Source organism: Monodon monoceros, unplaced genomic scaffold (assembly GCF_005190385.1).
Source record: "Monodon monoceros isolate NGI ecotype Baffin Bay Population unplaced genomic scaffold, NGI_Narwhal_1 Super_Scaffold_18, whole genome shotgun sequence".
Lineage (NCBI taxonomy): Eukaryota > Metazoa > Chordata > Mammalia > Artiodactyla > Monodontidae > Monodon > Monodon monoceros.
Window position 1 is genome coordinate 159,737,643 of NW_021703774.1, and position 66,421 is coordinate 159,804,063.

Sequence of the window (66,421 nt, forward strand, 5' to 3'; positions counted from 1 at the left end):
CTTAGTCCTGGCTCCAAGATTGAACTGACCCTTCTTCTTAGAAGGGTGCCTTCCCTTGGAGAGCTGAAAAGTTTGAGGGGGACCTAAGAGAGGATCTTGGCCAGCCCTTACCTGTTGGAGAAATCCTAAGTCCACTTTTTTCAGGTAGTTTGTCTCAATTTCTGCTTATACTCCTCAGCTAATGGGATGCTCATTACCTTACAAGGGTGCCCATTCCATTGTTGGTCTGTTCTGACCATCCCCAGGTTCTTCTTTCTATTTGAGGCAAAATGAATTGATACTGTCAACCAAAATGAACCTAGGCTTATAGATAAACTTAACTAAAGGTGGAGGTTTGCATCCTGAGAGTGATGGTGGGTCTTTTTGCTTTGTCCTTTTAGCTACCCAGCAGACAGTAACCAAAGAGGGTCTGGCTTAGCTGGACCCAAAAGATCCAGTGTGGTCAGCCCAAGCCATCCACCACCAGCTCCTCCTCTGGGCTCTCCGCCAGGCCCCAAACCTGGGTTTGCTCCACCACCTGCCCCTCCGCCTCCACCTCCGATGATGAGCACTCCACCCCCACCACCGCTTGGAGGATTTGGGTCTCCAGGGACGCCACCACCACCTTCACCCCCATCTTTCCCACCTCACCCCGATTTTGCTGCCCCTCCACCTCCTCCCCCACCGCCAGCAGCTGACTACTCACCTCTGCCACCACCTCCCTTGTCCCAACCAGCAGGAGGAGCACCTCCGCCTCCCCCGCCGCCCCCTCCTCCGGGGCCCCCTCCTCCCCCTTTCAGTGGTGCAGATGGCCAGCCTGCTGCACCTTCACCACTTTCTGACACCACCAAGCCCAAGTCCTCCTTGCCTCCTGTGAGCGATGCCCGCAGCGACTTGCTTTCAGCCATCCGTCAAGGTAAAATCCCAATGGTGGGTCCGGGATCATGAAGCCTTGTCTTTCTGCAGCTGGAAGACTGATTGGAGGGTGGACAAGGGGTTCTGTGGCCTTCCAAGGGAATAGCTTTCGTTGGGTGGGGAGAGATTAAGACCTCAGATGAGCGTGAAGAAAGGCTTCACTCTAAAAATACAGAGGTTTATATTTCTTTCCACCTTGGTTTAAAGTAAAGACTTCTTAACGTGGGATCTTTGAACTCCTTGGAAATTCATGCTTTGTGTATGTTTGCATCCATTTTGTGCCCCAGAGAAAAACAAGAATCACTGTCTTAGAAGGTACTTCCTCAGCTGGACTCACACACTCCTTGTCCTCCACTTTTTTGCCTTTCATATCCTTCCTCCCTACTCTCCCCCGCTTCCCACCCCCTTCCTCTCCCCTTTTTCTCCTATCCCCTTCCCTTCCTTTCACCCTACCTTCCTCCCCTCCCTCATCATCATCTCACCATCATGGGGCATTTATTCTCTTTCTCTCAGAGGCCGGTTCTGGTCCCAAGGGACTGGAGTGGTTTCTTCTGTCTGATCCTCCAGGAACTGAAGGGTTGTCTAGTGGAGACAACCTAAGGCAGCTGAGCTTCATGAAAATCAATGACTTGGGCAGACTGAGTGCCCACTAGGTGGGGATTGGCAGCCACTCCCCACTCAGTCTTGGGAGAAGTACCATCCTCACCAGCCTGAGAAACTGGGAAGCGTGGAAACTGGGAAGAATGGCAGGCTCCTTTCAGACACACCTGTAGCACTGGGGCCACAATTTCATAAAACTTGTCTTTACTTCTTGTCCTGAGGATCTTGCTTTCCCAGAGGGTCCTTCTTTTTCACTGTCCTTTCCAATACCCACCACCACCAGGGGCTGCTCCCTCTTCCACAGTCCTGGATGGATTCGGAGACTGACGCACCTCTTAACCCTTCTCTCTCTCTCCCACCAGGCTTTCAGCTGCGCAGGGTTGAGGAGCAGCGGGAACAAGAGAAGCGGGATGTTGTGGGCAACGACGTGGCCACCATCTTGTCACGTCGCATTGCTGTGGAGTACAGCGACTCAGAAGATGACTCCTCTGAGTTTGATGAGGACGAGTGGTCGGATTAACTCTTCTGCCTGCTGCCCGCTTCCTTTTTCTTTCCTTCCTACCTGCCTCCTTTGATGCCTACCCCGACAGTCCCAAGGGGAAAAAAGGGAGGAAAAAAAGAATCTCAAGGGGCCAGAGCCTTCCCTGAAGCAACCAAAGATATATCCAAGTGCTTCCTCCAAATCAACATGTATTTCCCATCCCCCCGAGGTCAGGCCCATGGGGCTCCTGAGGTTCAGTAGCTGAGATGTTCCCTCTTCCCTTCAAGTGACTGTTGCATATTGAAGAGAAGGGAAAACCCCAAAGCAGATCCCTTTGATTGGATTTAAATTGGAGTTGGTGCCTTCCCCTAGGCGCCGTTTTCTGTGGTCTTCTTCTAGAATCCTTGCCCTCAGCTACTTTGAATAATGCCAGCCATCTTCTGGTCCTAAAGCCTGCCTGGACACAGCTGGGCCCTTCCCCATGCACTGAGAGAGCGGAGCAGCCGCATACCCAGTGCCTCCCCCTTCTGCCCTCAGCAGCAGGGTGAGGCTGCCTTTTGCTAAGCCATCTCTATGTCTGGATGCCCTCTATTCCAGGAGCCATCAATCCCCTAAAGAAATGTCTTCCCCCTCTGCTCAGAAACAATGCCTTTCTGGAAGCAGGGGTGGTTCCCTCCCTCCCAGCGTCCCTCTCCTGAATGTGGTGTTCCACGTTCCTTAAATGCCCCTCCCTTACCACCAGGTGCCTCCAAGCACCACAGCCCGGTTCTAACCTCTAATACTCATGACCAAACTAGCCCTGACACACAGGGATCTGGGCCTCTTCTGGCTCTCGGGAGCCAAGCTTAGAGACTTGTAACTGCAGGACTGGAAAAAGGCGGAACTGCGTTGAATGATGCTGAAGCCTAGAGATGGGAAGTGACTTGCTCAAGGTCACACGGTTGGATGACGAAAGAGCTAGACCCCAGAGTTCCTGATTCCAAGTCACCTGTGCTTTCTGGGACCAAATGGTGGGCACCTGCTGGAGCCCGGGCAGAGCAGTTCTTGGCTCTGTGCTACTCCAGACCTCACCACAGGCGAGAAGGGCTCAGGGCCTGTGCCAGGCCTATCAGTGCTGCTCAGACCCTCATGGCCTCTCTTGTAATTGTTTGCTCCCCCTTTCCTATCACCAGCCAAGCACCTGGCCTTGAGAGCTGCCCTTTTGGGGGACCAGAGGTAGTGAGAGAAGGAAGCGGGTAGGCAGCGTGACAGGTGCTGCTTTCAATTCCTCTGCAACTCCTCCCCCTTTTATTTCCCCAGTTTAAGCATAGGTCCTTCCAACTGTAGAAACTTCAGTCCCTCAGGCTGGCAGCCGCTGCAGGTAGCTGCCCTGGGGCAGGGGGTGCTGGCGGCTGGCGGCCATGAGGAGGGTCGAAAGGCAGAAGGACTCTGGGTCTTGTTTCCAGCTCCCCTCCTCACTGCACAGTGACGTTCCCTCCCTCACTCCCCCTATTTCCCAGAGCTAATACACAGGTGCTATTATTCAGAAAAAAACTGGTCAACTTTGGCCAACAGTGAGGTTTCTTCTCTTCTGCCCTAACTATTGTGTAGCCTCTTGTGCTGAAACTGGCTTCTGGCTTCTCCGGCTTCTCCGGCTTTCCGAGCCCTGAAACAAAGAGAAACAGGATCTGTCTCTACCCAGCACAGCAAATGGTTATAGTAATTGCCAAAGCCCTCATCAACCCCTCCGGCTTGAGGAGAGGGTGTAATCGTGGGTACTGCCACTGTGCCCTGGCTGAATCTCCCCCTCAGCCTTCTTTCTGTGAACTTCGGGCGTGGGGACCGAGTCTTTAGAGGCCAGCGTGCCCTCCTGCAGGGGCTGCTCCAGAGTGTGCCCTCCTTCCTCTCCTAGATCACACATCTCTGGCACAGGGCTGGCGTCAGGCCCCAGTGCTGAGCGTACCAGACGGTGTGCACCCCCTCCTTGCCTCCCACTGTGCACTCTGGAAGCTGAAGGTGCTTTCTTCAGAACTCTAAAATGGCTGTCGAAGGTGCCCCCGGCTGCAACCCAGCAGTGACCAAAGTGGCAGGTGGAGGGCAGTGGTTCTCCCAAATAGGAGTCCTGGGGCCTGGCTAGGCCAGGGTTTGGGCCTAATGGCTTTGACTAAATTACCCCCATCCCCCTCCTTTCCGGAGAAGGGGGAGCCAGCAGTACTCACTATCATTCTTCTCTGACCTTGAAGGGGGCGGTGTTGGCCTGGCTTCTGGAATGGACGGAGTCTGCCTTGGAAAGGGCTGGGGGCAGGAGGAGGTGGGGAGGGCCACTGCCTGCAGAAGGTAGGATTAGATCATTAGCTCAGTGACCTCCTAGGGTTTCGATATGCTGTGTTCTCATCCTACAGCTGGTTTGGTAATGATCTGAAAGTCCCGGAGAGCAACAGCACAGCTCTGCCCGATGCTCTCATTAAAATCTATGCAGCCAAGCTCGGCGCTTTGTAGCAGCCGGCCTTGCGAAGCCTCCTCAGCTCGGGGGGCTGGGGACCCAGTCAGCCGAGAGGCCCTCTGGGCTCTACTTATGCATATGTGCACCAAAAAAAAAAAAAAAAGCTTCTTAAACACAGAGCCCTTTAAGATGATAAAGGACCCTATGCAGGTAATTGTGTTATCTTTGGAATCCTGTAATTGTAGAATGCAAAGTTTAGTGATTATTTAAACTGGGCTGAGGCTGGTAAGAGTATGGAGCAATGGCCCCTAAGGACTCTAAGGGCTGAAGCCAAGGAACCGCCTCCCTTCCCTATTCTGCCCAGCCCAGGGGACCTGCCCCCATTCCTGTGGCCCAGGGGCCCAGCTTCCACTCGGCAGTGTCAGAAGTGAGTTGTGACTCTGCCTTGGTTGTGAGATGAGTACATTCCAAGGGAGCAGCCACGGGGAGGGGGCAGGCTCAGTGATCCCTTGGAGGCTCCGAGCAGCTGGCCCGAGCTCCAGCTCGCCTCCAACGGAAACTCAAGCGCCCTCAGAAATGACCCTGGCCGCTGTCACCGCAGAGCTGAGGCAGTGTTGTCAGGGCTAATGTGAAATCTCTTCCCGTGGCGCCGATTCTCTGGCTCGGCAGCGCCACCTCGGACAGATTGAGGTCTCTGTGGCTTTGGTGACCCTGCGTAAGCATTTCCACCGTGTCCCAGCTCTGCTTTCAGCCTGCCGCCCACTGCAACCCCCCTCACCTGACCTCGGGGCTTGAGGAGGGGGGCAGTGACCCCAAGGCCAGGGGCTTTTGCTCAGGAGAGAGGTCAGGCTTCCTGGGGGCTTTGAGCTCTACCGGGGTTCAGCTGACCTGGGACCAGGTGTCACCCAGAGATGTGCCTCAGGAAGGGCTAGGGAACAATTTTGTTACTGTATTAACTTTAGTCACTTAACTCACTTGAGAAACTAACCAATTTTTACTTTCTGTCTAGAATGATATATGTGTAGGAGAGTGAGCCATCATGCTCCTGAAGTGCCTTGTTTTCTCTGATATAAATATATTTATGAGGACCTGGTCCAGTGGATTCTTGGGTGTGTTTGCCACATCAAGATTTTAGGGAGTGGGCTTGTTACATAGTGGGGCTACAGTCTGAAAATGAGTCCCCTTCCCCTGAAGATGGGAAAGGAGCTTGAAATGCAGCTCTGAGCTCTAACCTTCAGGGGTTAAGCCAGACCCCTGAAGTGACCCTTTCCTTGTCACCCTATTCCTCTCAGGTCCTTAGAAGGAGGTCTAGTTTTTCAAAGCCCCATGCCTCCAAGCCTGGCCCTACTTGAGTCCCTGCCAGGCTCGTGTGTGTACCACGTTAGCACCCCAGTGACCTGAAGATTCTGTGTAATTGTTTTACGTATACATGTGAATGCATAAATGCCAACATCTTAAATAATTTGATAAAGTCTTTGTAACCACGCAGCCACCTCTGGGGTGTGTGTGTGTGCACGTGTATGTGTGTAATGGGAGAAGCATTTATAAGGGGGCGACTGATGCCACGGGTGGTGGCCAGAGCTCCAGAGGGAGGTCGGTGTGGGTGGGCTTGGAGGGCGGGAGGCCTCTGGGTCTGGATGGTGCACCCTGTGTAGGAGGTGGGGGGATGAAGGCCGGAAACCATTTTGGGTTAGGGTGAGACCCAACTGGGGGACCTAGAGGCCCTCAGCTGGCTGAGAGGGGGGTGCTGGGGCCAGGGAGACTCCTTGCATCAGGCAGGAGAGGAACACAGGCTGAATGCTGATGCTGCCTCCCAACATCTGGCCGGCATCTTGTCTGCCTCTCAGACCCAAGCAACTTACCTTAAATAGAATGATTTACAATGGAATCCGATAAAAGGTTTAGGGTGCTGCATGTCCCTTCTGCCTGGGAAGGTGAGGGAGCTGGGTTTATATTCTGACCCCCAAAAAATGACCTACCCAGGAAGCAACGGTTGTTCCGAGCCCAGCTGCTGCGGGTGACTGTCCCTGGGGGTAATTTATGAGTAGACACCCAGTTCTGGGCCCAGCAAACACAGTGTGGTGGCCCCAGGAGAGGGTTGGGAGCAGGGTTGGTGACTTGGCTGGTCACGCCTGCTGTTCAGAGAGAGTCACCCGCTGGCATCCCAGGAGAGGGGGCAGAAGTTTTGAATTGTCAGCAAGTGCTGCGCCAGCCACTCTGAGCTCATCGCTGGAGGTGGGGTGCAGGGGAGGGGGCGCGGGAGCCAGCTCGCCCCGGGCGGAGCCCCTCGCTCCACCCTCCTGCTCAGGCCTGTGTTTAGTCAGCACTTGGCTTCCCGAGGCCGGTGACTGACAGGCAGCCAGACGCCCGCCCTGGGAGAAGACAAAATGGTGGTGTCAGGAGCCGCCCTTGGTGGGGAATTGGAGGGAAGGAATGTGGTTCTGGGAAGAAGGAGGCCTGAGCTTGAATTCCGGCTCCTCCGCTTGGGAGCTTCAGCTCTTTGGGCTCCTGAGAAGAATGAGCATTTACTACTACCTGCCCAAGACTGCATACATTTTATTTCAACCTCATGAACCAAGGGTCTCCCATTTTACGCATGAGAAAAAGATTCAGAGAGGTTGAGTTGCTTAAGATCACATAGCTGGCCAGGAGCAGAGCCATAGTTCGCACATGGGTCTCTTGTCCACCATGGAACTTAAACCCTTTTCAGAATCTCTCCATCTAGCATCATGGCCTTTGGTGTGAGGGGGTGTGTTAAAGGTTTTCTGTTACGGTCTACCCTACCCCCTGGTGCCCAGTTTTATAGGTGATGGTTATTTTTGCTCTTACTTTGAAATCAAGTGGGCTAGACTGAGGGTTCGGCTATCCTAGACCTTTAGAGTTAGAAATACCCTGTGCCCTCAACTGCCTGGAACAAAGTGAGTTCCCTAAGTATGGGCTGGGGCTTCCGTCAGGCATGCCTTCAGTATATGCACACACCTGTTCAGATGGGTGCATCTATGCACACTCGGACATGGATACACACGGAGATGTGCACACACTGCACACAGAGTCCTATCCTTGTACAAACAAGGGCACAGATCAGCACACAGTTACAGGAACACACACAGGTGCAAGCAGACCTCACACAAAGTCCTCAGGAGCCACCCCTCCCTTCGTGCTGCCTCCGCCAGTTCCTCACTGCCCCCTCCTGGTCACCCAGCGGCCAGGGCAACCTGGCACCACTTCCTGTAAGTTCTGCTCTGGGGTGGTTGTCAGCTAGTTCCCTCCCAGATCATGAGGCTAGGGGCTGTTTCAGGTGCTCCCCAAAGCCAGCCTTAGCCCCAGGAGAAGAGGTGTCTAGTGGGGAGCCTGAAGCTGGAAGACAAAAAATAAGCCTTTCACACCCAAAAGAATCTCTTCATGGTAGAATTGTCAGTACCATGGTGGCAGGAGTCCTGCAGAGACACCTTCCCACCACAGCAGGCAGCCATCCCCACCCTTACCTGGGGAATTGTGCACACACCTGCTGACGCTCTGCATACATATTTAAAGAAGAGTAGGTATCCTGGCTGAGAAGTCAGAGGTCAGCTCTTCTAGCTCCCACCTTGCTGCTCCCTCTCTGGGCCTCAGCTTCTTCCACTATTCAGTGAGGGGTTGACCAGGATGATGTATGCTGCACCCCACAGCCCCAGCCCCCTGGTAGCTCAGTATCTTGGAAACTAACCTCTCCCAGACGTGTTTCTGAGTAAGGCACATCCATAAACATGACCCCATGGACTCCTCAGGCCAGTTCTGCAAGGATTACCAACACTTTAAAAGCTTTTTATTCCTATTTTATAGTTGAGGAAACAGAAGCACAGAGAGATACAGCAACTTGTCTGAAGTCACACAGCAAGTTGACAGCAGGCATGGAAATAGAAACCCTCTTCTTTCCAATGCCCCAGGCTGCCTGGGGCATTGGTAGAAAGTAGAACACCCTATGGGCTTGGGTCCAGAGCCAAGGAGACAGGAACTACAGAAGCAAAAGCCAGAACCTCTGCCCTGAAGGGTGAGAACCCAGAGGAAGTACCAGGCTTAGGCATTAGTTGAGTTCCACCACTCCCCACCCCTGCCTATAGACTGCAGGAACCTCAAGCTCCCTATTCCTCTGCAAAGCCAGTGGCTGGCTATGGGGGTTCTCCCTATCCTGTGGCTACTTGCTAGTTCATCAAGGTAGGCACACACCGGAGTGGTGTGTGCACGCATGCCTGGACTCCACGGGTGTGCACACACAGATGTGAATGCATGTTCTTGCATGCCTACAGGTATACTTAGGTGTACATTCATAGGCATGTGTAACATGTAAATTTGTATGTTTGCAACCCTGTATACATGTGATACATTTGTGTGTTTAGGTGAAGTATGTTTGGATGTATGTACGTAAATGGTCTTTGCGTTTCTGGCGGGTGAATTTATGAACAGGCAAGATTTTGCCTGTATGCTTATTGGGTTTGTTCGTGAGTGTACGTGGGTGTGTGCAGATGTTCACATGCATTTGTGTGGAGAAGTGGGGTGGGGCATGTCCACCCACATGACTAGTAAGTGTGTGTAAAAGTGCATTCAGGGAAAGCTCAGGTGACTGGGTACACATGAATCCTAGAGTGCCCTCCCATGAGAATACAATACCAGTGCCCCCCCAGCCCTGGTATAGGGGGTGCCCTGCCTGGCTCCAGCCAGGCCCTGAGCTCATAGCACCCCCCACCCCCCGCCTCGCACTCTATTCCCCAGACCCATCCTGCTTGGCCAATTTGCAGCCTCTTGCTCCCAGCTCCCGAGAAGGCCTGCAGCAAAGTCAAGGGGCTGGTGGCCAATTAGTGAGGGGGTTAATCAGGGATCTGGGGACCCCCGGGGGGCGGGAAGCCAAAGGCGGGCATTGGGGTTGGCAGGAGCATGAGCTGCCTGTCATGAGGCTGGGGGAGGGGAGACTGAGCCAGCCGGATGGTGCTGGAAGCCAAGGGTCTGCCTGTGAATTCATGGTTGCTGAGCATTCACAGTGAGGAGCCTGTGTGACTGTGTGTACGCTGTGTGCAAAAGACATGTACGTGCATTCAAGTCCTTGCATGTAGTCCTGTATGCAAATGTATGGACATGATTTTGGATGCCATCTGTGTGCACGTGTGCAGTTTTGTGCCTGTGTATATGTGGGTGTGCAGTGGTATGCAGATGGGTCTGGGTATGCAAGCATGTCTGGACCTGTGTGCACACATGTATATATAAGGGTAAGTGTGTCTGTGTATACATGTGTGTGCAAGGGCATTGCATACATTTAAGTATGTGCTTCTGCATGCGAACATGTGCACATGAAGTTGACATGGTCTGTGTACATATGTACCATGATATATCTGTGTGCACAGGTGTGCGTACCAGTATGCAGATACATCTGGGTATACGTGCGTGTCTGGATATGTGTGCATGTGTGTGTGTTCTCTGAACAGCCAGAGGCCTGGACCCCCACGTGTGTGCCTGTGTGCACGTGCCTGTGTGCGCCCAGGTCTCAGCCTGTAGGGAGCTGGGGTATGCGGGGCTGATGGGCTCCAGGCTCCAGGAGAGAATCTGACAGACGAGACTTGCCGTAGCCCCCGGCCCCGTGAGCCTGTTTTCCAGCTTGCAGAAGCTGTGAGCCCGTGAACTCATCTTATATTAATAGCTGCTGTCTCCTCACTTATTGCAGGGAGAGGCGGTCATGGCCCCGGCGGGGGCTGCCCCCTTCCTCTACACAGGACCTGGGAAGGAGGGGAGGAGAGGTGGGCCCCACCCCCACCCCAAGGTCTACCCTGGCAGAGAGGCAGGGTTCTGAGCCCCAGCCTTTTCCTCCCCCAAGCCAGGGAGCCCCCACTGCCCAGCTCACCCTCCTAGGCCTCTGCAACTGGGTGGGGTTAGGCATGGGGTTGGACAACTGGCAAAGGCAGAGAGGCTGGAAGGCTTGACTACTCCCCCCCAAAACACACACACACAGGCGCGCACGCGCGCACACACACAGGCATGTGGTGCTGAGCAGCCCCAGGCCGAGCACCAGCTGAGTCTGAGGCTGAAAGAGACATAGAGGCTTCAGTTTGGGGGGGCAGACATGTCCCTTCTCTCAGGGACCCTCAGTTGGAGAGGGGACACAGCCTTTGGGGCCCCCATTCCAAGGAGGAAGGCCAGACTTCTCTATAAATATTTACTAAGGAGAAGGGTAGCACGGTGTGTTGTATAAACCGCATCTTTACAGCCACAGGAGGGCTTAGCCAAGGAGGCTTCCTGGAGGAAACACAGAGCGGGAAGCACAGGGAAGACCTGAGGTGTATCTGAAGAATCCCGGGAGCAGGGAGAAGCCAGCTAGCCCCACCACGCACAGAGGCCCCAACCCAGGGACAGATTCAGACACCCTCAGGGTGGGCCCAGGACCCAAGGCAGAGACCGCAGATACAGGCTCCCAGAAATGTCTCAGATCCACCACACAGCCACACCCAGACAGACAGACGAGGACTCACAGCATGAGGGTCAGTCACAGGCCCTTGCAGACATGAGGCTGGCCAGCATTCGGCCCTGCTGGGCCCTGGAGCCAGAAGCTAGGATGGGGAAGCAAAGGGCCAAGCCCACCCAGGGCAGGAGAGGCACCTGGCCCCTCTCCTTCTGGTCCTTGGTGGGTGCTCCTTGGGAGTGAGGCGGAGGCAGCAAGGAGGCCTGTTCCTACACCGCCCCTCCCAAAGGTCTAGGGGTAGCCTGGAGAGCCCCAAATTTTCCCTAGCCTGGGGACAGAGCTCCCTGCCCTGGTTTCCTTGCTTGCTGTTTCTGAGCTGCTCCTGAAACCCATTCCCTCACCTAGGAAAGAAACAGATTTGGAGTCAAATGGACCTGGGTTCAAATCTCAGCTCAACTCTTTTACTATGTGACTTTAGGCAAATCAAACGTCACCTTCAGGAAGGCCTTTTGGGGGGCACCCTCTTTTAGAGATTACACGCGCTCCCTGTGCCCCTTCTCTGTTTTTCTCTGAGGACTCATCGCTCTCTGACATTACCATGTTTTAGCTTATCTCTTTATTACTGTCTCCCCTGGCTAGAATTTAAGCTGTCCACCAGGACAGCAGTGAATAAATGAAAACCCATTACTCTCAGAGCCTCAACTTTCTCTTCTGTAAAGTGGGGAGAGCAATAGTACCACCCAGTGGACCATGGTGATGTTGTGTGCGATGTTTGCCATAGAACAGGGGATTCCTGAGTGGGGGTCTTTTCCCAGGGACCTTCCAGGAAGGTGGGGAAAGAGATAAGCCTCAGCCAGATCTGGTGGACCCTCCCCACTTTGTGCCTGGACTGGAGCTATGTGTACCTAGGCCCAGGGCCGCCCTCCACCAGCTCTGACCCAGCCCCTGTTGGCATGTCCACTCCCCTTGGATTCCTGTAGCTACTACTGGGGAGCGGTCTTGAACACCAGGCAGAAATCTCTGGCCAGGGAAATGGAGAAAGACCTGAGTCCTAGCCTGGCACAGCTGAGCTGTGTGAGTTTGAGCAAGTGGCTGTTCTTCGGGCCTCAGTCTCCCCATCTGTACAGTGGAGATGCTCTGAGGGCCCCACCTCCAGGCTTTGCCCACCCAGGAAGATGGGGGGTTTGGGTAGTCAGAGCTTCCTCTTCAGCCACACCCCAAACCTGCTCCTGCCCTTGCCTGTTGAACATGTCCTTTCTGGTTCCAAAACACCGAAATTCAGGGTTCTGAACACTTACATCCTCAAATGCACACAAGGGCACACGCACACACTTACCATCACTCACCTTTGCATAGCAAAAAAGCTCTTTCAGCTCCTGAATGAACAGACCCCAACCAGCCACCTCCCAAAATGTGGCAGCTGGCTGTGAGAATGAACCCCAATACAAATCTGAGTCCAGAATGTCGTAAGCCCTAGGGTTGGGAAGGAAGGAGATGGGGGGGCATTGGCCAGTAGACAGTGCACAGGTTCTGGAAACAAGTGTTCCTGGTTTGAATTCTGGCTCTATCATTTCCTAGCTGTATGACCTTGAGCTGGCCACTGAATCTCCCTCGGCCTGTTTCCTCATCCATAAAATGGAGAAGTTATTATTACCTGTGCCATGGGATGCTTGTTAGGCATAAATGTGGTAATGGGTGTAGTACACTTAGCGCAGTGCCTAGCACACAGCAAACACCCATGACTGGGAAGGGCTGTTGTTAAGAATACCTACATGCTTTGAGTATATACTTCATGCCAAAGCCCAAGCTAAAGCTCATGTGGGCACGATGTAGGCATCTTCAACCCCAAAAGGGTCTAGCAACAGGGGTTCCAGTCCCCAGGGGGAGGTGGGGTTCTTGCCTGGCGGTGCCTGTGTCTGAGCAGGGGGACCCATCAGACTGGCATCCTGGGGTGGGAGGTGTCACCTGCCAGCCACATTCCACCTGGGTCTCCAGCTCCTCACATACCCCACAGGCCCCCAGGCCTGGCATAATCCTCCCATTCCAGGCTGTCCCCCATCAGGCCCCACTCCACCCCCTCCACACACAGACAAATTTATCAAAAAATCATTTTTTATTGAGGGTTGGGTCAGGGACAGGAATAGGGATCGCACTGGGGACCATACCCCAGTTGGCAGAGGGGTCTGGTGTTGGCTCGCACCCTTGCCTCCTCTAGGGCACCGCAGGGTGAGGCCTGGCCGCTAGGCTCTGGCTGTGGCGCTGGACACCAGGCTGGAGTGGAGCTGGGGTTGCTTGGCCTGGTCCCGGCTGCCGGCCGGGCTGCAGTTTCCCCAAAACGGCCACCAGAGGGCAGCCGGCCCCCAGCGCAGAGGAATTCTCGGTTTCTCAGGTGATGGTTTCTTAAAAAAATAAAAAACCAGAGGCTGGTGTGTTCCCCCTGCAAACCCGAGGGTGGCGGGCCCTGGGAGAAGGCTCTGGTTTCTATGATCTCTTTGATAAAAAACAAGCAAAAATAATAACAAAATACGTGGTTTCTCTCTCTCCCTTTCCCCCCTCTAGGAACTGAGGTCAGAAATGAGGGTGTTGGGGACTGGGAGTACCCTGGTATGGCCTGGATTTAAAGGTGTGGGTCTCTTTTTTTCCCGTTAACACCCATAAATAAATTCATAAATAAATAAATAATAATAGATACTCTCTTTGTATGTGCACATATATACAGATAAATCTTTGTCTTATCTATCAACAGAGTAACTAACCTCTCTGACTCTTTAGTTCAGAAACTCAAAAGTAAAGCGACATGGTCAAGGTCAAAGGAGGGGGAAGATCAGGGACTTGGAATGGCACTGTAAAACACCCAGCAGCATACTGGAACTCCAAGCCAGCTGGGCTGTGCGATATTTCTGAGTGGAACCCTGACCACCTGAACATTCTAGAACCATGGAGCCAGCTGGGCCCTGCAGGGATCTGAACAGAATCCTGTGAAACACCCAAAGTGCTAGAACTCCAGAACCAGCTGGGTCTTGGGGTGCAGAGCTGGAGGGTTGGAACAAAGCCCTGGAGGACCTAACACTCTGGAATTCTGTAGTGATCAGGGCTGAAGGGTCACCAGGATGCGACTAGACATCACTGGGGGAACGGGATCGGAAGGGGATCTTGGAAGAGGAACAGCAGCAGCAGACAGCCCACAGCACCTTCTGCACATCCTGGTTGCGGAAGGCATAGATGATGGGGTTGATCATGGAGTTGTAGGTGGCAGGGAGCAGGGTGAGATAGGTGTAGAGGGGTGGGGAGTGGGCATCGCCCAACAGGCAGTAGACGGTGAAGGGCAGCCAGCAGGCGGCAAAGGCGCCAAGCACCACGGCCAAGGTGGCAATGCCCTTTCGGGTGGCCACGTAGTGGGAGGCAGGCAGCAGGTGCCGCTGGAGGGCAATCTGCTGGGCATGGCGGCAGACGATGCGACAGATCTGGGCATAGAGCTGCAGCATGATGCCAAACACCATGAAGAAAGCAACGGCCAGGACCACCAGATGGTTCTTGGAGAGTGGATATACCACACCACACGTGGCCCGGGCATCCAGGCAGTTCCAGGCCAGCACAGGCAGCAGCCCCAGGCCCAATGCGCATCCCCACACTAGGGCCAGCATTACATAGGTCCGCGTCACTGTCGTCTCTGAGTAGTAGGTGAGGGCATTGTACAGAGAAAGGTAGCGATCAACGGTGATGGCCAGTAGGCTGCCAATGCTGGCAGTAAAGGCCATGGCCAGCATGCCGACCAGCACCAGGCTCATCTCTGCCGAGCCAATGCAGAAGACAGCAGCAAAGTGCATGACCAGACCCAGGCCTGCCAGCAGGTCTGCCACAGCCAGGCTGCCCACCAGCAGGAACATGGGGGCGTGGAAGGCAGGAGTGCCCACGATGATGGCCACCACCAGCGCGTTCTCACAGGACACTAGGGTACCTGAGATGCACAGCACTACGTCCCAGGCCCTAGGTGAGGGCAGTGGCATGGCTGGGCCTGTGGGCCCCTCTGTTGAGCCCACGCTGCTCATGTTCATGTTTCCTGGGCCAGCAGAGAGCCAGGCCAGGGGGCTGCCTGCACCCCACATCATGGTACCTGTAGGAGAAAGGCCCTGTGAGAAGCTGGCAGGGCTGGGTGCTGAGTGGAGGGGTCTGGAAACAGTGGGAGTCTCACCTCAGGATACCTGGCTGAGTCCCAATGCCTTGTTGCCCCCACTCCTGCCCTGAAGCTCCTTCCAGGGTACCTTTAACCTCTCCTATGCCGCCGGGCTAGCAGGAGTCTCTTTTCCTGGGGATCCCTGTCCTGGGTCTCTTCATTCTCCCTTCCAACTCCCTGAGTCCTGCAGGTCTTTCTCCTACATGTGTGACCAGAGGAGGGCAAGATGAAGGACTACCATGAGTGGATGGAGGCCCATTGGATCCAGGAGAAGCTGGGAGAGGCCCAGGACTGGGGGAGGGAAAAACATCTTAAAACTGAGAGCAGCTCTGCTCCCTCCCCACCAGGGAGGATGACGCTCAGCTTCTGAGGCTCACCAGACCCCTCACGATTCTCAGTACTGCCAAACCCAGACTCCGCCCCCAGAGAATGCTCGTGAAGCTCCCGCCAGCCCCCACCCTGCACTCCTGGGGTAACAACACCTGGGAACTCGGCCTCCCCCAACACACACCCACCTAGACTTCTGTCCCCAGCCAGACCCCTCTTTCTGCCTGAACCTCTGGGTCTTTGGAACAGACACCCCCTGCTGGAAGCGTGGATCCCTGAGTCAGACCCCTCCCTCTGCCCGGACACCTGGATCTTGGGCCTGACTCCGCCTCCTGCCCGGAGGTCTGGATTCCTAAGTCAGACACCTCCTCCTGCTCGGACGCCTGGGTCCTTGCCCCAGACGCCTCCTGCCGGACCAAACTCAGATGACCATCAGTCCCTTCAGGGCCTCGGGTCCCTGCAGGAGGGCTCACCCCGCGCCGGGCTACCCAGCTGACGGCTCTCAGCACTCAGGCACTGGCTCCCCTCCTGCTAGCCCAGACTCAGGGTTCCTGGTCTCGACCTCCGACCCCAGTCAGCCGCTGCGAGCCTTATCGCTTGCCCAGCGCCCCAGAATCCTGACTGCCCTCCCGGACGCCTGGTGTCCGCGGCGGGGCCCGCTACTCACCTCTCGGGACCGGGCGCGGCCGGGCCCCGGGGAGGCTCCGCTCGGGTCCAGGCTGCGCAGGGTGTATGCGGACCCCGAGAAGCCCCCACGGCCACGGGAGAAGCGACGTGAGTCACCCCGCCCCGCCCCCGGCCACCGGTTTGGTGACGTCAGCGGCCCGCCTGGCCAATGGGTGAGCCGCGCTGGGGCGCAGCGCGCGCCGCTCGGCATAGTAATGAGGCCTCGTGCTGCCCGCTCCCCCATTCATAAAAAGCGACCGTGGCTGCGGCCCCGCCCCCTCCTGAGTCGGCCCGCGCTGTCCTTGACGCGGCGCCCTCTAGGGGCCGGGGGTTTCGGGGGCGCTGGTGCGAGAGCCTGGAAGTCCACGGGAGGTTGAGGGGGATGTGTAGGGGGAGCGGAAAGGGAACGCGGATAGACTGTGGGGTGATGGGACTCTCGGGTGGCAAAGGCTGATGGAATTCAGGTGACGGAAACCGAGTGATGGGGCTGAATGGGCGTCCCCGGTGAGGATGGCAGGGGTTGCCAAGACGAAACGGCCCTGAGGTGATGGTGACAGGAGCATGAGGGAACAGGGAGGTGGGTGGCAGTGACGGTATGATCATGGTGACAGGATCTTGGGGGGTGGTGGCAGTGGGACGCTGAGGTAGAGAGGGAAGCCCCCAGGGCAACCATAGCAGTGTCAGGGTGATTCTGTGGCATGATGGGGTTCAGGGATTGCAGGGTGGCAAAAGGCAGTGGCAAAGGAAAGGGAAGATGGAGTGTCCAGGTGATAGGACTTCAGGTCACCGTGACCCTGTCACAAGTGCTGAAGTGACAAGGCTGTGATGAGGGTTGTAGGGTCCTGGAATGAAGATACCAGGTGACTGTGGTGAGTGGACCCCAGGGTGAGTAGGACAAGGTAGAGGGTCTGGACTGACAGTGACCAGGCAGGTAAGTTGCTGCCAGGGCAGGTCCTCGTGATGCTGGGGCTGGCATAAGGAGCTGGGTGACGTCAATCATGTCAGCCCAATAGCGCCCTCACAGCATGGGAGGAGTGGGCCTGGCAAGATTTCAAAACCTAAATTATTTATTCAAGGATCTGGAAAGCCAGCGGGGTGGTGGTAAGGGGCACTTCCCGAGAGCAGCAGGAGTGGGGGAGCCGGGAGGAACTTGGAAGCAGGAAACCTAGCAGCTCAGTCCCCAGGGCAGGCCCCTCTCGACCTCCCATCTTAGACACCCTGGCAGGGTAGGGCATGGAGAAGGAGCTCCCTCTTCCCCAACCCTGCCTGTCCCCAGGGAACCTCTCTCAGCTGACTTCTCCTGATGTGACAGGTATGGCCAGTTCTGGGGGAGGAGAACTGGCTGCTCCTCCTCCCTCTGTCTCTAGCTTTGATCCTCACTGGAATCAACCAGGCCTGTGGGATGGGGTTGGGGGGCAGGGACCAGGTTAGGGCTTGAGGAAACCGCGGCGGCCCAGATCGCAGGCCCCACCAACTTCTCCCTGAAACACAGAAACACTGCAGCTCCCACAGTCAGTGTAGGGCAGGGAGAAGGAGGTGACAGGCGGTGGCAGGTACATGGGGAGAGGATAGGGTCAGGGCTGGGGAAGATAACGCACTTCAGGCTGGACATGGTGAGTTTGGGGTGTTTAGCAGGTGGTGTGGTCAGGAGTGTAGACTGGTTTCAAATCCCAGTTCCTCCATTTTCTAGCTGCGTGACTTTGGGTGAGTGTCTTAGGCTCTTTGTGCCTAGATTGACTCATCTATAAGATAGAGGTAATGCTAGTATCTTCTTCCTGGGATTGTTGGGAGGGGCCTGGCACATTAGCAACACTGGCTGTGTTGGCTGCCAATACATCTGGCAGGAGGAGGACACCTGGGAGGCCTAGATGTGCAGGTTCAAGGGGTAGATGACATCACCCAGGGGAGGGAGCAGAGAGTGAGGAGGAGCCTCAGGGAGCCCTGCCATTGAGAGCACAGACTGTGGCTGAGAATATTGCTGCTCCTGGGCCTTTGCACTGGCTGTTCCCTCTGCCTGGAACCCCTTCACTTCATTCCGGGCACGGAACCCAAGTCACTTCTTCAGGAGCAGGCTTTCCTGACCTCTACCCTAGATTACCACTCCCCTCCCCATCACTCTCTGCTCTCTTTCCTTGATTTATTATTCTTCAGAGCACTTAGCACTCCTGAAATTCTAAATTTATTCTTTTCTAAAAAAGTACATGTCAGCCCCACCAGGACTGAACAGACTTTGTTCTGTTCTGTGCTGGAGAACAATGCCTGGCATGGAGTAAGTGTTCAATAAATACTTGCTGACTGGGTGATTAAACAAAAAGCAGCATCTAGAGAAAGAGAAGGAAAACAGAGAGACAGTAGTAATACGCACGGTGTCAAGGAAGGTGGGGGCATCAGAGAGAATACAGGGACATTAGCGCCCCAGAACCCAGGTATTCACTTTCTCCCCAATCAGAGCCGGGTCCCAACAACTGTCCAGTTGGTCTCAGAGAAGGGTGAAGGCTGTTGGGAGGTTGGCATGAAAGGGTGTATGAGAGGTAATTTCCTGGCCGTCCAGTGGTTAGGACTCTGTGCTCCCACTGCAGGGGGCACGGGTTCCATTCCTGGTCGGGGAACAAAGATGCTGCAAGCACATGGAAGAAAGAAAGAAAGAAAGAGAGGAAGAGAGAGACAGAGAGGAAGGAAGGAAGGAAGGAAGGGAGAAAGAAAGAAAGGGTGTATGAGAGACTATCTTCTATTCTGAGCAGCAGTGGTCTTTTCTGTGTTTTCACAGTTTATTAATCCTCTCATGAAAAATAGGCAATATCACCACAGATAAAGTCCCTGCAGAATCTTTACTTCTTCCTTTTGCCAGCAGCAACACTGGTCCTTGTGGTCCCCCGACCTCCCTAATTCTGTTCTCGCATTTCATACGCTGCTTCCTTGAGTTCTTTTTCTTCTCAGGCAGTCCATGTCTTGCAGGGTTGTGTTGGTTTACTTTTCCTTGCATAACCCGAGGAATCGTAAATCATGCCCAAGCCAGTTGTCTTGTCACCACCAAAATGGGTTCTGACTCCAAGTATAAAGATGACGTCTCGTGTGGTCTTGTAGATTTTGGCTACTTTTCCCCAAATGTCTGTCTTGGACACTGTTGCCCTTCCAGGGTGAAGCACATCAATGACCATGTTTCCACTGAAGTAGTTGGTTGGCCAGAACTTCCTGATCCGGAGAGGTACGGTGTCATTCATGATGGAGACGATCCTCAGCCAGCCGGGGAGGAAAAGAGTGCACTGATATTTCTAACCATGAGAAACGCCGGAGACCTAAGAGACTCAAGTGGGGCTGTGGATTTTCATGTGAATACTCTCCCTCATGCTCCAAAACTGCCCCGTGTCAACAGGACAATTGAGGCCATCGCTGCCAACCAGGTCTCCTTTCCCCAAAGATCTGCTGTCTAGAGGAAGGGGCAGCCCTTCCTCTTCTCTCCTACTCATGCCCTCTGCCCTGCCTCCTTGATTCCTTCCCATCACTGACACCCCCCTCCAGTCCTTCCCACCTACCAGGTGCCAGATGAGAGCCCAGTACTTACAAGAGTCCTGAATCCCCATTTCACAGGTGAAGCCTAGAGAAGCCAGGGACTTGCCCCAAATTGCACAGTAAATGGCAGAGCTGGGATCTGAAGCCATTCCATCTGCAACCAAATCCAGTGTGTCTTCATTCTAGCCTAGATGTCACCATCTCCTCAGAAGGGGCTGGGAGTGAAGTTGAACTAGGGCTGATAGTACTTGCAGTTCCCCAGGTGACCACCAGATGGCTGTGAGGGCTCACCTCCAGGTAAGACTTCTTACCTCTTCTCCACCAATCTGCAGAATCCTATGGGCCTAGGCTCTGGAGGGAGGTGTGTGTGAGAGAGACACAGATACTGTCTACACAAGCCCCTTGTCCAAGCCCCAAGAATCTGGGTATCATCAGCACACACATTCTTAGCACTGACTCATCCATTCAGCCAATATTCACTGACAGTTCCCCTGCGCTTGGGTTTGAGAGGGTGCTGCAGACAGAAAGATGATGTGGCCATATCCCTGCATTTTGAACATTCAATAAATATTTATTGAGCATATACTATTTGCCAGGCACCATTCTAGGCACAGAGGATACAGCAATGAACAAAAATCTCTGCCTTCTTCATGGAGCTTCCATTCTGATGGGGAGATGGACAATCTACAAATAAAAACTTAATATGATACTAAGTAGGGATCCCTTGAGGGTCTCACAGACCAGTGAGACAGGCAAACATGTACACAGTCACAAGATGGTATAGTATGGTTATTTGGTAACCACCTGCTTAGCTTTTATGTGTGCAGGGAGTTAACTACAGATGAAGATAAACATGGTCCCTGCCTTCCTGGAACTCACTTATAGCCTAAGAAACAAATGAGTAATTAATTATACAGTTGATACGTGTTCTGAAGGAAAAAAAGGAGGCATGATGATGTAGAATAACCAGGAGACCTGTTTTAAGTAGGGAAGTCATGGAGCAAGTCAGTTGAAGAGAGGATAGAAGAGTTTCAAGGAGAGGGCACAGCAGGTACCAAGTCTTAGGAGGAAAAGAGTTGATGTGTTTGAGGAACAGAGAGGAGGCTAGTGTGTCTGGAGCCAAAGGAGCCATGGGGAGAGTAGGAGTTGAGCTCAGAGAGGTAGGCAGGGGGAAGATCGTGCTAGTATTGGAGAGCAGTGAGCCATTGGTGGCTTAAACATGGGAATGGTACGATTTGACTTACATTTTCAAAGGATTGCTCTGGCTGCTGAGTGGAGAACAGACTGGAGGTGGGGAGCAGAAGCTGAAGCCCTACCAGGAGGCCACTGCAGTCACCAAGGCAAGAGATGGTGAGGGGATAAGGGCTTGGGTGCGGGAAAGCAGACGGATTTGGATCTACCACCTGGGACAAGTGCCACAGCAGCTCAGCCTTGCTCCACGACAGTCACAGAGGGCTTCCTGCAGACGGTGCCCATTTTGCATTGTCCTGAAGGATTAGTTTGCCAGACACATGTAGTCAGGAGAGGAGGAGGACCCTCCAGGAGAGAGAACAGCTATAGGATAAAGGCAAGGAGGTACAAAAGAGGGTGTGTGTTGGGGGAAAGGCTGTTCTATTTTCTCAGAGGGTAAGAAGATGTTGGGGTGAGCACAAGACTTCTAAAGACTTCTAGAGCCATGAATCACAGGGCTGTGAAGGCCAAGCTGAATTGAAAATTGTTTCATGGTTGAATCCATGTTTTCAGGACAGCCCTGCACTGTGAGGGCTGAGCTGGGAGGGTCCTGGAGGCTGAGAGGCAGTGTGAGGCCAGCAAAGGGAAGATGAGGGAGCAGGACACAGGAGAGACGTAGAGGCAGAATCTGCAGGACTAAAGTCTGGGGGCTGAGACAGAGGGAGGGGGTGAGGATGAGACCATGGTTTCCAATCAGGTGCCGGGGGGAATGAAGGGGCCTCCCTGAGTGGGGAAGAGAGACCGGGCAGTTTCAGGGGCCTGAGGCACACTCAGGTAGAGGTGCCCAGGAAGCAGATGGACCCTCAGGAGGCATAGCAGAGGGGAGAGTAGCCTCTGACCTCACTGGATTCTGGGTCCACATCCTGGCCCCCCCTCCTGTGTGCCCCTGAGCAAGTGATTTTACTAGAGGCCTGCAAACTGGAGATAACAAAACCCATGCTTAGAGGGCAGTTGAGGACATCAGAAGAGAAGCTGCAAGTAAAACTGCTTAGTAGAATGTACATTCTGCTAGTAGTAAGTCGTTAATAGTTGTTAACTATGTATTGTTAGTTACAGGTGTGGCAGCTGGGGAGCGAGCACTGGGCTGGAGATGGAGATATGGGACTCGTTGGCTTTCAGTTGGGAACTGATGGCAGAGTAATGGATGAGATGACCCCAGGACAGGAGAAATAGAGCTCAGGCCTGAACTGGGCCACCGGAGATGAAGAGGGGGAAGGAGGAAAAGGAGGAGTAGAGAAGGGGAAGAAGGAGAGGGGAGGGGTGGGGAAAGGGGAGAATGGAGGACGGGGGGAAGAGGAAGAGGAGGTGTATTCTAAGGAACCTGAGAAGTGGCTGCAGAGAGAGAAGAACCAGAAGAGGCAGAGAGGAAGGCTGTGGAAAGGCCCACTTGTCCCAGTAACAATGAGACCGCCGACTTGGCCAGAGGGGATGTGGTGGGTCAGAGGTAGACGCGGTGTGTTGAGGGGCAGAAGAGAGGAGGGTGCAACGGGTGAAGCGAGGTGGGCTGCCAGAGCCTGGAGGCTGATCCTCGCGGTCCTGGGGCCTGGTTGGAGGACGCCCTTGACGCAAGCCCGGAAGTCAGGAAAGTGACTTTGCTTCAAATCCAGATTTTGCCACTAACTCTGTGACCTCCGACTAGTCACTCACTTTTTCTGAGCCTCAGTTTCCTCACCTGTGAAGTAGGGATAATAATGCAGCAGAGTTTTCGTGAAACTGAGGGTGGGGGAATCCAGCGACCTGGCCGGCTACCGGTCCTGGACTCCGCCTCCTTTTGCAGGAGCCCCGCCTCCGATCCCCGAACCCCGCCCCCACCAGGCCGCGCCCACTACCCACGCCCTACCTGACCCCGCCTCAGACCACAAAACCCCGCCCCACCTGGTGGCGTCACTAGCCCCCTCCCTGCCAGAGCCACGCCCACCTGGCCTCGCCCAGGTTGCCCGGGTCTCGCTCCCTACACCCCGGCGGAGCCGAGTCTGGAAGGGACGCGCCACACCAGCACTCCGCAGACCCCGACCCCGAGGCTCCACCTCCGCGCCATGGCCGCGCCGGGACCCCGCGCCTTACGGGCTGCGCTCTGTGGCGGCTGCTGCTGCCTCCTCCTGTGTGCCCAGCTTGTTGTAGCTGGTAACGCGTGCCCTTCACCCTTCACCCAGCCGCCTGCCAGGAGCAGTCGGGGGTTGGGGGGCGGGAGGGGAGTTTTCCACATGTGTGCGGGGCTCCTGGGGTGGGTAGAAGGGGACTCCAGCTGTGTGTGGATTCCTGTGTGTACATATAGGCGCCAGGTGTGAGGGAGCTTCAGGTGTATGGAAGTGAAGCGGCCCTAGGTGTATGGGGGGTTAGCTCCCGATGTATGCAAAGGGAGGGTGCTCTGTGTGAATGTCAGGGAGGTTCTTGGTGTGTGTAACCATGTGTTTGTGGAAACTGCAGATGGGCAGGGGGGCTTGGGGGATCCAGGTGAGTGTATGTGTGCAGAGGGGTGAGATCCACCGAAGTGGGGAAGGGGGGCTGTAGCTTGGGTTCAAAGTGCTGCACCCATGCCACTCCCAGGTAAAGGAGCTCGAGGGTTTGGGCGGGGAGCCCTTCTCCGCATGAACATCTGGCCAGCTGTCCGAGGGGCCTGCAAACAGCTGAAGCTCTGTGAGCACTGTGTGGAGGGGAACAGAGCACACAACCTCACTGGCTGCGTGTGGAAGCAGTGTCAGCCGGAGGAGCCAGGTATGGAGTCAGGCCCTCCCCCAGTTTAGTGCCCCCAGTTATGAACACCAAGGCCTTGGCCCCACCCCCTAAACCTCTTCCCTGAAACTTCTCCCACCAGGACACTGTGTGGCCCAAGCTGAGGTGGTCAAGGAAGGCTGCTCTGTCTACAACCGCTCAGAGTCATGTCCAGGTAAGGGGGCTCCTGCTGGCCTAAGTCAAGTTGGAGGGAAGGGGCTGAGGTGTCCCCAGTCAGAGCCTGCCTCCAATATGGAATTGGCCTCTCCCAGAGAGTAGACTATGCCCATGAACACCGGGGTCCAGTTTCAGTTCTGCCTTTAGCTCACTGAGAAGTCCCTTCCCCTCTCTGGCCTGTTTCCTCCTCTGTAAATTGGTGCAGCCAGAGGATCTAGGACAAGCATGTAGAGAGGATGGGGGAGCTAGCTATTCTATTTTAAACCATAGTGAGGACTTTGGAAGTTCAGAAGGGAATGGGGGGAGGGCTTCCTGGAGGAGGTGGCATCAGAGATGACACTTAAATGTAGAGTGGAAAGAGGGCACATCTGGTGGAAGGAACTGTGTGAACTAAGGCTTGAAAGTGTGTTGGGTGGGCCTGGGTTGGGGTCTTGATGGGAATTGGGGGTGGGGATCTGGATTATTATGGATTCCCTGTCTCTTCAGCTGTGCACCACCATCCCACTTATGAACCGAAGACCATCACAACAGGTAGGTACTATCTGGGGGAATGGGAGGTCTAGAGGTGCAGGGAAAGACAGAGCTGGGCTCAGGCACTGACGAGATCTGTGACCTCAGCCCTGTGATTTCTCCCTCTGAGCCTGTTTCCACATCTGTAAAGTGAGTTGGATAATACTTCACAAAGTTGCTGTGAGGATTTTATGAGAAGATGTATAGCACCTAGTTCAATTTCTGATGCATAGAAGGTGATCAAGAAATGATGGTTCCCATCCCTTCTCCCAACACCAGAGAACTCAGGATGACCCCCTCCGGACCTACTTGGTGCTGAGGGTGTATGGCTCAGGTTGCCAAGGTGTCCTCAGTGACTACCTGCTGCAACGCCCAGGCCCAGAGAGGGTCACAAAGCAGGTTCCTGGCAGAACAGAGGCAAGAACCCCACCCCTTGGTTCCCACTGCCCCTCAGGGCCTGGAGGTCAGCAGGCTTGGCAAGGATGGCTGAAGAGGCTCTTGGTTAATTAAAGCCAGAAACGTGATCTTAGGGGCTGAATTATTGATGGCTCAGCTCCCTCCGGCTTGAGCCCCAGATCAGTGTTGTACAGCTTATTTCTTCCCTCTTCTGCTCCTCTTTCCCCAGTGCCCTTCTCTGGGGCTCCCTGAGCTGCAGCTGGGACTACCCTTTGCCCTTCATATTCTCAGACCCCCCTTCCACAAGCTACTCCCTCTGGGAGGTGGACCCAGCTCCCAACTGGGCCCCTTTCACTGCCCCAGAATGATCTTCCACCACCATCCCTGCCCTGCCCTGCTCTGGGCACCTGGCCCAGGGCCTGAAATTGAATCCCTGGTGGGAGTTGATGGCTAACGTGGCACAGCTGGGAGCCACCCAGACGTCCTGGCAACCGTGGGCCACAAGGCGGGGGCAGGGGAAAGGGTCAGGGGATGCTGTGTGAGTCTGGCTATGCCCTAACTGTGGGGTGACTTTGGACAGGCCTGGCACTCAGAGCCTGGCTTCTCCCTCTGACGTACATCATCAAGTCTTCATTTATCTACTTGGTAGGGTGTGGGCCTCCACTTCTTCCTCTGCTCCTTCCCTCCCTAAGTAAGGGCTCTGGCATTGGGTGACTCCAGGGTCTCGGGACTTAGGAGTCCTGAAAGGAGACCACAGCATCTGTATCTGGGCTTCAAACCCCAAGACCCAAGGCTGAGAGCGACTCTGAGCTGAAGCGGGTGTGGATGTCCAAGTTCTGGGTCCGTCCTCACCCTGCTGGGCCCCTGTGGAAGAGGGAGGCTGGCAGGGAGCTCAGTCACCATCTGGTCCCTGCCGTCAGGAGGCTCAGAGAGGGTGTAAGAGGCATCAAGCCACCGAGCAGCTCAGCAGCAGAGCCAGGGCCGAGCCAAGGCCCTGTCTCCCCAGTCAGGCACTGGCCAACCGCCCACGGGGTCTGGGTTGAACTTCTCAGCCTGCCGCTCAAGGCTCCCATAGTGAGGACTGGGGCCTCCAGATGACCTGTGCCGGGTATTGGGGCGGGGCTAGGCTCCTGGCCCACAGCGGCCTGCTGCGACCTCCACCCTGCAGAGAGCCCTTCGGTCCCTGAGGCCCGTGGCCCTGGCTTTGATGGGGCCAGCTTCATTGGTGGCGTCGTGCTGGCTCTGAGCCTGCAGACAGTGGCCTTCTTTGTCTTGCGCTTCCTCAAGGCCCAGGACAGCACCTACCAGACACTGTGAGTACCTAGCCCGCCGAGTCCCAGCTCGCTGCCCACCCGCCCCCCTCTCTTGCCCCTCAGGTCCCTGTTAGCGCTGATGCGTTGTCTTCCCCATGGGGCAGCCTTAGGGGCGATGAGTCCCTCCCAACCTCCCCCATGTGAGCCACACCCCTTCTCCCTCCTCCAGCTGTGGGGTTCTCTCTGCTGGGTGTTGGCTGGGGCAGGACTCAGCCTGGGCCCGGCGTCTGCGAGCCCAACTGAGCCCACCTGTCTTTGTCCCCTCATGCTGCCAGCAGGGAGGAGAACCAGTAGGTGACAGCACAGGCAGCCTTCGGCCTGCAGCTCTGTGGCCACGGGCAGGAGCCTGGGCCCTGTGTGCGGTTTGGTTTTCCTCTGAGAAGGGGAGCTGCTCTGAGGCCCCCGTGTGCTGTGGCCCCATGTGTGCTGTGGGGCGGATCGCTGCAGCCTCCATTAAAGTGTTTGCTCTTTTGACCACCGCCTGCTCTCTGAGGGTGGGTGTCCTTGGCCTGGCTGAGGTGGGGCCACTGCCCTGAGTGCCCTCTCTGTCTGGCCTCTGCAGAATCTGACCCCCTTCAGGCCTGGATTCCACACTCAGGGGAAAAAGGATGAAGAGGCTGCCCTCTTGACCCGCTTGTGGGCACTAGGGGTGGGAGAAACTGTGGTCACCAAATTCTGGCCCCTGTGGGCACCGAGCAGGCTCGGTGCCCAATACCTGACATCCCCTCCTGTCTGGGCCTGGTACCTACAGATGAGAGCATCCTTCAACCACCTTCTGTCTCATCCATCATCCCTGTGGGGCCCCCTGCCTGGTACTAGGTCTGGAGCCTGCCTCCTCCCATCAACCTGGCCTGGACACTGCCCCCAAATAAAGGAGCTCTTTCCAGCACTGTGTTTTATGTCCCATGTCTTGGGCTGTGTGTGGATTGGATAGGGTGGGGGTATGGCCACTGTCCTCTCCTTAATGGAAATTCTGACTTGAACTGATACTGTCATCTTTTAAAATATTTTTATTTGCGGGAATTCCCCTGGTGGTCCAGTGGTTAGGACTCAGCGCTTTTACTTCTGGGGCCGGGTTCAATCCCTGGTTGGGGAACTAAGATCCCACAAGCTGCATGGCACAGCCAAAACAAAAAATATTTTTATTTCTTACATGTGTTTAATCCCCTCCTCCACCACTTTATAGATAAGGGTACAGAGACACAGAAAGGTAAGCACACCTGCTTAAGATCGCACAGAGTGGAATGGGGCAGGGCTGGGATTTGAATCCAGGTTTTTCTGACTCTAGAATGAGCAGAACTTCAGAACTCCTCTGCAGAGGCATCTCCAGGCTCTTTTGCCTTCTAAAGTTGGGTCTCTGCCCCAGTGCCAAGGTGGAGGTGCCCCCGGGACCCTCCACAGGGTACTTCTGGCCTTCCTTGAGCAGGCCCTTCTGGAAAGCTCCAACCGTGCCCACCTCCCCCTCTTTACCCCCCATCCCTGGGCCCAGAAGTCTTCCCTGACTAATTAACATCTCCTATCAATGGGGTACTTGCTGGAAACCAGGCATGTGGCTGAGAGTCTAACATCAGTATTTGATTTAGTCCCATGACTGTCCTAGGAAGCTGAGAGGCAATAGAGTCATGGGTGAAAGTTCAGCCTGTGGAGCCTGACTGCTCTGTGTGAATGGGAACAAGTTAATTGAACAGCTCTTGGCCTCAGTTTCCTCGTCTGTAAAGTTGGGTAACAGCGGTTCCATCTCTGTGGGATATGGGGAAGTTTCAGAGCAGGTGCATGTGCTCCATCCGCTTCATTCCAGGACATCCATCCACCCTTCCAGCTGGGCAGCCTGTGGTCAGCCACCTGCACCTCTTCTTGCCCCAGGCCTAGTCTCCGTGCAGGGTCTCTGGCTGCAGCTGGAAGGGCTTTAGGGCCCCTGGGCTCCACAGGGAGTTCCAGCTACTCCTTGGCCTCATAGAGGGCTCACCTGCCTAGACATCGCACCACCATGGACAATGCCAAACACAGTCCACCTCCGTGTCCCTCCCCTCCATGCTCGCTTCCATCAACACCCGCCTCCTTTCAGACATCAGCCTCCCCTTTAGCCTCCCCTCCAGCTCCTTGCATCTGTGTTACCCAGCCTGCCTTGCTCTCTCTTCTTCAAGCCCCTGCACACGCAGTTTCTCCTGCCTGGGTCACCCTCCCTTGGCTTCTCCACCCAGCACTTAATCCTGGCTGGGATAATGCCCATTCCTCCCAGGCCAAGGGAGGAAATGCCCCTATATCTTTCTGGCTTTACACCCAGTTAAGGAAATTCCTCTATTGAATGTTTTCTTTTTCAAAATTAGTAAATGCCGGGAATTCCCTGGCGGTCCAGTGGTTAGGGCTGCACACTTCCGCTGCAGAGGGCATGGGTTTGATCCCTGTTTGGGGAACTAGGATCCCATAAGCCGTGTGCCCCCCCCCAAAAAAAAGTAAATGCCTGTAAGGAACAAGAGGACTACACAGAAGTTTATATAAAGAGGGAGAATCCCTCTCCCCCTGGTCCCACTCCCCAGAAATAAGTATGCTTAACAGGATATGTCAGACCTTTTTCTGTGAATTCACAACACACATTTAGCGTTTTTAAGATACAGAGTGGGAGGGTGCTTTCCCTATTGTTCTGCAATGTTGCCCCTTTCATTATAGATCACATTTGCCCTGTGACTTGTACAGATGGTGATGATTTATTTGCCTGCATGCTCTCAATGTGCAGCTGGGTCATTTCCACTTTATCATAAACAGCATCACGGTAAAGGGGCTTGTCTGCAGATCTTGGCACACCTGTGGGAGAGAGTAGGGAGGACAGATTCCTAGAATTGGAATTGCAGAGTCTCAGCGTCCATCTCATGGATCCATCTTGTCTGGCAAACTTGGCCTCTACCTTCCCTACACCCTCTTGAACCTCAGCCTTCCCCACCCCCACAAGCACTGGGCCTGGAAAAAGGAGGCCCTCAGGGAGGGTTTGATGAAGGAATGAATGAGTGAATGAATGAATGAGCCTTTCCTCTCCTCCCCTCCCCTATCACCGGAGGTCCCTCTCCAGCTCAGACCTCACCACTCACATCTGGACCAAGGCTGCTGCCTCTTCACTGGCCTCCCAGCCTCCATGCCTGCCCTGCACGGTCTGCCCATTCGATGGCCTATATTAGCAGCTGTTTTCTAGGCACTGCCAGGGGCTTCTCAGTGGACCTGAGGGTGGGCATGAAGTCACCTTGCTAAGGGGGGGGGAACATGGGCTTGGGCAAAATCTATGGCATATAAGTGCCAGAGAGAACACAAATCATGTCCTGTCTCTGGGCCCGTTTCTCCATTTTTATTCATTCATTTAACCAACATTAACTGAGCACCTGCTGTGTACCAGCCTATAACCCAGGGCCAGTAATAACGACCATGAGGGGGGCTGTGTAACGATGGGAGGTAACGTACCGCACCCAGCATGACTCGTGGGGTGCAGTAGGTGCCCAACAGACGGTAGCAGCGGTCATTCCTGACACCGGTGACAAGGATCAGAGAAGGATTCCTAGTGGAGATGGCATTAGGGCTGGACCTTCATGGATGGGCGGAGCTTCACAGGGGGAGAAGAGGAGGAGGCTTCCGGATGGAAGGCAAAGACTTAGCTAAAGTTCAAAGGTAGAAAAACCCTATGTGAATCCCGAAGTCTGAAGAGATGGCTGCAGAGCCCTAGAGGCCAGGAGCAGAAGTTGGACTCCATCCTGGCTGGAGCAGGCAGGGATTATGCCCATTCTCTCCAGGGCTGAGGAAGGAAATGCCCCCACCTTCTGCTGGTTCCAGCCTGGGTGGGGTGTCCCTGGGGAGGGACAACAGGAGGAAGTCTTGTTTCATGTCCTCTCACCAGCCTGGCCCCTTATAAACTGGCACCCTCCCTCAGGGGCTCCAGCAAGGTGGGCCCACTCTGGACCCCACTCTCCCTTTTGCTCCTCTTGTTTGGGGAGCCCACCTGAGAAGCCAGGATGCCCCAGCTGCCCAGGTAGAGGCCTAGGGCGCCCCCCGTACCCATCTGCCCTCATTCCCTCCCTAGGTATCCTTCTCCCAGCCAGGCTCACTAGCCTCAAGGAGCAGTGTGGGAGTTTGATAATCTGGGCTCTGCACAAAAACATATGCAAATAGATGCAAATGGTGAAAAACCTTGCCAGCTCCTGAGGCCAGTGTCCTGACAGAATCTGGGGGGTGAAAACAGAAGTGCAGAGGGGTCTGGGAGAGAAATGCCCACTCCCCCCATGCCCATCCTGTGCCCACCCAGCCCCATGTCTCCCTGCAGAACCCAGGGAACTGGAAGCCAGCAAAGTTGTCCTCCTGCCCAGTTGTCCTGGAGCCCCAGGAAGTCCTGGGGAGAAGGGAGTGCCAGGTCCTCAAGGTGAGAGATGCCGTGGAGCAGGCAGGGACCTGGGGCAAGCTGGGGAGGACGGGGTGCAGCAGTTACAGTCTGTGCTGAGAGCCCATGACAAAAGGGCAAGGAACCTACTGCGTGCCAGGCTCCAGGCCGGATGCCCAGCATCCGAAGATTGATCCTGTGAGGCAGGTGGTACCATCCCCATTTTGCTAGGGGGAAAGTGAGGCTCAGAGAGGATAAGCAGTTTACCCACATTCACAGAGCCAGGAAAGGCTGCAGCTGGGATTTGATTTCTGGCTCCAAATCCCTCGTTGCTTTTTGGCCCCTGACATGGGGTGGGATGTAATGCATCTCTGCCTTGGGATTTCAGGGCAACTTGGACCACCAGGCAAGATGGGCCCCAAGGGTGAGCCTGGTGAGTATGTGTGGCCAGAGGTCTCCTCGTCTTTCTTTGCTCTGTCCCTGCCTCTGCTTGGCTGCCGTTCAGGAATTGGCTATGATTTCTCTCCTGCAGAGGGGGTGGAAGGCTGGGAGGAGTGGGGAGAATTAGAAGGGCCTGGGCACCCTCCCCTCTGGTGGTTAATGGACATTCCCTTGGAGGTACTCAGACCTCAAGAGCCAACACTCATCTTTCCCTGGGGCAGGAGATTCAGCGAACCTGCTCCGGGGCCAGGAGAGTGAGGCCGCCTTCACAGGAGCCAGGCACTTGGAGTCAGTTGGTGCTGGGGTGTTTGTGGACCCCAGGTGTCACCCAGCACACCTTGGAACCCCTCTTCAGGGGTCCAAAGGAATCAAGAGGGCTCCTGGGTCCCACACTTGGCCTGTTCCATTGCCTGTGAGGGGGGTGGGGGGTGGGGAATAACTTGGGGGCCCCCCTCAGTCCATCTCCCCTTCCCCAGTCCCCAGGAGCTGCCAGGAGCTGCTGAGCCGGGGTGCCACCTTGAGCAGCTGGTACCATCTGTGCCTACCCGAGGGCCGAGCCTTCCCAGTCTTTTGTGACGTGGACATCACAAACGGGGGGCTGGCTGGTGAGCGAGAGTCCGGGAGAGAAGGGACTCAGAAGTCAGGCCCAGTGGGCACTTCTTCCCCTTGGCCCCTAGGGGGAGCCAGAGCCCACCAGAGCCAAGGCATCCCTTAAGCATAACTCACTAAGGAATGAAGTCTGAGAAGGCTTCACAGAGGAGATGCCATTTGAAAGGGCCTTGAAGGCTGTGTAGAAGTTCTCGAGATAGATGAGGTGCAGAAGGGCATTCCAGGTAGGGGGAAAGACAAATGTAAGGAGGCAGGAGGGTACAAGAGGGTGTGGGGGACTGTAAGAATCAGCTGAGAGCAGGTGGAGTGGTTGGCTGAGGTCTACTGCTGTGGGTCAAGAATGGACTGAGGGCCCCCGAAAAGACCAGTTCACAGAGGGCACTGAGTGACCCACTGAGGAGTGTGGAGGGCAGTGGGGAGCCATGGAAGAGTTTTAAGCAGAGGAGGGACCAGGTCAGACATGTTTTAGAAAGAAGACTCAGGCTACACACTGGCAGATGCATTGAGTGGGGACCAGACTGCAGGTAGGGACACAGGTTAGGACAACTGCAGGGGTCGGGGCAGGAGAAGAGGGTGGGCAGTGGCAACAATGGAAGTAGAGGCTCTTAGACGGAAAGACATTTAGGAGAGAAACTCTGCAGGGCCTGGGGTCTGCTTGGCTTGAAGAGGAAAGTGGGGTTGGGAGGGAGCATCAGGGTAAGGCTGGGTGGGCCTCTGGAGGTGACTTCTCTGCTCTAATATCTTGGTTCTTATGATAGTAAATTAAAACAGGTTATTTTGAATCTGACCCCCAACTGGACTGACCGTCTCCCGAGGACAGGGACGATGTTTCTCTCATTTCATTTCCCCCAGGGCTTTCGAGGCTGCAGTGTGAAGTTGAGAGTCAGTAAAAGGTAATAAGTGCGTGTAGAGCTCATCAGCATATTCACAGGCAAGGCTCACTTGGACTCACACTTTATCAACAAGCCCCCAATCCAAAGAGGGGGTGCCTGTCCACCTACCCCCCACAGTGCATCCATTCTCAGCTGCCTCTGCCCCCTGCTTCTCCCCATCCCATGCTCAGCCTGGAGTAATGGCTGCCGTGCTAGCCTTCTCTGCCTCCCTAGCTATTCCAGCGGTGACAGGATGGTTCCGTGGATTTCTTCTGCTCTTGGTCCTCCTACAAAGCAGGTCTTGGGAGCCAGGAGTCCGAATTCTGGCTGGATAATGAGAATTTGCCCCAGCTTACTCTCCAGAGTAGGTTCTCAGTAGGGTCCAGGGAGCTGGAGGGGCATTTCCCTGGCATTCTGACTTCCCATCTGGGATCTGAGGATTCCTCCATCTCTGCCTCCCTGTCCCCCAGGTACCTGGGAGCTGCGGGTGGAGGTGGAGGACTTTAAAGGCAACCGCACCTTTGCTCACTGTGGGGCCTCTTTGGGGAGGCAGGTCACTACCCAGCTAGTGCTGGGCAGGTTCTCAGAGGGCACTGCAGGTGAACGAGCCTACAGTGGGGCCCTGGAGTAGGCAAAGAAGGTGAGGGAGGCTGGGTTCTTTCCCAGGGCTGCCACGGCCTCCATGAGTGACCCAGGACAACTCCTTCCCCTCTGTGGGCCTCAGTTTCTTCATCTGAAAAATGGCAGTCGTGAGACAGGGTGGTGTAGGAGTGAAGAAGCTGGGCTCTGGAGGCAAACAATCCTGAGTTTAAAAGTCCAGCTCTGTCATTTACTAACTATGTGACCTTGGGCAAGTCCCTTCTGGGTCAGAGCCTCAGTTTCCTCCCCTGTAAAATGGGTAAGGAGGCAGGGAGGGAGGGTGTGGGAGACTCTGAGGCTCTGTTGAGTGTTAGCATTATCTGCCTTTTTTTTTTTTAATACTTATTCATTCATTTATTTATTTAGGCTCTGCCAGTTCTTAGTTGCGGCATGTGGGATCTTCATTGCCGCGTGCGGGATCTTTAGTTGCGGCATGCATGTGGGATCTAGTTCCCTGACCAGAAATCGAACCCGGGCCCCCTGCATTGGTAGTGTGGAGTCTTAACCACTGGACCACCAGGGAAGTCCCCAGCATTATATGCTTTGGAAGAGGAACCAGAGAACTTTTTTCAAAGAAACACCAACTGTTAAGGAGAAATCTGAAAGAGGGAAGTGGTAATGAGGAGGTGCCTCAGGAGAGCCCCCTTTCCTGCCCAGGCATCTGAGAAATCCCTCCCAGCTCTCCCTGGCACAGTTGCTCAGGCTGCAGATGGGAGCTGGGAGGAGACAAAGGAGCAAGAGGGAAGCTGAGGATTCTGGGAGGGGAAAAGGTAGGGGGAGGAGCCAGTGGCTTTGGAGCCACAGTCCTGAGCTCAAGTCCCAGTGCCCCTGTGTAGCCTTGGGCAAACACCCTGGCTCCTTGGCACTGCTGTTTTCTCATGGGGGCTGAAAACATCCACCTCACCATTGCTCTGAGGCTCCTGTGAGATCATCTCTCCAAGGGTGCCAGGCATGGTGCTGGCACCTAGGTGCCTCTCATCCCCTTCCTGCCAGGGGACTCCCTGAGCTTCCACGGCAGGAAGCCCTTTACCACCTATGACACCAACCATGATACAAGCGAGAGCAACTGCGGGGTGACTGTCCGTGGTGCCTGGTGTTTCAGATCCTGCTATCAGTCCAATCTCAACGGGTGCCACTGGATGTCCGAAGCCACTGCCCGTAACTATGACATTGACTGGGCCTCAGACTGTGGCGTGGGCCACCCTTACCACAGGGTTCACATAATGCTTTGCTAGGGCATCCTGGCAACAAGCAGGGTTATCTCATCTCTCCCGTACAGTTTCTGGACCCTCGGCTACCCCTCCCCATTGCTAACCATCTTTGCTCCTCTGTCCATGTTAAAAAAAAGAAAATCACTTTAACCCTTTCCTGGCTTGCAGACCTCTTCCAGTTATTGGGAAAAACTCACAAGGGCAGAGCAGGGCACAGGTTTCAGTTCCATTCAAGGAAGATATTCCTTCCAGTCAGGAAGATGGACGAATCGGCCTCAAAAGGTAGTGAGGCTTCCATCCCAAGAGGTGTGCAAGCCAAGGCCAGAGGAGCATTGAGTGGTGGACTTGGAAGGATTCAGACATCCACTGAGAATACTCTTGGGCCCCCTGGGTCCTACAAGTGGATGGTTTTGTGGTGGGAATTGCACAGCTATCTCACCCTCTCTGTTGCCCCCTCCTTGTCCCTTCTATGTTGTCTCTTTTCCAGGCTCTGTTGTAAGTCAAGTTCTCATTCTTTGCTACTTCTTGCCTGTCCCATTAGGGATTAGTTTGAACCCAGTCAAACCAAGGCAGGTACATTTTTCTTCCATGGGGCAACAAGGCAGTGAAACAGCAGTACTGAACTGGTATTTACTGAGCAGTTAGTTAATTTGCCAGTGTCACATTCTAGAAAGTGTTAGAGCAATAGTTAAGAGTCTGATCTCTGAGCCTGACAGATAGTCCTGGGCTTGCATCCTGCTCTGTCAGGTAGATGGGTTATCTTGAACAAATTACTCAACCTCTCTAAGTCCCCAGTTCCTGATTTCAGAGTTCACTGAAGTTTATACCAGGCTGCTGCCTCACTAATTCACACTAGAAGGTTAGGGATTCTTGGGGATTGGAGCTGGGAAGCTGTTGTAGCCCAAGGGCTGGGGTTTCTGGCGTTCTCCAGGTAGTAGAGAAACGTTTGCATGGGGATTCTTCTCAGGTTCCATGGTCATGTTCTAGGTGGAGGTCATAGATCAGAAGGGCTCCACGGCAGATTGGGTTACGGGAAAAGCAGCCCCCTGGCAAAAGTGCAAGGGACCGGGCTCAGATGCCAAGTCCCATGCTCCTGGCAGGCTGAGGACCAGTCTTCCCCCAGTCTCTAGTCCCTCCCAGCCTGCACAGCAGGGACCCGGAGGACAGGCACTCTTCGTGGCACTCTACGCTGTGTTCTACACACACTAATGTCTCTGGAGATCCTTTCTTTCAACAGACCCCACAGGGGGCAGGGCCTGCAATCTGCAATTCCCACCTCTGCCTTCCTTAGCCCTGGCCTGGGCACACACACACACGTGTGTGTGTGTGTGTGTGTGTGTGTGTGTGTGTGTGTGTATTTATTTATATATATATTTATTTATCTATCTATTTATATATATTTATATATATATTTATTTAACTCTTCTTTGCGGCATGTGGGATCTTTTAGTTGTGGCATGCGAACTCTTAGTTGTGGCATGTGGGATCTCGTTCCCCGACCAGGGATCAAACCTGGGCCCCCTACATTGGGAGCGCGGAGTCTCAGCCACTGGACCACCAGAGAAGTCCCCTGGGCACACATCTTACGAGTGCCTGCTGTGAGCAGTCCACAGCGGTTGGCGTGCACAGGGGCACAGGCTGTTCCGGAAGCGGCCTGTCTCAGAGGTTGTGGCGGGAGAGGAGGGAGGGAAGAGGCCGAGTCCCAGGCCGCTAGGGAGCGGTGCTGCCCCAGGGCCGAGGGTGGAGCTTTCCCTGTCGTCCAGGAAAGGGCTGGGCCCGGCCTGTGTACATGTGAGGGCAGGAGAGAGCGACTGCCGGCGCTCTCCTGCGGAATCCGGGTGGTGAGCACTGCCTGACCGATTCTCGGGATTCCCCCACGTGACTCTGAGTCGCGCGGATCACCGGACGCCCAAGATTCCCTGGACCCCAATCCCCGATTTCAGATCCTCAGGACCTTACAAGTCAGAGGCCGGATTTCGCCCTGGACACCAGATTCCCAAACAGGACCTCCGGCCGGACTCCGGATCTCCAGATCTCCAGATCTTCAGATCCCGTAGGAGATTCCCGATCCTGACCTGATTCCCGATCCCGAGATCCCGGTATCTGTTGTCTCTGGCTCCTGTCCCGCCCTGGGTGCCCAAAGCCCGGCGCCAGACGCCCGAGCGCCCCCGCATGGCGGGGCAGTGCCTGAGGTCCGGAGCCGCGGAGCGCGCCGGCAGCTGCTGGCAGGACCCGCTGGCCGAGGCGCTGAGCCGGGGCCGGCCGCTCGCGGCGTCCCCGGGCCGGGGCTGCGCGAGAAGCCGGCCGCTTAGCGTGGTCTACGTGTTGACCCGGGAGCCGCAGCCCTTGGCGGAACCCGAGACTGGAGCCGAGGCGGAGCCGCTGCCTCTGAGCTGCCTGCGTGAGGCCTGCGCGCAGCTCTCCGGACCGCGGCCACGACCTCAGCTGCGCAGCCTGCCTTTTGGGACCCTGGCGCTGGGAGACACCTCAGCGCTCGATTCCTTCTACAACGCGGGTGAGCGCTCCTGGGGGAGGGACGGGGCGCTGGGGCGGGGCTTAGGGTCTGGGGAGGAGCCTAAGGGACGTGGCTTGGCGACTCCCGGGAGATCCCGAGGTGTGGGGTGTAGGGGGCTATGCGGGCATAAAGTGAGCTGAAGACTAGGGGCTCGAGGCGGGGCCGTGATAAAAGTGGAGTTTAGGGGATCTGGAGCACGGCTGGACTCGGGCAGGGATTTAGCGGATCCAGGCCTGGCTCGTGGTTCAGGGTTGGAGCTTAAGCACTCTGGAGTCGTCACCGTGCCTAGGGAGAGGCTGGGAGCGGGGCAGGGTGTGGTATCTCAGGAGTGGGATTGGAGAACTCAGCCTCGGGATGATCTCGCACGGATCTCATGACGGAGAATCCTGGGAGGTGGAACTTGGACTGGGGAAAGGAGCCGTAACATGTGGGCCTGGAATTCAGGGGTCCTAGCATACTACCTCCGAGGATCCGGCTGGAGAGGCAGAAAGAGAAGTGAAGGGGACCAACTGCCCAACTGCACTGGATTCGAGGCGAGGGAGCTTGGGTTATGAGACCCCAGTAGTTCCGAGAGAATGCGCCGAGCTTGCGGGGGGGGCGTTGGAGGCGGAGCAGGGTCGTTCGGGGGCGGGACCAGAAGGCGGCTATTCCCGTGCGGGTCACCCCACCCTCTCGCCATCCCGGACGCCCCGCCCCCGATACTTATTTGTTCATCCAAGAGTCCAGGAACCGTACTTGCAGGATGTCCATAAAACCTCAGCCTAAAAATGAAGGCTGACTCGACCTTGAGGACAGAGACACACAGAGTCACAAATCGTACATATCTTGATTCACATAAACTGTCGCAGACAGTATCACACACAGAGATACAGACACAGCAAGCTGCACACACACACACACACACACACACACATACACACACACACAGAGGCACAGTGTTCGTACACACACAGGGCATGTGTGTATACACATGTGTATACACACAGCACACTGCTTGTGCCAGCCCCTTTCAAGAGACTGGGTTGAGAACCCAGGGAAGGGGACTTTTATCTTTGCACAACTCCTGCCTCTCAGATGGCCTGGAACAGGCTCCAGACTGGTGCACAGCTTCCCCTTCTCTGTGCCCAGCGTCCGCAGGCTCTGAACAGTGGGATGTGAGTCATAGCCCGGGGAGCTCCACTCCTTTCCTTGCAATACTGTAGATATAATTTCTGTATGAGCCAGAGGGACCCTAAAAGGGGGAAACCGAGGCCCTGCTGGAGTCACAATGGGAAGGCAGGCTGAGCCAGGATGGATCCCCAGGCTCCTTCCCCACAAGCTGGGCTTCAGGGCTCAGGGCCCCCACCCGTGTGCCCGCAGATGTGGTGGTGCTGGAGGTGAGCAGCTCCCTGGCGCAGCCCTCCCTGTTCTACCACCTGGGTGTACGGGAGAGCTTCAGCATGACCAACAACGTGCTCCTCTGCTCCCAGGCCGACCTCCCTGACCTGCAGGCCCTGCGGGTAGGTGGCCAGCGGGCTGGTGGGGGCCGGCACAAAGCTGGGGTGGCCCTACTCAGAACACCAGTGTCTGAATGTCTGTCCCCTGCAGGAGGACATTTTCCAGAAGAACTCGGTGAGCAGAAACCACCCCTACTGCAATATGCCCTTTGACCTCCATTATGACCTCTGACCTCCACTATCTTTCCTGGCCTCCTCATTCCTCTCTGACCTCCCTAGTGCCCCCTGACATCCATGTGACCCTTTGTTCCCTGTGGTCTCCCTTCATGAAGTGTGCCCCTTCCCTGCTATTTTAGTCCCCACTGGTGCTGACCTCTGACCCCCTCACTGCCCCTCTCTCACCTGGTACTGACCTCCACTGATTCCCACCTCCCTCCTACCAGGATTGCGTTGGCAGCTACACGCTGATCCCCTATGTGGTGACAGCCACTGGTCGGGTGCTATGTGGAGATGCGGGCCTCCTGAGGGGCCTGGCTGACGGCCTGGTACAGGCTGGGGTGGGCACCGAGGTGCTGCTCACACCCCTGGTGGGCCGGCTTGCCCGCCTGCTGGAGACCACGCCCACGGACTCCTGGTAATGGGGGCCCTCAGCAGGTGCACCAGGAGGAGGCTGGTGAGGGTACAGGGGGCTGGGGCTGAAGGGCGAGCCCGGCCATTCTCTCTCCCCCCCTCCCCTGCCGTGGACGTTAGTGGCTATTTCCGGGAGACCATGCGGCGGGACATCCGGCAGGCGCGGGAGCGGTTCAGCGGGCAGCAGCTGCGGCAGGAGCTGGCTCGCCTGCAGCGGAGACTGGACAGCGTAGAGCTGCTCAGCCCTGACATCATCATCAACCTGCTGCTCTCCTACCGTGACGTGCAGGTGTGTGGTGCTCAGAGAGGCGGGCAGTGAGGGCAGCGGCATTCAGTGTCGGACAAGCCCGGGTCCAGCTCCTGGACTCACTTGCTCACTGGTGGCTTTGAACAAATTATCTGACGTCTCTGAGCCTCGGTTTCCTCGTCTGTAATAGGGGACGATCTTGTCTCCCAGGGCAGCTGGGAGGCTGGGGCACACAGTGGGTTCACCGCGTAAGGTGTGGTGCCTACACTACCTGCTGGGCCTGAAGGAGGTGTGCAGAGGATGGTGGGTGGGAAGATGAGGTGTCGGGGTGGGAGGGGACCCCAGCTCAAGGTTTACCTCAGGGTCTGTGGGCCGATGGGACCCACCAGAGGCCAACAGGCCAGGGCATGCTATTCTCTCCTGCAGGGCTACTCAGCCATCATTGAGCTGGTGGAGACACTGCAGGCCTTGCCCACCTGTGACGTGGCCGAGCAGCACAATGTCTGCTTCCACTACACATTTGCCCTCAACCGGTGGGTAGCAGAGCAAGGCTCAGGTCGTAGCATGTGGGGACATGGGTCTCTGCTGTGCAAAGTCATTGCTGTCTGCAATCACTGCTGTTCAGGGAATTTGCTGACCAAGGTCACACTGATGTCAAATGGTCCCTATTGTTCTGTTCTTGCTGCCCAGGGTGGGGTGGGGTGGTGGCGCTGCCCTTGGAGTGGTCACAGCTATCCAAGGTCACTGCTTCTCAGAGTCACTGCAGCTAGAAATCACTTCCATCTGGGATTGCTACCTCTAGAAAGATCAGAGCTGACCAGAGTCACTGCTATTCTGGGTTCATGATTGTCAGGCCCTTGGAAGGGTCCCTGCTGTTTAGGGTCTGGGGGTTCCTAGACAGAGAGTGGAGGCAGGGCCATCAAGTGGGTTCCCAGCCTTCTTCCCCTTCCCCTAGGAGGAACGGGCCTGGGGACCGGGAGAAGGCACTGGCTGTGCTGCTGCCACTGGTACAGTTTGAGGGCTCAGTGGCACCTGACCTATATTGCATGTGTGGCCGTATCTATAAGGACATGTTCTTCAGCTCTGGCTTCCAGGATGCTGGGCACCGGGAGCAGGCCTATCACTGGTAAGGGGCCCAAACGAGTGGACAGTGGGCTGAGCTAGAGGGATGAGGAATGAGGCTGTGGGCATCAGTCCAGTCCCGTGTCCCCCCACCCTTACCCCAGGTATCGCAAGGCTTTTGATGTAGAGCCCAGCCTCCACTCGGGCATCAATGCAGCTGTGCTTCTCATTGCCGCTGGGCAGCGCTTTGAGGACTCCAAGGAGCTCCGGCTCATAGGTGAACCCCAATCCTGCACCCCTATCCCCTACCCACAGGAGCTCAGAGGGGCCTGGGGAGAGGGCAGGGAGAGAAGACACTGGGCTGGAGCTGAGGCCGACCACATCCCCTTTTGGACCTGTTCTGCCTGAACCCACCCTGGTCCTGGGCCCTCGTGAGCCCTTGAGCCCACAACTGTTCCTAAGCTCACACCTGTGTTCCTTACACACTGAATTCCACGTACACTTGTTCCCAAACCCTTACCTGTGCCTGAGCTCCTACTCCCACCTGAGATCTGGCCACACCTAAGTTTTTAGCCATTTCTATGTTCCTGCCCACATGAATTTTGTGGCCTACACCTGGGCTTTGCCCAAAGTTGTAATCACATTCAATACGACCCATGCCCCTCCCTCCCAGGCATGAAGCTGGGCTGCCTGCTGGCCCGAAAAGGCTGTGTGGAGAAGATGCAGTATTACTGGGATGTTGGCTTCTACCTGGGAGCTCAGATCCTTGTCAATGACCTCACCCAGGTGGCACTGGCTGCAGAGCAGCTGTACAAGCTCAATGCCCCCATATGGTAGGTGGCCCCTTCTGTGGTGGTCCTGGGCTGGCCTGGTCTGTCAGCTTCTGCACCTATATCCACTGGCTTCTAGTCTGAACCTCTTTCAGACCAGTGCCCATGGCACCCAATGGCCACATTCTGGCTGCATCCAAGCCAGTCTACTCTCCCTGGCAGTGCTAGCTGGTGCCTGGGCTGAGTTGAGGACAAGGTTGTGTCTGCAGGTACCTGGTGTCTGTGATGGAAACCTTCCTGCTGTACCAGCACTTCAGACCCACACTAGAGCCTCCTGGAGAAACCCCACACCACGCCCACTTCTGGCTCCACTTTTTGCTACAGTCCTGCCAGCCACTCAAGATGACTTCTCCCCAAGGGGAGCAGTGCTTGGTGAGGCCCGTGGGGTGTGGGACCTGGGAGAGGGGCAGGTCCCTTTTGACCAACCCCTCTCCCCTGTCATCTGCAGGTGCTGGTCCTGGAGATGAATAAGGTGCTTCTACCGGCCAGGCTGGAGGCTCAGGGTACCAACCCGGTGAGCACAGTGACAGTGAGCCTGCTGGAGCCCGGTAAGCAGGTGATATCGCCGGTGAGTCACCCCCATTCACATCTATGCAGCCCTTCTCTCCAGCCTTTCCCCCATCCCCAGACCCCTCTTCCGGTCCCCACACCCCTCTCGGACCTTTTTCTTCTCACAGGACGTTCCCTCCAGCTGGACCTTCCCGGTGGCCTCCATCAGCGGTGTCAGGTGAGAGGGGAGACCTGGGGGAGGTCGGACGGGGGCGGGGGCGGCGCTGCTGGGCTGCCCGGCTCACTGGGGTTCTTCATCCCTTCCAGCGTGTCGAAGCGAGACGAGCGCTGCTGCTTCCTCTACGCGCTTCCCCCGGCTCAGGACGTCCAGCTGTGCTTCCCCAGCGGAGGGCTCTGCCAGTGGTGCGCGCAGCCCTTCGGCGTCGGGGTGCTCTGAGGGCAAGGGTGCCCGGGGTATTGAGGGAAAGGAAGGGACATGTTCCCTGGGTGCTCTCGGCAAAGGGGACAGTTTCCGCCCAAGGTGCCCCTCCCATCAGTCTGATCTCCGCCCTCAGGTTCTGCGGGCTGATCCAGGCCTTGGTGAAGAATCCGGACTCCACGGCGGCCGCAGAGGAGGCGGAGGGCGGAGGGGAGGTATTGGAGGTGAGGAGGGGGTTGCCGGGAGCTTGAGGAGGGGGAAGGGCTGAGGGCCCAGCTGAAGCCCGCACCTCACCCGCCCCCCCAGTTTGATTATGAGTACACGGAGTCGGGAGAGCGGCTGGTGCTGGGCAAGGGCGCCTACGGGATGGTGTACGCCGGCCGCGATCGGCGCACGCGGGCGCGCATCGCCATCAAGGAGATCCCGGAGCGGGACAGCAGGTCTGGGACCTGAGGCCACGCGGGCGGGGCTCAGGGCTCGCGGTGGGGACTGGGGGACCAGGTGGGCGGGCCAGATGGGCGGGACCGCGAGTTGAGAGGGTCCTGTGGGCGGGACTGCGGGCGGGGGCGACGTGGACGCCCAAGTGGTCGAGCCGAGTGCGCTGGCTCACAGAAGCGAGAGTACGAGCCCAGTGGGCCCAGGCCTGTGCGCAGAACTGCAGGGACCCGGAGGGCGGGCTGTGGTCTGGAGGGCATGTGGGCTGGGTGATTAAGTTGCGGAAGGTCAGGAGCGGGGGTGCTGGTGGGCGGGGCAGATCCTGGGGGCCTGCCTTGCTGGTGCAGGAGTTGGGTAAGCATCTCTGCCCCAAGCTGGCCTGTTCTTTACTCCCTACCTGCCCCCAGGTTCTCTCAGCCACTGCATGAAGAGATCGCTCTGCACAAACGCCTGCGCCACAAGAACATCGTGCGCTATCTGGGCTCAGCCAGTCAGGGCGGCTACCTCAAGATCTTCATGGAGGAAGTGCCTGGAGGTTCCTGCCCTGTGTGGGACGGGAATGGAACTGGAGTTGTGGGGCATGGGGCCGGAGCCAAGCAGGGGTGGAGAACCCTCCGGGAAAATGAACCCTAGCGTGTGTGGGTAGTGTAGCCCAGAATTAGCTGAGGCAGTGCAGTTGGGTGATGGAGTCTGGGCCATGGCCTGGCCTTTGAGCAGAGCTGTGCGCTGGAGTAAGTGGGTGCCAATTATGACCTTGGACTCATCTTCCCAGGCAGCCTGTCCTCCTTGCTGCGGTCAGTGTGGGGACCCCTGCAGGACAACGAGAGCACCATCAGTTTCTACATCCGCCAGATCCTGCAGGGACTCAGCTACCTGCACGACAACCGCATCGTGCATCGAGATATCAAGGTCAGCGTGTAGCTGGCTCACCCTGGTGGGGAGTGGGGAGGAAGAGATATGGCCCCAGACACAGGCTGACAGTTTAGACTAAGTGGACAGACCCTTTGCAAAGGGTTGGGGAATTCATCAAGAAGGTTCCCTAGAGAAGGCAAGAAGTTCAGATCTGAAGCTAACTTCCAGAGGGGGATAAGTGGGATGGCAGGGGGAGGAGGTTGACAGAGGCACGGTAAGGCTGGGAGTCCCAGGAGTCAGGGTCTCGGGATAGAGTCCAGTTCTGGCACCAGGAGCCCAGCCTGATGTCTGCTGAGCACAATGTCCACTCTACTCAGGGGGACAATGTACTGATCAACACCTTCAGCGGGCTGCTCAAGATTTCCGACTTCGGTACCTCCAAGCGACTAGCAGGCATCACACCCTGCACTGAGACCTTCACAGGTAACGGGGTGGGGTGGTGAATGGGGTTGCTGATGTGGGGCAGAGAACTCTTGGGACCTTCCAGGGAATGCTGTTTCTCCTGGGCATGGAGTTAGAGTCCTAATGGGGGATGGAACCCGGGGCAGGTGATTGAGCCAGGGGTTAGGTGATAGAATCTAGAACTGGAGCTTGGATAGCTGATGACATTGAGTTTAGTCCCTGGAACGGAGCCCAGAAGTGTTGATGCGGGCCAGAGGTCAAAGCGGATGAGGCAATCCAGGTTAGATGATGGCACCCACTGTGGGTGATGGAGCCCAGGAACGTGACAGAGCCCGAGATGAGTGAGGAGACTCAGGGTAGACGTCTGATGAGCAGGGGAGGTGATAGGAACTGTTCTGGATACTAAAGTTCAGGGTGAATGCAGGTGGCCAGAGGATGACAGAGCCCCCTGCCACCCCCACAGCGGCAAAGCCTAGATGCACATTATTGCTACTGCTCCTGTCCTAGGGACCCTACAGTATATGGCCCCAGAAATCATTGACCAGGGCCCACGAGGGTATGGGAAGGCGGCGGACATCTGGTCATTGGGCTGCACTGTTATCGAGATGGCCACAGGTCGCCCACCCTTCCACGAGCTGGGGAGCCCGCAGGCTGCCATGTTTCAGGTGAGATCCCTCACGGCCTGGCTTATGAGGTGGGGTGGGGACAGACTGGGCCCTGAACACCTCTAAACTTGTCCCTTGTGTCCCCTCCCTGCCCTCTTCCCAGGTGGGCATGTACAAGGTGCACCCACCAATGCCCAGTTCTCTGTCAGCCGAGGCTCAAGCCTTCCTCCTCCGAACTTTTGAGCCAGATCCACGCCTCCGAGCCAGTGCTCAAGCACTGCTGGAGGACCCCTTCCTGCAACCTGGGAAGAGGAGCCGCAACCCTGGCTCCCCCCAATATGCTCTAAGGTCCTCAGGTACCAAGTGGGTGGAGGGAGTGAGCACGCTGGGGTGAGGGCAGAGGAGCTGTGGAGGTGAGAGGGCTCAGGGGGCCCCGTATGACAGCCTTGTCCCTCCCTCAGACGCCCCTTCCGCCAGCCCCACTCCTTTAGCTGACTTGACCTCCCAGTCCCAGACATTCCCGCGGCCTCAGGCACCCTCTCAGCACCCTCCCAGTCCCCCCAAGCGCTGGCTCAGTTATGGGGACACCAGCCAGCTCCGGTAAGAACCCAGGGTCCTGGGGCGGGTTTGCTTCATCTGGTTTTGGACTGGTACGCTCCCTCCAGAAAAAGCCCTCCTTGGGGACTTGGGCACTTTGACCACTTGTAAGGATGGCATTTGGTGCCCTCCTCCCAAATGCTCTTACTTATATTTATTGTGCCCTCTCAATGCTGAGTTCATCTCTTTTGTCCCTGTGAGGTGGGCATAAAAGTAAAAGCCAGGATTCAAACTCCGGGGTGGAGGTGGCGGGATGGTGTTGCTGCCCACCCTCCAACAGCCGCTCTTCACTGCACCCAGGGTGCCTGAGGAGCCTGGGGCCGAGGAGCCCGCGTCCCCTGAGGAGAGTTCGGGGCTGAGCCTCCTGCACCAAGAGAGCAAGCGCCGGGCCATGTTGGCTACGGTACTGGAGCAGGAGCTACAGGCCCTGACAGAGAGTCTGTGCCTGGAGCAGGAACAGGTGGGCGGCTCGCCCCGGCCCCCCCTGCTGGTCGAGCACCGACAGGACTCCTGCTGAAGGCCTCCCCCGTCCCTCCCCTCCCCACCCCACCGCGCCCTGCACCCTCCCACCAGCATCTACCCCAGCTCAGGCGGGAATACTCGCTGATGACCTTCTCTTCCTCCTCAGGGTTCCCATCTGGGGAGGAATCATGTGGAACAGCTACTGCGCTGCCTCAGGGCGCACATCCACACTCCCAACCGCCGGCAGCTGGCCCAGGAGCTGCAGGAGCTGCAAGGGCAGCTTCGGGCCCAGGGCCTTGGGCCCGAGATTCTGCAAGGACCGCTCTTCGCCTTCCCGGATGCGGTGAGGGAGCTTTCTCAGTTAGGGCTGCCCAATAAGAGGTAGTGAGCTCCCCATGCTTGGGAATGTACAAGGACTTGATGTTGCAAGATTCCATGTCTTCCCCGATAGAACCATCGGGAAAGGGACATCGGCCCAGTCCTAGCTTCCCAGCCCCTCCTTTGATCCCAAGCCCGCCCACCCCACTTGCCTCCGATAGAAGACTTTCTAGGCCTTTCCAACTCAAGCCCCATCTCTGTTTGAAGCTCAGCAGTCTCAGCCGCACCCTTCCTCCTGCTCCAGGTGAAGCAGATCCTCCACAGGCGCCAGATCCGCCCACACTGGATGTTCGTGCTGGACTCGCTGCTCAGCCGCGCTGTGCTGGCAGCCCTGGCTGTTCTGGCCCCAGGTGGGTGGGGGACTGGAGCCTGCCTGCCTGCCTGCCTGCGGGGCGAGGATGTGATCCTTGGGGGTGTGGCGAACACAAATAGGGCAGGTAGGGGCGTGGTCAGCGAGGCCCTGGCTTGACCCAGCGCCAAGCAGGGGGATGGCGTAACCAAATGGATATCTCCCAGGCTGACACTGCCTAGCCCGTGCCCAGAGCCCCGCGTCCTCTGCCGATGTCTGGGGTCCTAAATGGGCATTCTCGCCCTGCCTGAGTTCACCCCACTCGGATTGGCAGAGGCGGAGAAGGAGGCAGTCCCACCGAAGTCGGAGGAGTCCAATAAAGAAGAGGAGTCCCAGCAGAAGCAGCAGGAGACCCCAGTCCAGCGGAGCCCGCTCCCAGGGGAACCCGAGCAGGGAACCCCACCTTTGATGGTGCAGCTGGGCCTCTTGCGAGCAGAGACCGATAGGTACAGCTTCTGGGACTCGCCCATAGCCTCTGCAGGAGCTTCACCCCTACCTACGCCCCTCCATTCTATTGCCTTCTGCCTTCTACCAGGCTACGAGATGTCCTGGCTGAGAAGGAACGGGAGTGCCAGGCCCTGGTGCAGCTAACCCTACAGCGCGTCAGTGGGGAGGCCAGAGCCTGGGCCCTGGCCTCAGAGCCCCCAGGTGAGTGGGAGCAGTCTGGAGAGCTCGAATGGTGGGTGTGAGGCAGCTTCTTGGCAGAGGCATCCTTGGGTTCACCAGCTTTCTCCCTGACAGCTGCTCTCACAGTGGACCATGGCCTGGTGCGGTGGCTACAGGAACTGAATGTGGATTCAGGCACCATCCGGACGGTGAGGGGGCGAGTATTGGCAGTCCCTGACCCCCACCAACCAAAGACTCCAGCTGTGCCCATCTTTCAGCTCTTCTCACTTTCTCCCTCTGATGCAGAGAATCTCAATACTGAATTAGCACTTTGTATATGCCTCCCATTGGACAGATGAGAAAACTGAGGCCCAGCAAGGAGTGTGATCTGTCCTAGCATGTTGGTAGTAGAACAGAGCTAGTTCCTGGGTCTCTGGACCCATCTTTCTCTGATTTTACCCCTCTCTGTTTCTGTGTATGTGTCTTTGTCCACAACTAGCTACTGAACCACAGCTTCACCCTCCATGCCTTACTGACCTGTGCCACTAGAGATGACCTCATCTACACACACATCAGGTATGTCCTGGGCCCTTGAGGGATAACCCACACATATGGCCTCATGCTGGCCAGATCGTGACACCACTCCCCTAGTTACAGGCCTGCCTGGGTTCCTCTCTGAAAACTCTAGGGACCCTAGGGTCCCTTGGGGACAGAGGGGGCATCAGGCAGACAGTGGGTACCAGAGAGAGAGCCCAGGGCCTTCTTCTGCCTGAGCCTCATTGAGCCTGGTACCCCCAGGGGAGGGATGATATGCCGCATCTGGAGAGCCATCTTGGCACAGCGAGCAAGGTCCACGCCAGTTACCCCTGGCCCGCGGGAGGCTGAATGAGGACATCAGAGACGGGAGGCCAGACCCAAGGATGGATGAATGCAGGAAACACAGAGGCTTCTGACACACCTGCCCCAGGACCCAGGGGCAACTGGAGGAGGCCAGGTGGGTGGGGGGCAGGGTAGGGCCCAAGCCTAGCCCCAGTGGGGGGAACCAACCAGAGAGGTGCCTCAAGCTCACGGAGCGCCGGCAGGCAAAGACTATTAAACAATACTTTTGTACCCTTGGGCCTTGGTGATGTCTGAAGTATGGGGAGGAGTCCTAGGACCAGCTCCCTAAAGTCTTCATGTCTGAGTCTAAAGTTCCTTCATCTGGCCCTCTTCACTTCCCTGCTATCACTGCCCTCCCCACACTCCCACCCCCAAGCCGACATCAGCCCCTTGTTGCCCTCAGAATAGACTTTATTGACTTTAGCCAAGGGCAGGCCGTGAGATGGGGGTCCAGAAAGAGGGGTTTTGTAGGGCTTGTAGGGCAGCTATGTCCTGGGGGCCAGGTTGGTTCTGAGGGGCAGAAGGCCATGCACCCACTCACACGGCCGCTCCAGAAGGGTCTGCCACAGCTGCCTCTCCTCAGGTGTGGAGTCCATCCAGGGCACCTGGAGCCCATAGCTGCTGCCTAGATGTGGGCGGGCAGGGGTGGAAGACACGGTCACACTGGACACCCCAGGTCCCAAGGAACACCTGCCTGTTCCCAGATCATGCACTATCACCCTCATGTTCTCCGTGGACACCAAAGCTCAGGAAAGGACAGAGAAGTGCCCAGGGCCGCATGTCAATCCCCTGCCTCCTAGCATCGGGTCCCCTCAGGGCTCTGCCCCACTCACCGGTGCCCAGGCTGAGGCGTGTGCCCCCCAGCTGGCGACTGGCCAGGGGCCCATGGTCCCAGAGAGAGAGCTCAGCACAGGCCTGGCGCAGGTCAGCAGGACCGAAGCCATCATAAACCATGGTGTGATTGAACGTGGGGCTGAGGCTGTGTCGCACCACCCTTGTCCGTTGGCGGCTGCCCTGGCTGTCATCAGGCAGCACCAAACTGTGGGGGGGTGGGCTGGCGTCAAGTGGCCACCCCCTCACCCTCCCCAGAACCAACCAGTCACCGAGTCCTACCCATACTTCCTCATAATGTCCATGTCCTCTGGCTCCTGCCTGAGAACTGGCCTCAAACCCTCAGTATCCTGGGACCTTTGCGCCAACCTCCTCTCAGATCTCCTGCCTTTAAAAGTTACAACACCTATTCGCAGGACCCCAGAGTAATGTCTCTGAAATGCAGTTCTGCTACTTCTCAGCTCAGTCACCTTCACAGACCCCCCAGAAGTAGTTTCCAAACTTTTTAAAGCCTTGGAGCCCTTTCTGCAAGACAAAAATATTATTCAGAAGTACAAAACCTAAAAGAAAAACAATGTCTTTTGTTGCATCAAGGCTGGGGACTCAGAACCTCACTGGCCTGCCTCTATTTTACTCTCTGAGGGTGGGACAGCACCTGGAGGCACCCCTAGAATTCCTCCGGTGCTTACTTTCAAAACCACTGAACTGCAAGTTCAGGACCAAACCCCACAGCCTGGCTTTCCCTGAGACCTCCCAGGTCTCAGTCTCAGCTCTCCAACAAGTCCTATGCTCCAGTCACTGAAATGCAGCTGCTCAGAGGAGTCCTCAACTCTCCTGACTCCAGGCCTTGGCTCAAGCTGTCCCCTCCACCTCTGCTCAGCGGTCAAAGCCCAGAGTGGGGAATCAAGGGTGGGTGATCAGAAGGGGTTTGTTGAAGGTGGGAAGCTCCACTGCATGAGAAGGGAAGGGAGGCGGGGAAGTACCGATGCCCCTCACCATTGTATGTAGGTATCCAGGGATCCTGGGCGCAGAGGCACGAGGTCCTGAGCTTCCTTCACCCAGAAGTGCAGCTCCCCACTCGAGGGCAGTCCTGCGCCTGCGAAGAGGCTCGGCTCAGGCCCTGCCCCAAGGACAGACACTTGTCCCTCACCCTTGCGGGACAGAGATTCCCCGCCTCTCAAGGCCTGTCCAGCTTGGCCTCTCGCCGGCGGTCACTCACCCTCAGAGCCAGCGGGCACGTACTTGAGGGACAGAGAGAGCAGTCCGCGGCTGGGAAGGTCGTCGGGAGAGGGCGGGACCTGCGAGAGGCGGGCTCGTCAGGGGGTGGGGACAAAGTCCTAGGGAAAAGGGGCCGGAAGGGAGCGGAGTCTCCAGACACCGACGGGGCGGGGTCTTGGAGGGGGCTGCCGAGAGAACGGCCTGGGGAATCCGAGAGCCCTGCCACCGGCAGGCAGGGACAGACCTCTGCATGGGGCCCTAAGGTTTCGAGGCTGACGGGGACTGGGGGAAAGACCAGTGCGGTAAAGGCGGGAGATCTGCGCCGCGGGTCTACCCGCGCGGGCCAGCTGCTCACCCGGGGCTGCAGGGGGAGCCAGGTGGGCTCGGAGTCCCAGTCCCACGTGTCCAGGGGCACTTCGACTTCGCCCAGAAAGATGTTGCGACCCAGGCTTTCGCGGTGCCACACGGACAGGCTCAGCACGCGTCCCCGGAGCTCGGCCTGCGGGACAGAGTACTGGGGACAGGAGGTATGCTTTAATGAAGCAGCGTCGATGGCCCCGGCCTCAGTGTTGCGGGAGTGTTGGCTGGGGCTTATCCTACCACGCTCCTTGCTGGAAGGAATCCTGGGGAACCCCGGACGGTATTAATGGGGGTCTGGACTAGCGCCGCGCCCACCTCTAGACTGACATGTTGGAGAGCGCGTTAATGCGAGGGCCTCCCTGCCGTTCCTCCCCTAGAATGGAGGACTGGAACGACCGACAATGACGACACCATGGCTGCCCCCGCCACCCGGTCCCCGCAGGAAGGGGCGTTCGGTTCCTTAATGGGGGGCCGCCCTGGCGTCGCGGCCTCACCCAGAGAGTCTCGTTGAAGACGGGGTTCAGATTGCGTTTCTTCACTGAGGTCTTGCGCTTGCTCTGCTTATCCGGGAGGAGTTTGCTTTTGACGTAGCTGGAGCGGGGCAGGTGAGGACCGGAGGTGAAGGGGGACCCCTTTACCCCTCCAGCCCCTTCCAGCGCCTACTTCCCAGCCACAGCCGGGAACGCAGCTTCGCGTGCCAGGCCTCGTGCAGCGCTTTACAGGAGTCATCTCACCCAGCTCCCGCGTCTACCAAGAACGTTATTCCCATTTTGAAGATGAGGAAACTGAGGCCAAGAAAAGCGGTGGGGTTGGGCAGTGAGAGCGGCTCCCTAGCGCCCCTCCTCGCGGGGTCAGACACTCACGGGTCGGAGCGGCGGCGCCGGGCGGCGGCCAGGCCCTGGCACTGGATCACGTGCACGCGCAGCTGGGCGGCACCAGGCTCGTAGCGCAGCGCGAAGTACAGGGAGCCGCGCACCTGCACCGCGCCCGCCTCCGCCTCCCCGGACAGGCTCATTTGGCTGCTGCTCAGCTGCGGGCGGAGGGTGGGGAGGTCAGGGCGGGCTGCGGGGCTCACGTCGGGGCCGGGGAAGGGGAGCGCGGAGAGTTCAGATGGGAGGGGAGGGAGGTAAAGTGAGGTAGCTTGCCTGGAGGCTGGAGTGTCAGGTCCGGGGGTCAAGGGAGGGGTCATGCAGGGGCAACGCCTCGGGATACGGGGAGGGGAGGCGCACCCCACCCCCACTCCAGGCCTTCTCCCTCACCCCCTCACCGTGGAGGAGTTGAGGCTGGGCGTGGAGGAGCTGCTGCTGAGCACGCGGTCGAGTGACAGGTCGGGCCCCGGGGCCTCCTCCCCATTCTCCAGGATCTCGGACGCCTCCTGGGTCTGAGGAGGAGGTAAATGACGGGGGCGCCCCCTAACCCCCCGCCCCTCTCGCGACCGCTCTCGGTCCCGGACCGCTCGCAGCCTCGCGCAGCTGCACTCCCCGCCCAGAGTCCACTCCGGGTCTTGAGAGCAGCCGCGGGCCGCTCCCGCCTACCTGGGCAGGCGGGGGCTGCGGCTCCTCTCCCCTCGACGGAGGCTCCAGCTCAGGGTCAGCCTCCTCTGCGGCGAAGGCCTGAACGCCCCCGGGGCCAGGGGCTGGGAGGGGCACAAACAGCTCAGCGAGCCCCTCCCCAGCCCGCCCTGCCCCTGAGCAAATTTGGAGGGACTGGTTTACAACCCCCATTCAGACCCCAGTGCTGCCCTGTGTTCTCCGGTGGAGACCACACCTACCCGCCCCCTAAGCAGGATGAGGAAGGTGAACACAGGTGGCTGGGGTCACTTAGAGCTGCCTCTGATCCCCGCAACTTCTCTGTGCCCCCAACACACACCTTCCCACTCACCTTCTTGGGCCTGGGGCTCCTCCTCATGATCTGAAGCCTTTGGGGGGACATATGGTGAGGGGAAATCAGGTCCCTGAAAGAAGCAAGGGGTAGAAGTCACAGAGGGGGCCAGTGGTGAAGGGGTCAGAGGTTCCAGCTTCAGATTCTGCACTGCCCTCAGGGCAGAGCTGGCAACCAGCTGCTGGACCAGTCTGGCCTGTACTTTACATTACACCCCTTCACCCTTCAGGGCCTGCCCTACCTAACTCCCAGGGTCCCATTGGTGGCATCTGAGTCTTGGACCTCACCCAGCTCAGTCCACCCCTAGTAACCAATTCAGAGTTTCCCTTAGAGGATGGGCCCACACCCCCATTTGACAGAGGAGGATGACAGAGGCCCAGGCCAGGGTCTCCTAATTCTCAGGCTGGGCTCTTTCCCCAGCACATCCCACCTCCATGCCAGGGACACTGTACGTTCATTCATTAGCCCATTCAGTCATTCATTACTCACCTCAGCCTCGCTGAACCTCTCTTGGGGGGCCTCGTCCACGGGGAGCCTGGGAGGAGGGAGAGGTATAGTCAGAGATGGGCCCCAGGTGACTGGGAGGCACCCTCCACTCCCTGCCATGCCTCCTCACCTGGGCTCCAGTGCCTCTTCGGTCTCTTTCCCAGCAGCCTGAGCCTCCCCATTGCTGCCCTGAGCCTGGTCCCCTGCACCCAGGTGAGAGGTTCTGTGAAACTCTCTTCTCAGGATGTCTGGCCCTTGGAGATGCCCACCCACCTCCTGTAGCCCATGGAGGGGTGGTGCCCACCCAAAGTCACACAGTGCCAGGGGCAGCTGGAACTGAAACCAGGGGCCCTCTGTCCTTGTCCACATACACCCGGTGACCTGGGCTGCCCAAGGCGTGCCCCACTCTGGGGAGCTCCTCTCACCCCTGGAGCCCTTCTTCCTGCGGATGGAGGCACGAACAAGGTCAGAGCCAAGGTGGGCGTGGTGGTGCCGCTGGAAGCGTGCTTCCTGGAACCAGTCCCCTGTAAGGATCTTCAGCTGCCCAGGGTCTGCCAGCGATGTCCGGAGCTTGCTGGAGGATGGGGGAGGGCGTGGCTGTCACCACTCATGCAATCAACGTTATTGCCACCCACTCTGTGCCAGGCCCTGTACCTGGGGCCAGGGGTACAACAGCCAATCAGACTTGATCCCTGCTTTGGAGGAGCTCAGGTTGGTGGGGTCACTGAGTCCAGAATGGGCAAGTACACTATAGTGAGGTAGAGCCATGATGTATGTAAGAGGGCCAGCTTTGCCTGTGAGAATACTGGAGGGCTTCCCAGAGGAGGTGACATGTGAATTGCTCTTAAATGACAAATTGGAGTTCTCCAGGTAGAGAAGAAAAATAATTATTATTCATTAAATGACTGTGTATAATCCTTCCTAATTCTATGAGGTAGGGCTCGTTAGCTCCATTTTACAGATGAGGAGAGTGGTACTGGGGAGGTCCAAGGTTAGAAGCTAGGAGGTGTCTGTCTGTCCCCAAACACTACTTGTAAGTCCCATGCTGCTCTGCCATTGTGCTCTTCCAGGCAGGAGAAACATCATAAAAGCGAAGGGTGTGTTCGGCGACCTGTGGAGCACCCAAGTGGCTGTAGTGGACATTCTGTGTATGTGTGTCAGGGGGTGAGGCTTACTGGTGGAAGAGGCTGGCAGGGTCCAACCAGGGAGGCCTGTGGACCACGCTTCGGAGCTTGCCCCTGACAGGAGATGCCGAGGAACCGTGTGAGGTTTCAGGAGAGGATATTAAAGACAGATCTGGAGAGCCCCAGCTGCAGCATGGAGGGTGGGCCAGAAAGGGCGAGCCCGGAGGCAGGGAGGCCGGCAAGGGAGCTGGTGCAGCCACCCTGAGAGAGGTGATGAACTGAGCTGGCCAAGGGTGGAGTGGACCAGTGGGCAAAAACAAGACCTACCCAGATATCTGACAGGCTGCACGTTGGTAGGGGAGAGGGTGGGAGTCACCCAAGCCCCCCAGTGCCTGAGGCCCCTTCCTCTGGGGCTCCCTTACTCTGCCTTACCTGACCCGTCCCTCCTCCAGCTGGCGCAGGCGGGCATCTCGCTTCAGGACCTTGGCAATAGCCTCTTGCTCCTCCTCTGTCAGGAAGCTGAGATCCAATAGCCCATCAGCCTCAGGCTGTGGCTCATGTGCCATGAGGAGGCCAGGCAGGGACCAGAGCCCCTTTTGAGATGGGTGGCCCCTCTGGGGCATCAGCTGGGGCAGCGCCCAGGCTGGGCACACGTGGCTCCCTGGGGGCAGAGCAAGGGTCAGGTAAAGGCCTGCCCATATACAGGGCACATCCTGGAGCCCATTGCCTTTTCTGCCCAAATATACACCCCCCATGGTGGGCGGGGTACAAGCCCAGGAAGGCTGAGATCAAGGTGGCATGAGATGCACTCGTGGACACATGCACACCGACACCCATGAACATACTCAGGGACACACTCAAAGACATGTAGAGACACACATGCGCACACTGATACATGTAGATATAGTTCCCCACAGTGAGATGCACACCTGGTCACACATGCACACTGACACCTATATAAAGACGGGCTCATGCATACCCAGTCCCCCATAAAGGGCCCTATGTAGTCATAGGCCCAGATCCATGTCCAGACCAAGAGATGTATGTAACATATCCTTAAACCTGCACACAGGCGCACGCACACGGGAGACAAGGACCCACAGGTGGGTTCACCTATACAAGAATAAGTCCAGGGACAAAGACCTGTCCTTAGATATACACAAATCGCACACACTTTTGCACACACATACTGCATCCCCCAAACTAGATTGTGAGCTCCTTGAAGTCAGGGACAGGGCCTCATCCTCAAAGCCAGAACTGTGCACACAGCAGGTGGTTAGTAAAAGTTTGCCTAGTTAAATGCAGAAATACGTGCACCTGCACACACATGGGAAATGCACACACACGAACACGCAGCCAGACACACAGGTGCACACACATATCTGCTCACCACCCTGCCCCGGGAATCTCCCGACTTGGGTCCTTTCCCTCCACCCTTCACCTCCACCCTTCACCTCCACCCTGCTCTGGCCTATTTGGCCTTCCTGTCTGAGGCAGCCTCCTCCCCAGCTCACAGCCTAACTTCCTCCCCTGGAGGTAACTGCTGCACCCACTCCCACGGAGGCCTCCAGCCCAAGGTTGCCCCTGCTGCCAGCCCTGCCCCCTGGCCTGGAGCCCCTCCCTGGACCCCTTTACTCTGGCCACATGGGTTCCCCACGCCCTGACCCAGGACCTGGCTGGGGTGGGACCTGGTGGTGGAGGCCGAGTGCTGCAAAGCAGCTAAGGTACCACGGTGACTCCGGAAGGAAAACATTTGCCCAGCCCTGAGGGGCGTGTGGACGTGGCAAGGAGCCTGCGACTGGGCCGTGGGCAGAGCCGTGGCCTGAGCCCACTGGGCGGTCTCTCCTCTCCTCCCGCCCCTTTAGTCCCCTCCCTCCCGGGGTACCAGGCAGGGCTGAGATGGGAAGAGGACACTCAGCGGGCAGGTCCTGGCTTGTGCCTGCCGCCAGCCCGCACTCTGTGCCCTCCCAGCTGAGTCAGCGAACCCCTCAAGCGAGCCCTCTCCCCCTGCTGCCCCACCCTCACCCAGGGGGGACTGGGTGTCTCTATCGGGCGTCCTGTGTGACACTGTGGAAATGCCTGTGTGACCGATGTTAACAGCATTTCCTGAACATCTACTGTGTGCAGGTCCTGGGTGTTGCAGACGCACTGTTTAGGGCTCTTCTGGGGCCTGGTGTGTGAGCCTGTGTGGCTGCCCCTGTGTTACCCGGTGCCACTGTGAGTCTCTGTTCAGCAGGCGTCTGCAGACTGTGGGATTTGGGAGGCTGTATGTTTTGTGGGTGCGAATGTTGTATCACTGCATGTGTGTCTGGGCGTCATGTCACAGTGTGGTGCTGCGTGGGGGACTCTCGTCTGTGTGATATGTTCTGTGACTTTCTGGGCGACAGCGCTGTCGGGTGTGTGCGCATGTGTGTATGTGTGACTGGGCTGTGTGTTGTGGTGTGTACTCTGGTGCCCTGGGGGCCACCAGGTGTGTGTGTATGAGTATGGAGGTGGAGGGACGTTCCACAGAACTGACCCTCCCCGCCCTTGTCCTGAGGTCTGCTTGGGCTGGGCTGTGGGTATCTGAGCCCAGGGTCCCCAGCAGCACACCCCTCCCTGCAGTCCCCTCTGGTTGCAGAGGCAGAATCCAGTGTCTGGTCTTCCCCACTCTGTTTCAACACTTATGGGACAGACCCATTGGTCAGTTCAAGGGTCTGTCCATCTGTCTGGCTGTTCCAGCCCCAGACATGTTCCACCTCCCCGACCCCTGGGTCCTACAGGGTGCGCAGGACACCAGGTGGCAGTGCCCACCCCTCGGGACACTGGCAGGGGCCCTCTGGCCCCGAGGTGTATTACCTGTAGGGGTCCAGTATGGAGGGGACACCTTCGTCGGGTAACCCCGGCTCCCCTGCAGCTGAGTTTCAGGGACCAGAAGAAGAGCAGTGAGGGCCTAAGGCTGACTCAACCCGGCGGCCCAGCAGAGTGGCTGCCCCACTGAGGAGGAGGAAACACCTTCTCACAGGGCCTGATGCAAAACCGGGCCTGGACTCCCGGCTCCCCAGGGGCGCGGCCTGGGCTTTCAGCAACCCCAGAGCAGGTTTGGTGGGTAGGAGATGCCTGGGGCTTGGCCCCAGCTCCTCTGCAGACTTATTCTGTAACTCCTGTAACTCGAGCTGGCCCCAACACCTCAGAGCCTTGGTTGCCCCATCTGTAGAATGGGTAGCAGCCCCACCCCACCCACTAAGGAGCTGTTAGGAACTTGCTTTGAAAGCAAAGTTAGAAACGTTTCTGAGAACCAGGGTGGTGGAAGGATTGCAGACTGCAGCCAGACAACACTGAATAGTTCCTGCTGTGCCACTGTGTGACCTTAGGCAGGTCTCTCAACCATTCTGAGCGGCACTTTCCTCCCGTGCAAACTGCAGGGAGCAGGGTGTGAAGAGCCTCTGAGGGAAATGAAAGTGCTTGGCACAAGCTGGCATATAGGAGGTACCAGGTGTTCCCGGGCCAACAGAGTCCCCTCCATGTCCACATATGCCTCCCAGGAAGTGCTGGCCTCAGCAGAGCTGCCCTCTGTCCCCTCTGCCACCCTGGGCCCCATCTGTCTGAGGAGGCCTGGATTCTTCCAGGGCCAAAGTGAGGCTCCCATACCCTCCCTCTGTCCGTGGGGAGCCCCTCTGAGCACCCCCCATTCTGCTCCCAGATTCTTCCCCACCCTGAGAATAGGTTGGGCCCTGGATTACATTTGCTTTGGGACCATGAGCCGAGGCCACAGCAAAGCTTCCAGATGCCCCCAAGTCTGCTTCATTTCAATCTGCCTGTCTTGCCCCACCTGCACCATGGCTTAAAGATCAGAGGGCACCTCACAGACCCCCAAGAGGGGAGGTGGGTAAGGAGTGGACTTACCCCACTCCTCCTCCCCAGCATCGGAAGTGGCTTCGGAAGGTTACCACCACTCGGAGCCCCTGAGGGTCCCTCCTCCACCCCCAGCCCAAGGTCCAGCCTTCCCCGTTTATTTTTGCAAGTCAGTCTTATTTTCTGAGCCTCTTTTCCCTCATCTATTAAATAGGGGTAATAATCCCTCCTCAGACGGCTCTCACTACAGTTCAGTTAGACCCCTACCGGCCCTTAATAAATATGCAGAGGCATTTGTAGATGCAATAGCCATTGAATATCCACTGTGGGAACGGCTACTGTGATGTCCGCCTCCTCTGTCAAGTCTCCCGGACTGGGAGAGGAGTGGCCTACAGTACCCTCACCCCTTCCCATCATTCTGTCCTGGCTCCTCCCAAGGATGCTTCTCTAACCCTCCCACCTCTCGGCTCTCACCATGGAAGACATCAAACTTCACTGTCTATTCTTCTGGCTTCTAAACTCCCTTCCTCTTTCTGATCTCCTGTCCTTGCCTGTGTGACTCTCCTGGACCCCTCTCCTGCTGTCTTCTCAACCCCAACTCCTCTGTGTCCTCCCCACCTGAAACCTTCTCCTATTTCCAAGTTTCCACTTTTGTGAACAGCCCTCATGACCTGGCCCCCAGGCCTCCTAATGCTTGCTGCCACTCATTGGACTCTCTCCCATCTGTCCCCCACCTCTGCCACCCTCCCACTGCCCAGGTTTCAGTCCCTGCCCAGCCTCTCCTGGAAGCCTCCTCCTCCCTGTCTCCTGGCCTCCACACTCAGCACCCCACCCCGCCCCAGCCCTTTATTGCACAGCTGTCAGAGGGCCCTTTCAGCATCCCACCTTTATCTGTCATTCCTCAGCTTTGGAAGGTGCCAGCAGACAACCAGGGGAACCCCCTGACCCTTTACCAAATCTGCTCCAAACCAGCAGGAGTCTCACCTCCCAAGACAGTCCATCATCCTTCGGGCTGCCTGCCCTCTCAACCCAACCCTCAGGGCCCTGCCTAGCTCTGGCTGGTCCTCATTTCCTGTCTCCTACGTCCTTAGAGCCCTACCTACGGGCTCTGCTTCCTGTCCCTTCAACACCCAGACCCATTTGTGCTCCCAGCTCCTCAGCTGCAGAATGCCTTCCCCACCCGTTGCAATCCCTGCAGGGCCTTGATGCTCTGCACTGCGGCTGGTCTCCAGGCAACACCCCCTGGCTAAGAGTTCCCAGGCCTGGTTAAAATTCTGACTCTGCCACATGGCCTGTGGCCTTGGATCAGTGACAATCTCTGTAAGCCTTACTCTCTCCATTTATGAAGCAGGGACAATGGCAGCCATCTCCTGGGACTGTCGTAAGGAGATTCCTTTCTCTTGCCTCCAGCGCCCACTCTCCCTTCTTGTCGGTCACAGCCCCACCCCACTTTCCCTCGTGTGCTCCAGTGGGGCCACCTTGCAGGGTGGTTCCGAATAGGGGCTCTGGAGCCTGGCTGCTGGGTTTCAACATGGCTCCACTCTTCCTACCCCTGTGACCTCGAGCAGGTCACGTCACTTCTCTGTGCTTTTTTTCATCTTAAAATGGGGATGAGAGCACCTACCTCATGGGACTGTGGCGAGGATAAATGATGTACTTTATCAGCACATGGTGAGCACTCAGTAACTTGGTGATTTTTATGGTACCTGTTTATGTCCCATCACCACACGGCTGCTTTAAAGTTCTGCTGGGTGAAAACAGGCCTTGAAGCTTTTCTGTCCATTTTGCTGTGGTGTCCTCCATACCAGAATTTAACCCCAACCCTTCGGTGGACCCATAGGCAGAACAGATTTTTGAAAATGGAATTGCTCTGAAGAGAGGAGGGGCCGCCTCTGTCATGCCCTGGAGAAGCTCCAGGCTTGGAAACCACAGCACCGCAGGGTCTGGGATGAGCTGACGGACACCTGACCCAGGGCCCTGAGGGCCGCAGCTAGAGCTGTCCCCGAGGCCATCCTCAGGGTGAGCACAAAGGGCTCTCAGGATTTGGAGACCAAATCCTTTGCTAGTTCGACTGAAGTGACACCTGGCATAGGGCGAGGTTAGGAGAGACTTCACCAAGGCAGTGGCTTTTAAGCTGGGCCTTGAGAAGGAAGGGCATGACTTCAACAGGTGGGAAGCAAAGGACCAGAAGTGGGTGGGTGTTGGAGAGCAGGTGCTGCCCTATCTCGGTAGAGAGTGGGATGCATGGAGAGTGAGAGTGTGGGGTCCCAAGGGCCATGGAGTAGAGGCACCACGGAGCAGGGCAGCGACCGGATCACTGGGGGTGAGCACGGGGAGCTTGGCAACGTGATCAGTGGATACGGTGGGGGCCGGGTCCAGGGCCCTGGTCTGTCAGCACTGACTCCCAATCCTACTGCCAAGTTCTTCCCAACAGGGAATATGGGAGGGGTTTCAATATTTGCCTGCCTCAAGGAGAAAGCTTTGGGATGGTGGACGAGGCGTGGAGAACTCGCAGCGCTCCTGCTCAGAGCAGGATACACCCAAGGGATGCTGGCTCCTGCAAGCTCCAGGCACAGGACGAGAACCCAACCATGTCCCTGGCAACCAGACCCCTTGCCGGGGGCAGAGGAACCCAAGTTCACCACGAAGATAGGAGCTGAAGGTAGCGCATGTCTTCAGTGAAACCAGGGACCACCGAAGGGAGAAATCAAGGACAAGCACGGTCTGGAGTTAAAACTCTTTATTGTCCTGCCCAGGGAGCCCCGCACAAAGGAATCCGTGGAGCAGGGGTGAGGGGGGCAGCACAGGCCTGTCCCACAACTTGAAGAGAAGGGGGAGCCGTGGGAGGTGGGAGGAGACAGCTCCCATTCAGCTCCCTGATGGCGCTGGATGCTCCGACGGCCCCCCGACATCTCGGACCCAAGGGGTGCTGTCACCAGTGCGAGGCCCGTACCCGGGGCCAAGGACAAGCTTTGTTACATCGCTCTGATCTGCAGGGGTCACTCTGGATACGTCAGTGTCACTCATCTCTCCAGCCTGGTTGGGGGAGCCCAGGCCCCAAACTGCAGGGGGGAGATGGGCCCAAGTGCTTGGAGGCCCTGGGAGAGCGGGAAGAGGGGGCTGCACGGGCTGGCGGCCGCCAGGAGCGGGGCACAAACTACCCCTAGTGCAGCTTCTGGCAGACATCTGGAGGGGGCCCGTCAGCCCTACTGGACCATTCTAGAGGCCCGTGGAGAAGGCCCCAGGGTGGCTGAGTTTATGCAGACTTCTTAGTGTACCTCCACCCTGGGACCAGAGTCCTGGCAGGAGAATGGGCTTCAAATCCAGCTCTGGTCCCTGTGCTGCCTTGTCTGGTGGGTCCAAATATCCTTCCCTCCCCCACCAGGCACTGGGCTGAGGCAGAGGGAGCCCAGCAGGCAGTGGCAGACACAGCTCTAGAGGGAAGCTAAGGCTTTTCCAACAGATGAACAAAGGGTGCCTCAAGGGTGGGAGTCACAAGCCCGGGAAGGAGGGGGCAGGGAGCTTCTGGGCGACCAGTGAGACACAAAATGCAAACACCGCCACCCCATGCTCACCCTCAGCCCTTACTCCACCCCACTTGGCCCAGGCCCCTGGGCCAAAACCAGCAGGCCCACCCCTGCCTTCCGGGGCGAGGAGGAAGAATCTGGAACGACAGGTGATAGCGGCTGCCTCCTCAGGAGCCTGGTGGGCCCAGGGCCACGGGGCGGCCATCACCGCAGGTTAAAGGCCAGGCTGACGCTTACGATGACGCCCAGGAGGAGGACAAAGGGCAGCCAGGTCTTCACGAAGGCGCCGATGCTGATGGAGAGAGAGGGGAGCATGGGAGGGAAGGGGCCAGTGAGTGGGCGTGGGGTCCGGCACACTGTCCTCCCACAAACCCAGACGGGGCCGCTCCCCCCAAGGAAGCTCCTGGAACTACCCCCCTCACCCCCAAACTCAGTCAACTAAGGGACTGGGTTAGGCCTGGTGCCCGCTGTGGAGGAGCACCAGCTACGGTCCTGGGCAGGGGCTGTTCCAGGCTCCTGGTGGAGATGTGACACCTTGCTGGGTGGGTACAGGAGACACGTCCACCCTCTGGGCCTTCCTGACTCCATCCACGATCACCCCTGTGTCTGGGGAGAGGTCGCCAGCGAGAGGACCCAGAAGTCTTCAGTCTGGGTGGGGAAGCCAGGAGTGCCCTCTGCTCACAGTGCAGTGGGCGGGGAGGAGTCGGTGAGAGTTAGCACGGGGCTATGGCTCAGCCCGCTTCAACCCCGCCTCTGCCTCAGTCTCTGTGTGACCACAGATAAGGTCTTCCCAGGAGACCTCTAAAAGCCTTTGGACCAAAAAAGACCCTGAAAATCTCCTTTTCAGAAGCTCTTAATGATGAGCACAGCTGGAAGAAAGCCTGGAGAGGCAGCTGGGTTAGCCCAGGTGTGTGCTGGCTCCCCGGTGGGAGGGTCACTCCACCTCTCTGAGCTCCCTTTATCTGTGAATTGGGACCAAGGCCTTTGACCTCGTAAGTCATGAGGCGGGGACTTTAAAGGTCCTCCCAGGCCACCACTGGGGCCCACCCGCCCAGAACCCTGCCTCTGACGAGGGATGCTGGGAGGGGACCCTATGGGGTCACCCATCCTCTTCTGAGGGTCCACCTGCTCACTGGACCTGAGCACAGGGCTCTGTACACACGCAGCATCCCTGAGGAGCCAGAATCATTATCTCCATTTTACCAGGGACAGTTGCAGCTCAGAGAGGCCAACGCAGCTACCCAAGATCTCACAGTGAGCAAGGGGCAGAGCTGGGCTTCAGACAGCACCGCCCTCTCCACCAGGAGCTCAGCTACAAGGGACAGAGCTGGGCTTCAGACAGCACCGCCCTCTCCACCAGGAGCTCAGCTACAAGGGACAGAGCTGGGCTTCAGACAGCACTGCCCTCTCCACCAGGAGCTCAGCTACAAGGGACAGAGCTGGGCTTCAGACAGCACCGCCCTCTCCACCAGGAGCTCAGCTAGTTGTTTTCCTGCTTTGTCCCTGCTGGCTGAAGGACCCCAGAAATGGCCCCGTTGGGATCCGTGGGAGAGCGGCCCCGGGGAGGGTGGCGGCGGCCAGGGGGACAGGCAGCGCACCTGACGTACTTCCCATACAGCAGGCAGAAGAAGCAGAGAGTCACCATGTTCCAGTTGGTGCTGTTGTTGTAGCGCATCAGGTTCAGGGCCAAGGCCACATGTGAGTGGCAGTTGTCACAGCAGAGACTGTGCTGGAGATGCAGGATGGGCTGGGTCAGGATGGGCTGCGGGGAAACCTCCCACCCTCGTTCCCGCCCTCAGGAGCAGCCCACCTACCATGCGGTGCTTGTACTCCTCAGAAGCGTCGTGCACAGCCGTGTCCCACGCATTGGGCCCGCTAGCATATACCTGAGCAGGGTCCAGCTTCCAGTACCTGAGGGGGGAGAAGGGGTTCTGGGCACTGGCTCAGCTCCACCAATGTCCCCTGACGCCTGCTCTGTGCAGGGCCCTGAGCCGGGTGCTGAGGCTACAGGGGTGAGCCAGGTCCAGGGAAAGGGCCACACAGCGACAACTGGAACAGTGTGACATGCCCACCGCCATGTGGATCCTGGGGAGGATATGAACTCACTCAGTGGGGACGTGAGGGGCTTCCTGGGGGTGACACATGAGTCCAGTGTGAAGGAGGAAGGATTAGCCAGGCGTAGAATGGGGAGTGAATATTCTAGGGAGAGGGAACAGTTTGAACAGAGAAAGAGGCACAGAACTGTGCAGTGTGTACCAGAAATTAAGAAACTGGGCACTGCTGGGGGATTCAGAGGGGAGAACGGGGTGAGGGATTTTGGAAGGTGAGGCTGGAGATGCAGTGGGGTCACGTTCTGGGGGACTTGAAGGTCATCCTGAGGAGTTCATCCGTCAGAAAGCATTCTCCCCATCTCCCCACATGGGAGACTAGGGTGAATGGGAGAATAGCTGGTGGAGCTAAAGTCTGTGAACCTCAAGCCGGGTGACACCCCAAAGGGTCTGGGCCAGGGGGCACTGGGAGGTCAGAGCGCCCTCTGGCTGCTATGTGGGGAATGGCTTGACAGAGGAGCCTACAGACTGGACCAGTGAGAAACCACCGTGGCCGGGACTTCAGCTGCTCAGGGGTTCCTGCCTGGAAACGGGTGTCCTTACAACTCTCGCTGAGGAGCAGCCTTGCAGCAGACACCCAGACCAGAGGCCCCTGGCGCACATCTCCACCTGCCTGAGGGAGTCAGCAGGGTTTGGAGAGCCCGGCTCCAGGCCGCCTATGCTGTGTGGGACACCAGCTCCTCCTTGGGCTCCACCCTCCTGGATGCTGCCTTGGGCAACAGAGCATCTGATGCTGTTCTGAGCAGACTGAAGACTGAGGCACTGTCACCACAACTGAGGTGGGCCCCCAAGACAGAAAAAATGAAGTCCCCAAATCCCATGCAAACCAGCAATAGCTCCAGGAGAGACTAAACTGCCTTTATTCTCTCCAACCAGAACTTTCCAACAGAGTTCCAAACCATGCCTCCCTCACACCTTAAATGGTGTGTTTGTTCCTTGAGGGGCAGGAGAAAGAGTCCAGGTTTTGCAGTGAGACAGACCTGCATGTGAGTCCCAGCTCTGCCACTTCCTGTGTGATCTTGACCAAGTCCCTTCCTTATCTTCACCTTTCCGAAGGAAGGAGCTGAAAACACGACCTTGCAGGGCTGAGGCAAGGCCTAGATGGCCTGTGGATAAAGGACCCAGCCAGGGACTGGAGCAGGAGATGTGTGGTACAAGGTCAGATGCTCTGATAGACCCTGGCTGCCCCCCTTCACCCCATCCTCAGGCTGCTGGCTCCTGCTGTGCCCCAGAAGGCCTGGCCTGCTGCTCCAGGTAGGAGGCACCTGGCTCTAGGGCCAATCACACGGATGTTCATCACTTACTTGGCAGGCTTCCCGAAGGCCATGTTGTCTTCCTGTTGAGGGACAAGAGCAGAGGTCAGTGGGGAGCCCGCATCCAGCCCAGCAGACAGACCTGGGTTGGTGGTGGAAGTGTCGTGACTTAGAAGGAGGTAAGGTGGGTGGGCAGAAGTGGAGCCCAGGCCCTGCTCTGGGGTTGGCGGGATGTCTGAAGGGCCAGCAGCAGCTCTTCTGTGTGAAGAAGGCAGTGTGGCAGGAGTGCACAGAGCACTGCACCCGGAGACCAAAGACTTGGGGTACAGCCATGACTGCCTCTCTCTGTGGCTGCCAAGTAATTCTCTCACCCTCTCTGGGCCTTGTTTTCTCCAGGTTCTCTGGTCAATCTCTGGTCTTTGTCCACAGGGGAGTGGTCTCCTTCGTGGTGTGAATGAGGACAACCTCTGACCTCCTGACCCGACAGTGGTGGCCCACACAGAATCTGGCAGTGTGACTGCAGTCAAAGCAGGATGTGGGGTGGGTTGGGGTGAGTGGGGTAGACACAGCGGTTGGGCCTCAAGAGGCCTGCTACGAGGGGGATGTTTTAGCCAAGTCCTAGACCTGCCACACAAGATGTGGGGTACAGGAGTTACAAAGGGACAGATTCTGGGTTCAGAATCTGCTGACAGAGCTGGTCAAAGATGAATTATCATACACGTATATGACAGTGAAAGTAATGGGTATGAAAGACCTTTGTGGTGTTAAGATGATCATGACAAATATGAACATAAGCAGGTTGGTGCCACCACACCCATTCATCCCAGCCTCTGATGGAGAGGAAGCTGCAACCTCGAAATAGGCAGGATGCTGCCTGCTCATCTGGAGCAAGGCTACTGCCCTATCTCGGGCACATCCCCAGGGAACAGACCTGAGAACACAGCTGGTTCATTCTAGAAGGTCCGCCCCCTCTTCTCCATGGCCACACTCAGGGAACCACGTCAGCCTCCCCTGTGCCCCCGCCTTGTGACTCCCACCTTCTGAAGGTCCAGACACTTGGTTCCTGGACCAAGGAACCAGGATGGTCTGACTCTCCACTCTTGCCTCTAACCCTACCCATGTCTTGGTACCCCCGGGGTGGGCAAAGGGCTGGGTCAGTTACTTAAGAATCCTGGCCACACTGCCCTCCTGGCCTGTCCTGGAGGCAAGAGAAAGGGGAAAGGGGTCAAACACTGGTGAGAAGCAGAGGGCCGGACCAGGACTGCATGGCATCTGCATTCTCCTGCATATTGGGGAGACAGGAAGGCTGCCTGTGGGCAAGATAGGCTAGCTTTCCAATTGAGCCCTGGAACCCTCCGGAGGGGGGCAGAATGGGGACTCACCGACACAAAGTAGGGGCCAGCAAAGTCCCGAATGACTCCTGTGGATGTGCAGATGCCCATGTGGCCAATGATGGGGAAAAACCACCTGTGAAAAAAAGGACAGGGAAAGGGCAGAGTTTGTGGGTGTCTTTCAGCTGGTCAGACAGATGCTGGGAACACTCCATCCAGAGTGACAGCATATGAATATAACGTTGTGTGGTAAGTGTCCATTAGGGTGGCGGCAGCAGGAGGGGAAGTACAGAAGTGGGGCAAGTGCAAGTGAATAGCAGAGCCGGGAATCGGCGCAGCCCACAGAACAGCTAAACTCAAAGGACGGCAACACTGAGTGTGGTGAGGAGGCGGAGCAACTGGAACTCTCTTCTCACTGCTGCTGGGAGAGTTTCCATAGCTTTCGAAAACTGGTACCACACCCTCTACCTCAGCAATTCCACTTCAGAGTATACACCCAACAGAAACAAATGCTTGTGTCCGCCAAAGCCGTGGACAAGAATGTTCACAGCACCTTTATTAAAAAATAGCTGGAAACAACAGTTGTCAAAATTCACTGAACCGCACACTTAAAATGTATGCACTTTATTGTATGTGAATTATATCTCAATAAAGTTGATTAAAAAAACCTAGAAATAATCCAAATGTCCAACAATAGTAAAATGGGTAAGTAAATTGGGGTATAGTCATACAGTGAAATAGTAGGTAACAATGAAAAATAATAAACTGCTACGCACAACATGGATTCTCACATATACGAGGCAGAGTAAAAGAAAACTTACACAAGAGTGCATGCATATTATTCTGTTTATGTGAAGTTCAAGAAAAGGCAAAACTATTCTATTGTGCTGGAGGGCAGAAGAGGGGTTATTTCTGTGGCAGAACTGACTGGCACAAGGGAGCCCAATGGATACTGGAAACATCCTCTCTCTTGACCTGGGTGACATGAGTGCACACACATGCAAAATTCATTGAGCCGTATACTTAAGATTTTTACACTTTATGGTACATGTTATACCTCAATTAAAAAGTTTTTTAGGGCTTTCCCGGTGGCGCAGTGGTTGAGAGTCCACCTGCCGATGCAGGGGACACGGGTTCGTGCCCCGGTCCGGGAAGATCCCACATGCCGCGGAGCGGCTGGGCCCGTGAGCCATGGCCGCTGAGCCTGCGCGTCCGGAGCCCGTGCTCCGCAAC

General features: G+C 56.9%; 7 protein-coding genes across 12 annotated transcripts in view; 4 read left to right on the forward strand and 3 right to left on the reverse strand.

Moving 5' to 3' along the window:
* WASF2 (WASP family member 2) overlaps nt 1-4,600 on the forward strand; it is a 70,058-nt gene extending 65,458 nt beyond the window's left edge. For both annotated transcript variants that reach the window (XM_029227703.1, XM_029227704.1), the window contains exons 8-9: nt 381-895; nt 1,857-4,600. In XM_029227703.1, the coding sequence (XP_029083536.1) occupies nt 381-895; nt 1,857-2,014 (673 nt within the window). In that variant the 3' untranslated portion in view covers nt 2,015-4,600. The remainder of the gene's footprint in view (nt 1-380; nt 896-1,856) is intronic.
* An 8,315-nt stretch (nt 4,601-12,915) lies between these two features.
* GPR3 (G protein-coupled receptor 3) lies at nt 12,916-16,099 on the reverse strand. Its single transcript, XM_029230091.1, has 2 exons — nt 15,990-16,099; nt 12,916-14,935 (listed from the first exon to the last, which is right to left on the reverse strand). Exon 2 carries the CDS (start codon nt 14,928-14,930, stop codon nt 13,938-13,940), a length of 993 nt encoding a protein of 330 aa, XP_029085924.1. The 5' UTR covers nt 14,931-14,935; nt 15,990-16,099; the 3' UTR covers nt 12,916-13,937.
* Nucleotides 16,100-22,764: 6,665 nt separating this feature from the next.
* CD164L2 (CD164 molecule like 2) lies at nt 22,765-26,704 on the forward strand. Of its 4 annotated transcripts, none has more exons than XM_029230769.1 (6): nt 22,765-22,852; nt 23,276-23,443; nt 23,544-23,615; nt 24,104-24,148; nt 25,692-25,836; nt 26,399-26,704. In XM_029230769.1, the coding sequence occupies exons 1-6, from the start codon at nt 22,765-22,767 to the stop codon at nt 26,403-26,405; spliced, it is 525 nt and encodes a 174-aa protein (XP_029086602.1). In that variant the 3' UTR covers nt 26,406-26,704. The 4 variants fall into 4 exon arrangements, with proteins under 4 accessions (XP_029086602.1, XP_029086601.1, XP_029086600.1 ...); XM_029230768.1 differs by lacking the exon at nt 26,399-26,704 and adding an exon at nt 26,115-26,288; XM_029230767.1 differs by lacking the exon at nt 26,399-26,704 and adding an exon at nt 26,112-26,137.
* Nucleotides 26,705-29,267: 2,563 nt separating this feature from the next.
* On the forward strand, nt 29,268-33,986 carry FCN3 (ficolin 3). Its single transcript, XM_029227030.1, is given in 9 exon segments — nt 29,268-29,274; nt 30,137-30,232; nt 30,579-30,623; nt 30,853-30,885; nt 31,108-31,228; nt 31,811-31,820; nt 32,347-32,476; nt 32,583-32,711; nt 33,745-33,986. Coding segments are annotated over 9 exon segments (813 nt in total).
* A 1,786-nt stretch (nt 33,987-35,772) lies between these two features.
* MAP3K6 (mitogen-activated protein kinase kinase kinase 6) lies at nt 35,773-47,463 on the forward strand. The gene is made up of 29 exons (XM_029231211.1): nt 35,773-36,477; nt 37,837-37,976; nt 38,065-38,088; nt 38,357-38,547; nt 38,664-38,832; nt 39,217-39,323; nt 39,746-39,916; nt 40,017-40,129; nt 40,526-40,685; nt 40,892-41,054; nt 41,131-41,250; nt 41,360-41,409; nt 41,499-41,594; nt 41,747-41,834; nt 41,917-42,050; nt 42,453-42,580; nt 42,818-42,954; nt 43,275-43,380; nt 43,867-44,024; nt 44,128-44,320; nt 44,426-44,564; nt 44,862-45,021; nt 45,190-45,366; nt 45,646-45,751; nt 46,025-46,196; nt 46,286-46,398; nt 46,492-46,565; nt 46,856-46,932; nt 47,155-47,463. The coding sequence occupies exons 1-29, from the start codon at nt 36,135-36,137 to the stop codon at nt 47,243-47,245; spliced, it is 3,900 nt and encodes a 1,299-aa protein (XP_029087044.1). The 5' UTR covers nt 35,773-36,134; the 3' UTR covers nt 47,246-47,463.
* A 165-nt stretch (nt 47,464-47,628) lies between these two features.
* On the reverse strand, nt 47,629-56,100 carry SYTL1 (synaptotagmin like 1). Its single transcript, XM_029231137.1, has 15 exons — nt 55,974-56,100; nt 53,568-53,796; nt 52,437-52,585; nt 52,142-52,214; nt 52,015-52,060; nt 51,526-51,598; nt 51,180-51,280; nt 50,912-51,025; nt 50,508-50,674; nt 50,139-50,235; nt 49,640-49,798; nt 49,286-49,364; nt 49,063-49,162; nt 48,069-48,274; nt 47,629-47,860 (listed from the first exon to the last, which is right to left on the reverse strand). The coding sequence occupies exons 2-15, from the start codon at nt 53,756-53,758 to the stop codon at nt 47,721-47,723; spliced, it is 1,695 nt and encodes a 564-aa protein (XP_029086970.1). The 5' UTR covers nt 53,759-53,796; nt 55,974-56,100; the 3' UTR covers nt 47,629-47,720.
* Nucleotides 56,101-59,699: 3,599 nt separating this feature from the next.
* The window catches only part of TMEM222 (transmembrane protein 222), a 12,158-nt gene continuing 5,436 nt past the window's right edge, over nt 59,700-66,421 (reverse strand). The window contains exons 2-6 of one of the 2 annotated variants that reach the window (XM_029230916.1): nt 65,240-65,324; nt 63,909-63,940; nt 62,311-62,407; nt 62,095-62,225; nt 59,700-60,788 (exon numbers count right to left, since the gene is read on the reverse strand). In XM_029230916.1, the coding sequence (XP_029086749.1) occupies nt 60,701-60,788; nt 62,095-62,225; nt 62,311-62,407; nt 63,909-63,940; nt 65,240-65,324 (433 nt within the window). In that variant the 3' untranslated portion in view covers nt 59,700-60,700. The remainder of the gene's footprint in view (nt 60,789-62,094; nt 62,226-62,310; nt 62,408-63,908; nt 63,941-65,239; nt 65,325-66,421) is intronic. The other variant, XM_029230917.1, reaches the window with a different exon arrangement.

Coding starts and splice junctions, on each gene's coding strand:
- GPR3 (XM_029230091.1), bottom strand. CDS start 14,930: ATGATGTGGGGTGCAGGCAGCCCCCTGGCCTGGCTCTCTGCTGGCCCA.
- CD164L2 (XM_029230767.1), top strand. CDS start 22,765: ATGGCCGCGCCGGGACCCCGCGCCTTACGGGCTGCGCTCTGTGGCGGC. Junction 23,616..24,103: donor CCGCTCAGAGTCATGTCCAG/GTAAGGGGGCTC, acceptor CTGTCTCTTCAG/CTGTGCACCACCATCCCACT. Junction 24,149..25,691: donor ACCGAAGACCATCACAACAG/GTAGGTACTATC, acceptor TCCACCCTGCAG/AGAGCCCTTCGGTCCCTGAG.
- SYTL1 (XM_029231137.1), bottom strand. CDS start 53,758: ATGCCCCAGAGGGGCCACCCATCTCAAAAGGGGCTCTGGTCCCTGCCT. Junction 52,215..52,436: donor CAGGAAGAAGGGCTCCAGGG/GTGAGAGGAGCT, acceptor ACCTGGGTGCAG/GGGACCAGGCTCAGGGCAGC. Junction 48,275..49,062: donor CTGGATACCTACATACAATG/GTGAGGGGCATC, acceptor ACCCCCCCACAG/TTTGGTGCTGCCTGATGACA.
- MAP3K6 (XM_029231211.1), top strand. CDS start 36,135: ATGGCGGGGCAGTGCCTGAGGTCCGGAGCCGCGGAGCGCGCCGGCAGC. Junction 38,833..39,216: donor TCTCCTACCGTGACGTGCAG/GTGTGTGGTGCT, acceptor TCTCTCCTGCAG/GGCTACTCAGCCATCATTGA. Junction 41,835..41,916: donor GCGGAGGGGAGGTATTGGAG/GTGAGGAGGGGG, acceptor CCGCCCCCCCAG/TTTGATTATGAGTACACGGA.